At 46.9% G+C, this 65,004-nt stretch overlaps 1 protein-coding gene across 2 annotated transcripts; it reads left to right on the forward strand.

Annotated features, from left to right (window-relative positions):
• Positions 1-30,621: 30,621 nt before the first annotated feature.
• LOC144112489 (uncharacterized) lies at positions 30,622-48,321 on the forward strand. 2 transcript variants are annotated; one of them, XM_077645315.1, is made up of 5 exons: positions 30,622-30,709; positions 38,520-38,583; positions 42,336-42,547; positions 44,927-45,149; positions 47,731-48,321. In XM_077645315.1, exons 2-5 carry the CDS (start codon positions 38,544-38,546, stop codon positions 48,048-48,050), a joined length of 795 nt encoding a protein of 264 aa, XP_077501441.1. In that variant the 5' UTR covers positions 30,622-30,709; positions 38,520-38,543; the 3' UTR covers positions 48,051-48,321. The 2 variants fall into 2 exon arrangements, with proteins under 2 accessions (XP_077501441.1, XP_077501442.1); XM_077645316.1 differs by lacking the exon at positions 30,622-30,709 and adding an exon at positions 35,457-35,563 and having other exon boundaries at positions 38,518-38,583.
• Positions 48,322-65,004: the final 16,683 nt, after the last annotated feature.

Raw genomic sequence — 65,004 nt, forward strand, 5'->3', positions numbered from 1 at the left:
CGCGCCATACTGCTTTTCAAGCCTCATGGACAAAGTGTTGCGGGGACAGGAAGAATTCGCTTTACCGTATTTAGACGACGTAGCGATATTCTCCGCATCCTGGTCTGAGCATATGGCACACTTGCGGGCAGTGCTAACCCGCCTGCGCGAAGCGGGCTTGACAATCAAGGCTCCCAAGTGCCAATTAGCACAGGCCGAGGTTGTCTACCTCGGTCACGTGATTGGACAGGGTCGTCGCCGCCCCTCTGAAATAAAGGTGGCCGCTGTGCGAGACTTCCCGCAACCGCGCACGAAGACCGATATTCGGTTGTTCTTAGGTGTCGCCGGCTACTATCAGAGGTACATCCCCAGGTACTCCGATATCGCGGCTCCCCTGACGGATGCTCTAAGAAAAACAGAGCCCCAAACAGTCGTCTGGGGCGAGACAAAGGAAAGAGCTTTCAGCGCCCTAAAGAGCGCCCTAACAAGCCAGCCTGTGCTACGATCGCCAGACTATACAAAAGGGTTCGTTGTTCAGTGCGATGCTAGTGAGCGAGGCATGGGCGTTGTACTGTGCCAACGGGAAAATGGAGAAGTGGAACACCCCGTCCTGTATGCTAGTCGTAAGCTGACCTGTCGTGAGCAGGCGTACAGCGCCACCGAAAAAGAGTGTGCGTGTCTCGTGTGGGCCGTTCAGAAATTGTCATGCTACCTAGCCGGCTCGAGGTTTATCATTGAGACGGATCACTGCCCTCTCCAATGGCTGCAGACCATCTCTCCCAAAAATGGCCGCCTCCTGCGCTGGAGCCTCGCTTTGCAACAATATTCCTTTGAGGTGCGTTACAAAAAGGGGAGTCTCAACGGTAACGCCGATGGCTTAAGTCGAGGCCCCTAACGTAGGAATCCGCCTCAAAGTTGTTTGTTACTGATGTTTTCTTCCTGAGGCAGGATTTTTAACATATTGCTTTTGTTTAGTGTTTCAAAGTGATGACGTGCTTTCTAGTGCAATTTTCCCATTTGTGGACGCGTTCTGAGTGCTGCTTGACTACTGTAAGGAACTAGGCAGTAGTGTAAAAGGGGATGCTTGACTACTGTAAGGAACTAGGCAGTAGTATAAAAGGGGAAGAGCCTGGCAGAGCTTAGTGAGGGTTGTCTCGTGCTTGCTGACTGAGCGGTTGCGTTTCGGCGTAGTTCTAACGCTTGCTGGGAACGAGAACAAAAATGGCTACTCTCCCGAAGTCACTTTGCAGTGTCCTGTGTGAACCTGAACCTGAGAACGAGGCCTTCTCTGTGCGCTGCGCTCAAGCAACGTCGAGGGACGACCGGTTTCGATTACGTGCATCATCGAGCGACATCCCTCCGGACAGTGGATGCAGTCCCCTGACCATCGGGATCTCCTTCTCCCGGCGGGGCGGTCTGTTACGTTTCGCCTACGACGCGCGGTATAGCCGGCGCGGATGCAACGGACGCCGGGGCTTCGTTCAAAGTGGCGGTCATTTTGGGCCCGTTCAGTGCTGCCGCAACGCCTCCCGCCAAGCGCGTCCAGGCAGGTTTCAGTGCCACGTGTCGTTGTGTGTGCGTGTGTGTGTGTGCATTTTGGTGCCCACGCTTGTCAAAGCGCGGCAGCCGGGGAGAGGAGCTCCCTAACTGGGAGGCGAGGAGGTCTTACCGGCGCCGGCCCGGCGGATGCGTCACTTCACGTCTCAACATGTCTGTGCGTCGCCGTCTCGTGCGACTCATCCCGAGCCGTTCCTTCTTGCCCTCGACTCCGAGGTTATAAAAGCAGCTGCCCCGGACGCCAAAGAGAGACTTCGATTTCTTCCGTCGAGTAACGTGGTCGCCCTGACCGGCAGCTCTTTTGCGATGCCAGAATAAACAAGTTGTTCTGTTGCCAGTCGACTCATCCTTTGCCAGGACCTTCGGATGTTTCCAGCTGTGCCCCAGGCCGCCAGGCCAACGCTACCCTTGGGGCTTGCAACCCATTTGCAACAGCTGCAACGCCATGCGTCGGGTTCCGACTTTATATCCCTCTATGGTTGCCTGTTTCGGTCTCCCACTGCATGCAGTTTGTACATTTGCAGCATAGTTTCAGAAGGGAATCTGTGGATAAAATTGGGACATGCAGCAACGTAACCTCCCAAAAATGGACACAACGTTGCTATACAGAATACACGGAGTGTAATACGCTTCTTACCTGCGCAAATGTAACATTTGCATCGCAGTCTCCGGCTGCAAACAATTATTAAGTTAGAACCAGAAAAAAAAAATTCAGGGGGCACTTTGTTGAACTAAAGTGCGGTGAGGCGAAAGCCTTTAGCGTGGTGTTACTGCTTGTGTCACTGATGTGGGGTTAAGATGTTAGATAAGTACACAATTGCTTGTGAATCTTAAAGGCTGGAGACACTGCAGGGCATTTGGGAGGCATCCATCTGATTCGACGCCCTTCTGCAAACACTCTCCAGCGTCCTAGACAAGCAGAACTACATATGCGTTGGCAGGAAGTAGCGTAGTCGTTAGCACGCTTGGTTGCGGAACGAAAGGATGGTAGAACTACTCTCTAAGTATTTGCATGCTTGCATTCATACTATTATGTTTCTGCAAAAGTGATGAAACCGTTTGCTGTATTAGTTGCCGGCGGCGACACCATAACAATAAAGTAAAGACTTCGAACAGTGATTCCTTGTCAATGCCCTGCTATCAGTGAGTGTTTGCGACCCGATTTGAGGATAGTGTCTCGCTTGTGAGAAGAATTCGTTCTTAACTCACTCTTGAAATCTTTCAACAAAAAAATGACTTAACAGATAGCCTCACTAGAGAGAATACATGGGTAAGCATTTACCCTTCATCTCGTTATGAGAAGCTGAATTCGCGTTCTTGCTTGTATCATACTCTTTTCAAAATTTTTGCGTGTATATTGAATTTTTTCTTTGTTTTGTGCCTTGTTATGAACGCTGCCAAGCTTCAAACGTGACGGACGTTCATTAATATCGTGTTGGCTGCAGCAAATAGCACGTGCTTTTTTTTCCTAATGTATAGATTTTTCTTTTAAAAGCCGTAAAAGATGCATCGTCGTGGTACGTGCAGGTGGATTGTGCGCCAAGTTGGACATTATGTTGGTGATAAAGTTCATTTAAAAGTCTATTAATGAACTATAAATTGAAGGCTGTCAACATCGAAAGTTAACCAAGTCTTCAAAATTCTTTAATAGATACAAAGTCTTTAAAAGGATCCAATTCCCAAAGTCACTCGAGAAATGCGCCGGTAGTAGCACATCTCCACTTTATGCCATGGGGATGAGTTTATCGCCGCAGTAACTAAACAGCGATGCTTAATCGTCGGGCCGACCAGCTGCCTTCTTCTGTGCGCCGCGAGAGATTTGGGGAGGCAAAGCCGCTTGGATAGTGAGAATTACTCGTCCACATTCGACAGTACTAGTATAGGACTGACGCGCCTGACAGAGTTCCTGATAGAGACGCACCAAAATAAAAAAAGAGGAAAACAGGGAGCACGGCAATTAAGTAGAAAAAAATGGCGAATAATAAATGGCGTCGGCAACCAGCTGAAGGAACATGGGCTGGGAATGAGGGGACACATAGGTATTTGGATTTTCCCGTAGCCGCCTTTGTCGCTTCGACTCAGGCGGCTGGAATGCGCGTTTTGACATGGATTGTTAGCAGGTGCTCGTCACGTGCAAAGCCAGTTTAGAAGAAAAACTTCACGATTCTGCTCATCGGGCCTTTCCCCTTTGACGTCACGCTGTTTACCCCAGGGATAGGTCTCTCCCCGCTGTAAAGAAAGTGACAATGCTTTGGTTTACACAACCGGTTTCGTCGTAAGGTAAAGCAAAATTCCAAAAAAAAAGGAATTCTTTCGCGATGTTTAGTTTCCGGGAGGCGTCTTGGGACAAAAGGGAAAGCGCGTGAGCCTTGCACGTGATCCCAAATCCTTGACGCTGTTTTTATGCTAGGTTGTTCGCTGGCGTACTATAAATACAGTACCATCGAGATGCTGAACACCATTCGTCCACACCCAGCAACTGCAGCCTCACCTTTCTGCCAGAAGCAACTGATGTACCACTCCGTCGAGAGAGTCATCGCGAAAACGGCACGTTTTTAACTTTTTTGTTTGAATTTGTAACATTAAAACCTTTTTTTCATATTTGTAACGCACTGCTGGGTACATTTAGTCATTACCTGTGGTTTGATTTTGGTATGTGCAGCCATATACTTCATCAGAAAAATAAAGTGCATTTATTCCATCTGCAGCACTAAGTTTGAAACCTAAGTAATGGTCTTTCAGCGATTGTTAAAAAGGTACCCTGGGAAACTCGCTCCATTTAAAATAACGGCAACGCAAGAACAAAAAATAATTACGCATTGTATTAGATTATCTGCTTTAAGTGTGGATGATTCATCTATCACCGAACACACAGACTTGTTAAGGACAGTATGCATATGGTAGGGAATAAAATAACATTGAGGGTCACTTATATTTACTCCGCTCACGCATCATTTAGTCTAATAGTTGTGACTGTTTTCACGCGGTTTAGGAACGAGGGGCAAACTGCATTCCCATATTCAAATGCACTTGCTCCACTTTGCACCGGACTAGTCCCGAGCAAGACAACATCGTATCATTCACAAAAATGTACAAGTTCATGTACATATCGTTTTCTGTAATGTTGTTATAAAAATGTTTGTTGCGCTTCTGTTATGGGTCACAACAATTTCGCGTAGTATTGCGTGCCGGCAAATAGTTGTTCAATTTAGTATTTGATATTAGTAAGTAGCACCGACCTTAGTATACCGAATTTAGTATTATACCCCTGCTACACGGGCGCTTCGAATGCCTTCCAACCTAATGTAATTCGACTCGACTGCCGAACTTATGCTGCTACATGAAGTTTCTCAACGGAATTCGGTTCGGATGGCATTCGAGTCGACGGAGCTCGGCGGAGACATTCCAGATATTGGAATGCCGTCGAAACGCGAACGCAGCCCGAACCGACCAATAGGCGTTGCCGCCGCCATCGCTTCGCCCCGCCCACAGCCGCGCGAGTGCTTTCGGCTCTGTGGCTGCTCATTTTGATACCTGCTGCTCGCTTTTTCCTGCTCTTTGCTTAGCAAATAGCTCGTGTTCTGCCTACGTAAGTGATTGAAGATAACAGTGCACCAAAGAATATTTACCGCGTGAGCATGAAATTTCTCCAGCAGTGTGCCGATGAGGACGCCTGCCCGCATATACTATTGTTTACATAGCTGCGTACGAACAGCTAGCGCTCGTTTGCATGACTTGAAACACATTCTGCGCTTTAGTTCTATTAAATAAGCTCATCTTTTTTGTACTGCTCGTACCCGTGGCTTGTTAAGGCAGTGCGACAATCTGTGGGAGGAAGCGCCGATACGATCGCTCGCCTGAGAAACACTTTACAACTGACATCGTGTACGATCGGCGCTTGTCGCTAATTGTCCCGACTTCGTCCGACGCGATCAGTAGTTTATTTTAAACTGCTTTATTCAGAATTATGATTGGGGACCGTTCGCGGTAATTTAAAAGGCATAACTTGTTATCCACAAAATAGCAACGGCGACGACAGCTGCTGGTCGTAAAGCAGTGCTCGGCGGTTTGGGTCACACCGGCGTTTCCTGTTCATCGTATGCACACCCTGCGATGTGAGCAATAGTTGATTTGAGGTCACTGTTGTCAAAACTACACTCATCGATCATTTGTGTTCGCTCAAACTTGTGAATTCGCTCTTCACAACCGCCGAATTCGAAGACGTAACCCTGCGGACTCGCTTGGCCTAGTCGTCGCGGAAGGGAAGGGAGTCGCCGTCGATTAAAATTAATTTGGCAAGCGCTTATAGCTGGTCAGTGTTCGAGTGTGCACATGTGAAATATACCCGTTCCTTTCGCTTATTAACAATATCGATAAGGTAGAAGGGCGAATATATTCACACCGTCGCGTCATCAGCGTGTTTTCGCTTAGCCGCCGGCCTGCCGAGGACATGAAGGCTGACAGTCCGCCGGTCGGATTCGTCGGTGTCGTTTGCCTCAAAAACTTGTCCCACTACAGTCATATACGCTGCTGTTGACCGTGATAGTGTCGTTGTCGCACTAGTGTGACCACCGCCGCCGTCGTCGTCGTACACTGAAAACGAGCTGAGGAAATTTGAAATGCGTTTGGAAAGTGTCGTGCAGCGCCGCGGAAGTCCGTCGAGTCCGAATGCCATTCCAAGTTGCGAATGTCATTCGACTCAGGTGTCATTCGAGCGTGCCAGTGTAGCACAGGTATTAGCCTTTCTCGCGACTGCCAAGGACGATTTCTATTAGCGTTTGTCGTGATGACGCTCTGCCGCCTTCATATTAGCAGCAGCATTTTTTTGTTTCATAGAGATAACATGCCAAATTTCCTCGTAATAAGGTGCACGTGCGCTTGCAGATCTTATAAACCTAATAAGTACCACAACAAATAAAATCCTGAGACTCAGTTTCAGTTTCCATACTTTTGGTTTCACCCCCCTCCTCCCGCTATCTTCAGATAAATGAAATCGTTTCCTAAAGTATTGACAAAATGTCTCCATTTGTCTTTCATTTAGCGCAAAGGATACCTGATCCATTGGAAAGGGTACTCCAAATGGCATTGTACCCTGGAGCCTAAGAGGAATCTCAACGAGGCCTGTATGCGCGAGTTCACATCCCCAAGGAAACCATCGAATCGACGCCTCCAATCTGCCTCTGAAGAGATCGTGTATGAAATTAAAAAAAAAAGCTGTCCAACTGGCGTCGATCAAGCAGTCTCCTGAAGGTGAAACTTGACCAGGACATTTATCGATGGGCTTTTCACGGGAAAGGCCAACCATTAGAAAAAAAAATGGCTACTCTGTGAGGAACAAGACTTCTCCAGGCTCCAACTTCCGTCTGCATGGTCGATACGGGAAACGAAACTTGGGAACACGGTGGCGATTGAGTTTCCAATCAGAATTAAGGGTGGGGTAACACTTCAGAAGTCCTGCAAGAGGTTTCCTTGCGGATTTCCTCGTGAGACTTTGCAGGTTTTTATCGTGACAAAGATCATTGCTGGCGGATCGTAATACAGTGATAAGTGTTTATTCCCATGGAATTCTACTTTTGCTCTATTTATTTTGTTTTCGCGTTATTTTGGCTTGTTTTGTACAACGTGTCACCTGTTTAGCTCACTGAGTGTTACTGTCTCTATTCCACTGCTATGACTTCTTGTTCGTCAAATTTTCTAGTTTTTATTTAGTTTGTTGTTTATAGCTCCACGAAATGGCCACGCCAGATTACCATATAATCTTGTCTGCTACATTTGACAGTTGCAGTGTCACATTCACGCTGACCAATGAGACAGCTATAAAGACAAGACACGAGAAGGACCTTCTTCGAAAGACATACTTTGAAACTGTGCAATCATTTTTGCCCCCGAATGTAAGGCTTCCCATTATGGGTAAATATTTTGAAGACCGGTTTACGCCACTGTGCAATATTGCGGATAGGCGCTACAGGAATTTGACAGGCCGTGCGAAAGCGTCCTTCTTAAAAAATAAAAGGTTCATAAAGATTCACTTCGAGTCTCAATCTAGCCCACCTGAAACGAATACCGGAGAATCCATAGAGAACATCATAATTTCTGCTCTGCAAAAATAACTCGAAAGAGTAGAACAGTTTCAGAAAAGGCCATAAAATGAGCTCAGAGACACCGTCTCTGCCTATAAGGCTAAGCTCTTAACCTAGAGCAGGAGAATGAAAAGATGAAATCGAAAAAACTACAATGCTACTGAACAAAGGAATAATGGTCGCGAGGGGTGCAAAAAAAAAAAAAACAGACCGAAGGAAGCTTAATGCCGCTGGATATTTCCATCGCGCAAGCACTTGACGCTGTACTGGAGAGCTACGGCTTAGATGTATGCCAGCTTCTCGTAACTGACTTAAAAGGCCTGCTGCATAAAGTAACATCAAGAAAAATGGAGAAATTATTTGTAATTGCGGTGTAAAAAGAGGTTTCTGCAGCAATGGTCAAGTTAACTATAATGCCCTTTCTTCTCCAAACAAACAAAGCTTGCGAGAAGTTGCAGCCCTCTTCGACGTACATTATGTCAGTAACGTTTTCTGGGAGCACCTCTCCGCTAGCGTCCATAATCTGCCTTCCATAAGGCTAATAAATTCTTACAGAGAGCACCTAGATAGCAGGATAATTGTCTTCAAGACACCAGGTACCTCACCTGGCGCTCAGGTTTCATTTGAGGAAGACTTGGCGTTAGCTGCGCAAGAGCTAGCTAAAGATGTAGGCATAAGCGTGACAGAGATCTCCACCGAGGCACTCCTTGTAAAAATAGAGGGTGATGGCTGCGTTGTGAGTAGACGCACGACCTGGACAACATTATCATTCGTCATCATTGGCAAAACGCGGCAGCTACAAAGCCATAACCTTCATCGCCTTCTCGGTGTGGCGGAGATCTCGGAGGGTTTTTTTGAAGTAAGAGAGGCTTTTTGGGATTTGATAAAAGGAATTAATGTTGTCGCACGAAGGGGTAGCATATCTGTAGGGGACCACGAGATTCCGATTCGCATCGGTCTAGGGTCAGATTTGAAATTTGTGCTTGTTGTTGAGGGTCTGCAGTCTGCTGCATCACACTATCCTTGTCCATTTTGTCGAGCAAACCCACAGACAAGGTGCTCAGTTCTGACAAGTAACAGGAGCTTTAATGAGCCTCCTTTGATCCGCACTCTTGAGAACATGAATGCTGATTGCTGCGCAGAGGCGAACGGGATGAAAAACGTGCCATTGTTTACCTTCGATTCTGATTTAATAATTCCTGATGTATTGCACATCAATCAATCAATCAATCATTTTTTTATTCAAGACAATAATACAAGACTATTGTCTTGGGGGACGTGACAAAAGGCGGAAAAGTGCCTGACGAGGTCACGCCACCCTGTGGCAAGCAGCGGTTTGACACTCATGCAGAGTTTCAACAGAGTTTACATGCAGAGAAATGTCTTAGATGAAACTGTATCCCCCAACCCCCTTATTATATATATATATATTTTTTTTTACAGTGCAAGAATATGTACAGGAAACAGAGTACAAGAATAAGTGCAGCAACTTCTGCTAGCAATACATGTTAACAAAACACTTCCAAACATAAAATACATGTAAACTATCGAACTTGAAGCACATGGAACATAAAATTGAAAACAAGAAGAAAAACATGAAAACATAACACACTAGTCTTCCGTTAAGAATAATCCCTTGAGTGTTTTCTTAAACCTGCTTAATGAAAGATTTTCAGTTAATAGGTCGTGAATGACGGGATAGTTGTTTAATAAATCTGCTATCTGACAGCTTAATCTTTGATGTCCATAGTTTGTTCGAGCTCGGGGCTTGACTATGATGCTTTTTCTTAAATCGTACACACTTCTTTTTTCTTGGTATTTTGTTTCAAAGGTAGATTTATCCAACCGGTATTGGCGGTAAACTTCCAGGCTTAGTCTGTATTTGTAGAACTGAGGCATTTGGAGTATTCTATGCGATCTATAGTAGGGCGCACAACTAGAGGACAGCTCTAAGTTACTGATAGCGCGTATTGCTCTTTTTTAACATGAAGTTAAGAATAGTTAACCGCCTTGTAGATGGATTGATTTCAGAATCAGAAGACAGAGATTACCGTGAAAAAGTCCGCAACCCACGTTGTATAACCATGCACGTTCAGGACATCGTTGACGCCATAAATAACTGTGGGATTAAATTTCATGTCTAGGAAGCCAATGAAGGAAACAAGGAAAAAACATTCACGTCGGTATCGGGGGGCGATTGTGAGCGCCTGCTGAAGGCTTTGCCTGAAAATCTGGCCGGGAAATTGCACCCTCAAACAGAGGAAAAAACTTTGCTCCTTTGGAAGCTTATGTGGAAAATTTTGTACCACCTGGAAAATGATGTTGAAGGTCGCAGCATAGAAAGAAAAACCTCAGAATTCTTTCACTCGTTCTTAGAATTAGGAGCCCAAGGTTGCAAAGGCTATGGTGGCGATAGAGTTACGCCGTACATTCCTATTCTCGCGCACCACGCTTCCGCAAAGCACGAAAGGTTCAAGTGCCTTGGTTGGTTTCCAAGCCAAGGGTTAGAGAAAAAAAACGACGTGCTAAAGCATCTACACCATGGGAAGTCTAACAAGTGGAATGCAGCCGCTGACGCTCTCAAGCTGGCGAAAAGGCTTGAAGTGAGTGAGAATATCAGACTAAGCCGTGCATATAAAAACGGGACCAAGAGTATTGGTTTGAGGGACTTATTCAAGAGACACGGGCGAAGAGGCTACGCTGTGCAAAAGAAAAAGTGAGCGAAGGAAACTGTCTACAAAATGTGGACGACATGGATGCAGGAGAATTGCGCACGGAGCTTCGGGCTATGGGAATGTCGACGAAAGTCAAATCCATAAAAAAACTTCGCAACCTTGTAAGGAAAGAAAGAGAAAAGCAATGATTGTAGCCATAGGAGGAGATAACAGTTATGTGGTGAGATGTACCTTTTAGTTTTGCATGTTTCCTCCTATATTTATAGTGCTGTGTTGTACCTCTAGTTTAGAAAGTGCATCACTGCTTGAAGATGAAGAGTACTGTTCCTGATTCCTTATGTAACCTGCCCCTAAAGGAGTGTTCGGTGTGTACTAAAAATAGTGTATTTGTATTATGTGACTGTTTACCTGCCATATATGCCCTGAGCAATTTTTTGGTGTAATATAAATGTGATATGTGTGTTTTGTAAGTATTGCCGTTGTCACTTTTAAAATGATCTTTTGGCTTGTCTTTTGCGTAAGAAAATTCTTTTATGTAAACAAACCATGGATAACCGATTTATAACGCAATCAGTACAGCTAGAAAAAGTACTTGGGGGGGGGGGGGGTGCTTTGAAAATGAACATGCACACACGCCTTTAAGTTCTGCGGGGTAGCAGGAAAAAATTTTGCAGCGAATTTAAGAAAACTGATTGGGCGTATCGGGCGTAGATCATATGATACTGGCATCAAGTGCACAATGCGCACAAACAGGCTCGAGAAAAGTGACGACAGCAGTACTACGCACATTCAATGCCATCATTTATGTTCATTTGTATGTCCTTCTTTGCTGACTCATTTTGTTTGGCAACAATTAAAAGTTTGCCTTGTTCTTTATTCTTTTCGAAAAGTATTGCTTCTTTTGCATGCCATGTTGCTGTGAAGTGTGTTTAGTTATATTCATATTCGCTACGTTTGGAGTGCATCGTTCTGGTTGTACATGTAACATGAACACAAGGTAATGACGCTATGTGATTCTGACTGTACACATTTTGTTTCCAAATGTTGTATAAAAAGTGTATAATAAAATATTTTATGTCGGCACTATAGCCCTTGTCCTTGCCTTTTTGCGGGGAAGTTATAACCCCTTCCGCACCAGCAATGAGATAGTGTGTCAAGTACAAGTTTATTGCATGCATGCATGATGCATGCATGCAATAAACAGCAAAAAAAAAGTCGCCAATAGCTGCAGCAATAAAAGTATGAATAGTGATCATGCGTGAAATTTTTCATTCATACATTCATACTAATATATTTTCTATAGAAACGAGCACATTTATTAAAATTAGTTGACCAAAACAAAAGGTTCTGAACCCAGGTTAGAACTCTAAGTGCAAACTCGAGTCAGCATATTCGGACAACGCTAGAGTCACTAATTTGAAAGCATTACAGGTGAACGTGACAGTAACAACCTGAACGTCTATCTAGACGTTATTTGCTTCTAGACTCCAAATACTGTGTTCTGCCCGACAACAGCTGAACAGCTTCAGAATGTTTCTGAGTAAAGCCATATCAAATTTTCTTAAATAAGTATTAAAAGAATAAACTTAAACATTTATATCCGCGAATACTTTTTGATGTCGGCCGTTTGAATGCCGCTACGCTCTTTAAAAGTAAGAAGAATAGCTAAAATTCAGGCGAGCTAGCTCTCATACCCTAATATATCATGATCACACGCCCCAATAAACTTTTTAGATAATAGCAAAGGGCTGACAATTTGCAAAGTTGCTCCACGACAAGCAGATATGAACAGCCGCGAATACTTTATGTAGCTGCGTTAATGCCCGGTCATCGTAACAACCTTCTCTATTTAAAGCTCCGGTCGAGACACTGGGTTCGAGCTCTGACATGTGTTCTTGTCTGCAAGGCAAAAGTCACCCGATAAAAAGGTAAGCGTCGAAATGGACGCAACTTCAGCAGTCCGAACCATTTCTGCAGCGTAGCTCGCTACCGGGCGCCATCTTTCATATTTTAGGCAATATCAGGTTCTAATTAAAAGGCCTCAGGAAGCTTCTTGATCAAAGCTATGCCAGATCGTTGCACACCATTTTAAACACCATATATTTGGGTACCTAAAACCGGGAAGCATTTTCGATATCTATCCGTGTTACGGTGCTATACAGTTTCAAAGTCTGGAAAAATGCCAAAACTTTGGCCCCCTCCCGTAGGCAGCATCGTATAATATTCAAACGCGCTGGGAAGCTCGTGTATTAATAGCATAGGACTGAAACTTCGGCACATTCTTCAGCTAAGTGTATATTACACAAATCCCCGAAGCATTTTTTGTAGGTGCTTTTGTTCACGTTTTACGATTTTTTTTGTACCCCTTCCCAATCAGTTACGCTGACTGTCGCCGCCACTGCCGGTAGATGGCGCAAGTAGTAGATGTCCCAGAAAGCTGGGCATGTCATTAAGCCATGGATTTTTACACTAGAACTTTCCTGTAGTGGGGTGCCTGATAGACAAAGACGGATTGGACTTGCAGCAAGTTTAAGGCGTCCCCAGCGGTTGGCGACCGACGTGTATGTTGTTTTATGCACGGATAGCGAAGTCCGATGGATGATGCGTAATTAGAGGTAACATCCAAGGCAGATTGAAGGGTAGCCTCCTGAGTACACCGTGATGTCATCAGCGTACTGAAGAAATTTTATGCCACGGATGTCATGTAATCGCCAAGCTAGCGGTATGAAAGCAGTATTAAATAACGTCGGCGACAATACTGATCCCTGGGGCACGCCGCAGAAAGTAACAAATGATCCGACCGCTTCGCCGCTGAGGCGTATCGCAAATTTTCTGCCTTCCAAAAATGATTCGACAAAACTACGCACTCTCGAGGGAGATGAAGCATGTCAATGGAGTTCAGAATGGCTGCATGCCTGATTTTGTCGTATGTCTTTTCAACATCCGTTGCTAAAACGGTACGCACATTGCGGCTGCGGATAGATGACAAAACTGCAGATGCCAAGACAGCCAACCCGTCCTCTGTACCAATGTATGGATGAAAGCCGATTTGTGCGGGGTGATAAAAACCGTGCTGCTCAAGCCACCATGACAATCGTGTGGCTAGCATTTTCTCCGCCAGCTTGCACAGCGTAGGAGTTAAGGAGATAGGTCGCTAGTTGGCAAGGTCCGTCGGAGGCTTTCTTGGTTTCGGGATAGGAATCACGAGAGCGGATTTCCAGCTCTCGGGCACTACGCCATTCAACCATATTTTGTTTATGGTGTATAGTAGTTCAGGGAGTGCAGCGCTACTCAGGTTCTTGTACACCTCGTACTGATTATTGTCCGGGCCGGGCGCTGTTTTCGTTTCGCATCATCCACTGCAGCCAGCAACTCAAGCATAGAGAATGTACACGCAATTCCATCTGCGTCGACATAAGACGGCATTTGATATACATGTGCTAGGATGCCTGCCATATTTAAACTACACACTAAACAAATTCTCACCCTTAGGGGGCAAATCAGCTGTCCCCAGACGAACATCCTTTTGGGTGCTGAAAAGGGTGCAAAGATCAGCACCCTTCACGACGGCTGCAAAGCATGAAACTTTCGATGGCGCGCATCTATCCAAGGTTTTTGCTTCATCGGTGAATCAATGTGGAGCACCCTTCCAACATTCATTCGTAGAGGTGTTATGGTGAAATAGTACCCTTTAATGGGGGTGCAACCATTACATCCTCTAAAGTATCACTAAGTGCACCCTTTATTAAGGGTGCTGACCTCTGCACCCTTTTTTAGCACTGAACAATTGGAAAAGAGTGTTCGTCTGGGGACAGCTGATTTACACCCTAAAGGGTGAGAAATTGTTTAGTGTGTAGCGGCTGAAGAAGTCACAGCATCGTATTTTGGGAAAAACTTTCGCGCTGCTTCTTTGGCGAAATCATCTGGCGACAAGTTAGCCGCGCAGTATGCGGTTGCTGCTAGGTCAGTCGAACGGCGACCGCGTTCCTGTGTACGGAATGTTCGCCAGAGAGCGGCATTCGAGGATTTTGCAGAAGGTTGTTCGCACCACGCATGCCATTGCCGTCGAGAGAGGTCGCGTTCATATTTGCGTGCCTTAGCTGTAAGATAGTGCAATCGCGTACATGCCTGCGACGAAGTAGGGTCTCGCGTAGCAGCCAGCTCGGCTTGGCGGCGTGCCGCCCACAAGTTAAAGGGAAGCTGAAGCACTTTTCGATAAAAATGAGTTCTCTACGTCATTTTGTAGCTTTTAGTCCGCAGAAGAAGAATATCTCATTCAAAAAAAGCGGAAATAAACGCAAAAAGCTGTTTTTAGAAGAAAACGCGCCCCATCGCCTCAGGGCGCCGAGCGAACGCCGCTCTTGCCCGCGATTGGTCCGGACCGTCGTGACGTCATCCACGGGGATCTCCGGCCGGCACCGACGGCTTTGCTGCGTAGCGCGTTGCTTCAGCGGGCCTTTAAGGACTGCGTTTTAGAAATTATGGATAATTCAAGCAGTGCTGAACAGTTTGGACTTTCACCATGCATGTTCGAGCCATCAGCAGCTTCAGAAAATGGCGGAACCAACGATCGACGCCGCGGAGTGCGCCGGCAGCGAAAGTCAATTCGCGGCATTTTCACGTGTTGGAAATCTCGACTGGACGGATAGGTGGATGACAGCTTTCATTTCCACCGGAAATAGAGACCCCTTACAACTCACCGCCCCCGGCACGCAGTCCTGGAGGGCGGGGGCCGGAGCCTCCGTGACTAAAGGCTAACAAATAGATTTTGTCTCTTCGCGGCGTCAGCCGCCAGGCGGATTGGCTTGTTTCTGCTGAGCGGGTTCTTCGCTGCGCAGCAGGGCTTCCCAGCTTTCTCTGCTATCAATATCGTCGTCGACTCCGGTGTAGACAGCGCATTCCCATAATCTTTGTTTCCGGGTAACTGTGGAACCGCCGGACTATCGGAATTTGGACGAGCGCGCGCAAACCTATTCCGAAATTGTTGAGAACTACAGACTAAGCAGAAAACTGGTGCCACCGCCTGATAAGAAGCTAAGCAAGCCGGAAATTTCGGAGCTCTCAGTGCTGCTCATAAAAACCAGTATGCTGCGAGATATAGTTGCTGCTGCTGTGTATCGAGATAACTAGTAGAATTACTTGTGGCAGATATATGCATACCGCTGCTCGACCACTTTGCCGTTCTGACTCAAGGACAAATTTGTATGAATTCTGACGCCATTGTCGATCGTCAGCCATGACCAAGCGCTCATGAATGAAAATCTTTGCTTTGCTCAGGTATACTAAGCTTATATAATCGGTTTTTTGTTCAGTTAGGTGCAGCTGCATGTGCTGCGCGCTGATGAAAGATTAAGAGAATTGATTATACTGCCATGAGGTGCAAGCAATCAGGAAAAAGCAAAAAGGCACACAGTGCGTAACGACCTCAAAAAAGTTCAAGACTGTGTGCCTTAAAGACAGTGCTGGAAGTGGCCTTAGCTCAGCGTGGATGTGAACCAGCTGGAAAAGGCAAAGAGTTTACAAACAGGTAAGAAAGTAATATAACGAAAAGAGAAATATTGCAGCACATATTTTGTGCAGGCAGTTTCGGCATGCTGCGTACCACCAGATTGTTTGGTTAACGTGGAAGAGGCTGGGGGAGAACAACCGACGGATTCTACCAAGCTGTGTGCTGAGCGCTGTTCGAAAGGAGTACCATACCAAAACTGGTTTATATGCAGGCTTCTTACACGGAACGCTGGAACGAGAGAAAGCAAACAGCACTGGCAGAAGGTTGCGTTGATCTGTCGTTCGCCAAAGCGCGGGCCGCAGCGGAGCAAGCGCAGCCGGACGGCCGGCCGACTCTCCGTGAATGGTGTCACTTCCGCCAGTTCTCCGTCTCTGCCGTACCCCCACCCGGCGCTTTCGGAAGCGACGAGGGCGTGCCGGCGGCGGGTTTTTAAGAAGCGATTGCAGCTCTGTTCGCGGATAGAATCGGGAAAAAAATTACACACATGATTTTCAAGGTTCTTTCTTCCCAACCACAGCGTTTCATGCGATTTGCAAACCGTTTCAGCTTCCCTTTAAGGAGGCCGAGGTCTGGTGCCGGTCGACCAACATCAGTCCAGGTGGTAGTTCTAGCACTGTTGAGTTCTGTTTGCGCTCAAGAAGGATTGACGAAGAATCTGAAGAGAGATTGTCCAGACAGGAGCGAAAACTGTTCCAGTTGATCGCAGAACATTTGTAGCGTAAAAGTCGGAAATCTGAGGTGTGAAGACCGATGATGATAGAGTGATAATCACTTCGCCAGCAGTCTGGCTCCATGTGCCAGGAGGGAGTACCTGGACCCGTCCACCACATCACGTCTGGAGCATAGGAAGCACTGCGAGTTTGACGCGCTGGCCGTGTTGCTTTCCCAGGATGGTTGAGCAGAACAAACTGGGCATTCGTGAAGGAGTACGGACCAAGACTGCCACGAGGGCTCGAAGTGGGGTACCCTCAATCCAAGTGAGGGGCGTTAAAGTCACCTCCGACTAAAATCCGACACCCGGAGTACAGCCGACGGACACTTATTAACCAGCCAAGATTAATACGGGAGGAGGCGCCACCGGCTGGTTTAACGTAAAATGAAACGACCACTACGGTTCACTTCTTAAATTTCGCAGCCACTGTCTCTTGATACAACGTGCACCAGTTTTCGAGAGCAAGGCGTACATGCGGAAAACGTGAGTCCACATACACCGCTGTCTTTCCCGGGGGAGCAGCAGTTTGTACACGGCGGTCTATAATTGAAGGAGACATGTAGGTACTGAAGCCTGGAATCGAAGGCAAGGCGTTTGTTTCCTGTAGCAACATGGCCCATCCCTGGAGCTTGTGAATTCGTAATCGGGTCTTGAGCTCTCCCACCTTCGTGGAAATGCCTCTGCAGTTCAACTGCAGCACACCAGCACGACTGGAACTTGCCAATTCTAGTTACTAGCCCAAGCGCTGTAGTATCACTGACGTCAGGTTGGACAACTGGTTGACCATAAACCGGAGCAAAGAAGTCGCAGAGTTGTCCAGTGGCATTGCGGTAATCTGGGAAGAGGCGGCAGGAAATGACACTGGTGGGCGGCAGGAAGGCGCTGTTGCTGCGCCATTGATGGATGTGGCGGGTGATTCAGCTGCCCGTCTACGTCGAGCGAGCAGTTCACGGTGTTCCCGGAGCTTGGTGACCTCCGCTAAAAGACGTGCGATTTGTTCGTCGACGGCGGCCATGTCCTGCGGTAGTTCAGGCACACTGCGCTGCTTTGTTGGCTGTTTTCGGGGGCGGTCGTTTCGCACAGCATCGTTAGAAGGCTGCTGAGCTGAAGGATCATGCGAGGTGTGCTCAGGAAGCTCCGGCCACTCGTCGTCGTCGCACTGGGGAGCTGCGAACCGATTGGATGTCTGTAATGAAGTTATACTGTCATGCATTGGCCAATGCTTAGTCATTCGGCGACGAGTCTTCTGTGTTTCCTTTTGTTTTGTCGGACAGCTTGGAGAGGTTATCTTGTGGCCGCTTCGATACCACTTTCAGACAATAATCAGGCAATAATTTTTTTCTCCTTATCCTTTAACTGAACCCCCTCGCGGACTTGGACGAGCTAGGCTCGTCATTATATGACTGTCTTGTCTGGCACATGACGAGTCCAGCTTGCAGTGAATTTTCTAGCACTCTCTGCCCTGTTTAAGGCGACTATGGCTCGTCCAAGGCATTTTTTATTTTTCGACAGATTGCTGCACGGCTACTAAATTACCATTTTGGTACCGTTTCGGAAAACAAATGTGGCCGTTAAGGGGTTAAAGTCTTCAAATGCTTAAGGCTCAAAAGAGCAAAAGCTTTCGCAGTCAGTGCTGTATTTACGATCACACACCACCTTTCAAAATATTCAGCCATAGATAGCGGCGATACCTCTTTTGGTTCGACTGAAAGCATTATTAAAAGCCACGTGCTGGAGTTCCTGGGGTGACCAGCACAGTAAAGTACGGCAGCGACAGTGCTGCCACAATCAGTCATGGCGCGGCAGTGTTTCAGCACTGGGGAACACAAGTGGTGCCTCAAGGGTTGGTTCGTTAATGTGAAATGTCACGCACTCAGACCTGCTGCTGAAGAAACTTAGCTGCCGTTCCGTGCACATAACGGCATCGTCCTAAAGCCTACAGAAAACACTGAGCTAGCTTTGTTATCTTGGGCGTTAGATTGACTAAATTTTAGAAAGTGGCTGCGTTGATTGCGAGCCCGGTGTCCTTTCAAATTCATGAAAAAATTGCTTGATCAAACAGTTCCTGGACGAGAAAGTCATGACATGTACGCGTCACGATGTTCGACGCTGCGCACACTGCGAGCTTATTGTGCGGGTGAGAACATCTTTGAGACAAACTTCAGTACCGACGGCCGTCGGTCAGCTAATGTTGTTAAATATCTGTTCGGCCTTACTGAGAGGGCTTGGCTCAAAATATAGCCTGTCAAGAAAGTGATGTTGCAGTACACCAGCTTACGGAATTGAGGAGCAAGCAATAAAAAGAGGCAGTTGCACACTGAAAAGATTCTGTTAAGGTTAGGTAGTGGTATGTGATGTTTAACGTCCCAAAGCGACGCCTGGAGCCAAGAGGGACGCTGTGGTGGAGGGCTCCGTATTAATTTAGACCGCATGTGTTCCTTTAACGTACGTTGAGGCCACACAACACGCAGACGCTTTTGCATTTCGCTTCCATGCACTGAAATGAGGTCGCCGCTGCCGAGATTGAACCCGCGACTTTAAAATCAGTATACCAACACCAAAGCCATTGAGCTCCTGTGGGCGGGTACACTGACGTGCCTAAAATGCAGTATTTATTTATTTATTTATTTATTTATTTATTTACCCTAAAGACCCAGAAGAGGGCATTACATAGGGGGGGAATGATGAAAAGAAAGCACACATAACAAATCAACTCATAACAAATGATGGTAAATATACAGAGGGCAGAGTTTGGGTAACATTTGGTTAAGTGCAGTATAACATATTGAAACCACAAAATTCAACACGTTCAAACAAGTGAGTAATAATTAGGGCAAAATAAGTAACTAAGAATACAATGGCACATAAAAGAGGCTCCGGAGCTGTTCAGCACACAAGAAATGGCAAAGCAAAAAAGGACCGCCAAAAAGTCACGGACACGGTAAATCATTCAGCACTCTATGGCGCATTTTCCGTGTTCAGAAATGTTAGTAAAGCTGTTTGAAAAGATGATAATTCAGTATGGCCGACAATGCTGGGTGGAAATGAGTTCCATTCATTTATTGACAAAACCAGCGGTGACTTCTGATATTTTAGTGTGCGAGCGAAAATCGGACGTACCTTATGCGCATGATCCAGGCGAGCTGAACAATGAGGTGCAGGAAAGATATGATTTCTGGAGAATGGCGTTTCGCTATAGTATAAGGTGTGAAATAATGACAACCAGGCGAACTTTCTACGTGTAGCAAGAGGTTGAAGATTCATGGCTTGCTTCATTGCTGATACGCTTTGATGACGTGAGTAGGATGACAGTATGAATCTGACGGCTTTATTTTGTACTGCTTCTAGAGCATTTGTAAGAATCGCGTGGGAGGGGTTCCATATAACAGAAGCGTATTCAACAGATGATCTGATAAGCGTTGTATAAGCGCTGTGCTGTGTTTCAGCGTTCGCAAAGGGTAAACGGCGTTTCAAGAGACCAATTTTTTTAAAGGCTTTATTAGTTATGTATTCAATGTGAGCATCCCAGGTTAAGTTCTGACTGAAAAACACTCCCAGATATTTTATACACGACACGGAGTCAATTCCACTATTATTTAACCGGTAATTATTCTGTGATGTTTCTGCTACGCTAGAGAATCTTACATGCTTAGTTTTACTGACATTAATATCCATCTGCCACGTTGAACACCATTCAGTTAGATCTGTTTGGAGAGCTAGTGCATCAGTCGGGGTGGTTATCTGCCTGTATATTACGCAGTCGTCTGCGAAAAGCCGTATTGATGAAGTAATATTAGAGGCTATGTCGTTTATATAAATTAGAAAAAGTAATGGCCCTAATACTGAGCCCTGTGGGACACCGGATAATACGCGAGTGGGTTTAGAAATGAGGTTCTCAATTTTGACCGACTGGTAACGATCGGTTAGGAATTGCTCGATCCATGTAGTTGTTTTGTCGTCGAGCTGTAAATTTCGGGTCTTTAGCAGTAAGCGTTTGTGGGCAACACGGTCAAAAGCTTTTGTAAAGTCAATGAAAATGGCGTCTGTGAGATGAGACATGTGTAGGGATTGATGAAGGTCAGTCACAAGCTCAAAGAGTTGCGACTGGCATGATCGGTTTTGCCGGAATCCGTGCTGGTTCTCGAGAAGTAAGTTATTTAGGTTCAGATGGTCCATGATGTGGGAAAAGAAGATATGCTCTAGTAGTTTGCAGCAGATACAAGTAAGTGAGATAGGCCTGAAGTTGTTTGGATCGGTGTTACTTCCTGATTTGTGTACGGGAATGATGTGTGCTTGTTTCCAGTCGTCCGGGAGCTGTCAAAGAACAATGTTGAACGCCCTTCTCACGTTTCAGGCGCTGTCATGCTGACTACCTGTCAGCGCATGCCCTTCCCGGAACCTATCAACGCCCGCATGCCTCTTTCCCGCTTCCGAACCGGCGCACCATATTCCCCGAACGGCATCCGACTTCTTGCCGTGGCACTGCATTCCCGATCTGGCGCTCGGATCCCACTTCCCCTGGCAACAATCTTCAATTACGTCATCGGTCACGGGACTCGGCAGGCGCTCCCTACTTAAGCCACTCGCCGACATGGGCCAGTTGGGGCGCGACACCGCTCAAAGAACAATGTTGAACGCCCTTCTCACGTTTCAGGCGCTGTCATGCTGGCTACCTGTCAGCGCATGCCCTTCCCGTAACCTATCAACGCCCGCATGCCTATTTCCCGCTTCCGAACCGGCGCACCATATTCCCCGAACGGCATCCGACTTCTTGCCGTGGCACTGCATTCCCGATCTGGCGCTCGGATCCCACTTCCCCTGGCAACAATCTTCAATTACGTCATCGGTCACGGGACTCGGCAGGCGCTCCCTACTTAAGCCACTCGCCGACATGGGCCAGTTGGGGCGCGACACCGCTCAAAGAACAATGTTGAACGCCCTTCTCACGTTTCAGGCGCTGTCATGCTGGCTACCTGTCAGCGCATGCCCTTCCCGTAACCTATCAACGCCCGCATGCCTATTTCCCGCTTCCGAACCGGCGCACCATATTCCCCGAACGGCATCCGACTTCTTGCCGTGGCACTGCATTCCCGATCGGGCGCTCGGATCCCACTTCTCCTGGCAACAATCTTCAATTACGTCATCGGTCACGGGACTCGGCAGGCGCTCCCTACTTAAGCCACTCGCCGACATGGGCCAGTTGGGGCGCGACACCGCTCAAAGAACAATGTTGAACGCCCTTCTCACGTTTCAGGCGCTGTCATGCTGGCTACCTGTCAGCGCATGCCCTTCCCGGAACCTATCAACGCCCGCATGCCTATTTCCCGCTTCCGAACCGGCGCACCATATTCCCCGAACGGCATCCGACTTCTTGCCGTGGCACTGCATTCCCGATCTGGCGCTCGGATCCCACTTCTCCTGGCAACAATCTTCAATTACGTCATCGGTCACGGGACTCGGCAGGCGCTCCCTACTTATGCCACTCGCCGACATGGGCCAGTTGGGGCGCGACACCGCTCAAAGAACAATGTTGAACGCCCTTCTCACGTTTCAGGCGCTGTCATGCTGGCTACCTGTCAGCGCATGCCCTTCCCGGAACCTATCAACGCCCGCATGCCTCTTTCCCGCTTCCGAACCGGCGCACCATATTCCCCGAACGGCATCCGACTTCTTGCCGTGGCACTGCATTCCCGATCTGGCGCTCGGATCCCACTTCTCCTGGCAACAATCTTCAATTACATCATCGGTCACGGGACTCGGCAGGCGCTCCCTACTTAAGCCACTCGCCGACATGGGCCAGTTGGGGCGCGACACCGCTCAAAGAACAATGTTGAACGCCCTTCTCACGTTTCAGGCGCTGTCATGCTGGCTACCTGTCAGCGCATGCCCTTCCCGGAACCTATCAACGCCCGCATGCCTCTTTCCCGCTTCCGAACCGGCGCACCATATTCCCCGAACGGCATCCGACTTCTTGCCGTGGCACTGCATTCCCGATCTGGCGCTCGGATCCCACTTCTCCTGGCAACAATCTTCAATTACGTCATCGGTCACGGGACTCGGCAGGCGCTCCCTACTTAAGCCACTCGCCGACATGGGCCAGTTGGGGCGCGACACCGCTCAAAGAACAATGTTGAACGCCCTTCTCACGTTTCAGGCGCTGTCATGCTGGCTACCTGTCAGCGCATGCCCTTCCCGGAACCTATCAACGCCCGCATGCCTATTTCCCGCTTCCGAACCGGCGCACCATATTCCCCGAACGGCATCCGACTTCTTGCCGTGGCACTGCATTCCCGATCTGGCGCTCGGATCCCACTTCTCCTGGCAACAATCTTCAATTACGTCATCGGTCACGGGACTCGGCAGGCGCTCCCTACTTAAGCCACTCGCCGACATGGGCCAGTTGGGGCGCGACACCGCTCAAAGAACAATGTTGAACGCCCTTCTCACGTTTCAGGCGCTGTCTTGCTGGCTACCTGTCAGCGCATGCCCTTCCCGGAACCTATCAACGCCCGCATGCCTATTTCCCGCTTCCGAACCGGCGCACCATATTCCCCGAACGGCATCCGACTTCTTGCCGTGGCACTGCATTCCCGATCGGGCGCTCGGATCCCACTTCTCCTGGCAACAATCTTCAATTACGTCATCGGTCACGGGACTCGGCAGGCGCTCCCTACTTAAGCCACTCGCCGACATGGGCCAGTTGGGGCGCGACACCGCTCAAAGAACAATGTTGAACGCCCTTCTCACGTTTCAGGCGCTGTCATGCTGGCTACCTGTCAGCGCATGCCCTTCCCGGAACCTATCAACGCCCGCATGCCTATTTCCCGCTTCCGAACCGGCGCACCATATTCCCCGAACGGCATCCGACTTCTTGCCGTGGCACTGCATTCCCGATCTGGCGCTCGGATCCCACTTCTCCTGGCAACAATCTTCAATTACGTCATCGGTCACGGGACTCGGCAGGCGCTCCCTACTTAAGCCACTCGCCGACATGGGCCAGTTGGGGCGCGACACCGCTCAAAGAACAATGTTGAACGCCCTTCTCACGTTTCAGGCGCTGTCATGCTGGCTACCTGTCAGCGCATGCCCTTCCCGGAACCTATCAACGCCCGCATGCCTATTTCCCGCTTCCGAACCGGCGCACCATATTCCCCGAACGGCATCCGACTTCTTGCCGTGGCACTGCATTCCCGATCTGGCGCTCGGATCCCACTTCTCCTGGCAACAATCTTCAATTACGTCATCGGTCACGGGACTCGGCAGGCGCTCCCTACTTAAGCCACTCGGCGACATGGGCCAGTTGGGGCGCGACACCGCTCAAAGAACAATGTTGAACGCCCTTCTCACGTTTCAGGCGCTGTCATGCTGGCTACCTGTCAGCGCATGCCCTTCCCGGAACCTATCAACGCCCGCATGCCTATTTCCCGCTTCCGAACCGGCGCACCATATTCCCCGAACGGCATCCGACTTCTTGCCGTGGCACTGCATTCCCGATCTGGCGCTCGGATCCCACTTCTCCTGGCAACAATCTTCAATTACGTCATCGGTCACGGGACTCGGCAGGCGCTCCCTACTTAAGCCACTCGCCGACATGGGCCAGTTGGGGCGCGACACCGCTCAAAGAACAATGTTGAACGCCCTTCTCACGTTTCAGGCGCTGTCATGCTGGCTACCTGTCAGCGCATGCCCTTCCCGGAACCTATCAACGCCCGGATGCCTATTTCCCGCTTCCGAACCGGCGCACCATATTCCCCGAACGGCATCCGACTTCTTGCCGTGGCACTGTATTCCCGATCTGGCGCTCGGATCCCACTTCTCCTGGCAACAATCTTCAATTACGTCATCGGTCACGGGACTCGGCAGGCGCTCCCTACTTAAGCCACTCGGCGACATGGGCCAGTTGGGGCGCGACACCGCTCAAAGAACAATGTTGAACGCCCTTCTCACGTTTCAGGCGCTGTCATGCTGGCTACCTGTCAGCGCATGCCCTTCCCGGAACCTATCAACGCCCGCATGCCTATTTCCCGCTTCCGAACCGGCGCACCATATTCCCCGAACGGCATCCGACTTCTTGCCGTGGCACTGCATTCCCGATCTGGCGCTCGGATCCCACTTCTCCTGGCAACAATCTTCAATTACGTCATCGGTCACGGGACTCGGCAGGCGCTCCCTACTTAAGCCACTCGCCGACATGGGCCAGTTGGGGCGCGACACCGCTCAAAGAACAATGTTGAACGCCCTTCTCACGTTTCAGGCGCTGTCATGCTGGCTACCTGTCAGCGCATGCCCTTCCCGGAACCTATCAACGCCCGGATGCCTATTTCCCGCTTCCGAACCGGCGCACCATATTCCCCGAACGGCATCCGACTTCTTGCCGTGGCACTGCATTCCCGATCTGGCGCTCGGATCCCACTTCTCCTGGCAACAATCTTCAATTACATCATCGGTCACGGGACTCGGCAGGCGCTCCCTACTTAAGCCACTCGCCGACATGGGCCAGTTGGGGCGCGACACCGCTCAAAGAACAATGTTGAACGCCCTTCTCACGTTTCAGGTTAGTTATTTAAGCCTCTCTAAAGAATATCGCAGCAGTAATCGTTGCTTGATTTCGGTGTCGTGCCCCGACAGCTTGATGTGGCGAAGGTTGTTTACTCGTGCTTGTTGCGGTGCAGAAATGCTCGCCGCACTCCTTGAACTGGTGCTGTTGATTTCTGGTGATGTCGAGCTTAATCCGGGCCCTCCCAGTTCAGCCGAATTCGAATCTTTGATGGAAACAATAAAACAATTACAAGAAAGTCATTCAACTATACTGCATGAAATTCAACAGCTTAAAACCGCACAATCCTCCCACAACGAATTACTAGTGTCCGTAACAAACCGCGTTGCGGCACTAGAAGCAACACATTCCCCAACACCTACCTCTGAACATAGCGCTACCGCTCAGATCAAGAAAGATATTGCCGTTCTTAAAGCAGCAAGCACTGATACAAGCAACAGGTTACGCAGAAATAATCTTATTTTCCTTGGCTTAAATGACACTAAAGACGAGACATGGCAAGATTCAGAACAAGGAATAATAACACTGTGTGCGGACAAACTGAATCTTCATCTTGATTCCAGAACCATTGAGCGTGCGCATCGCATAGGTAAATTCTCGGAATCGAAGCATCGCCCGATAATAGTTAAATTCACTCATTTCAAAACTAAGGAAAACATCCTGGCATGTGGAACTAAACTAAAAGGCACCAAAATTGCAATCAGGGAAGACTTTGCGGCTCCCACGCGGATGGCACGTTCAAAATTATTGCAGTTTATCCGACCACAGAAATGCCCCTTCAAACTTCGATTCGACAAGCTTCACGTTGGTGACAAATGTTACGCTTTCGACTCCATTTCTAACAGCGTGATGTCACCCAGATCACTGCAATCACTCCCGAAAGCAGTTCTGCTAGCGCTACTTCTCCACATATCAATAACTGACGATCAGTTCGGCTTACCGTATTCCCATCCCGGCACCAACCACCGTCATGCACAAGTCTTAACATCGGATTCACCAACATACGCATAAAACATACGCATACGTATAAAACCCAGCACAACGCTCAAACATAATAATCAGCTTATCAACTATTACAGACAGGCGCCTCACTGCAATTACAGATTTGCAGTCGTTTGTTAACAATATTTAGAATTTCGAAAGCGCAATTACTCTCGTCGCCTATGGATCAAAAATTTGGGCCATTTCTCGCGCCATTTCCCGCCTGCCTGTAGAGAGCGCAGCGCGCCGCCGATCAAATCGCGTATTTCCGTGGCGCACGTACCACGTGACAGTCACTGCACCGTCCGTGCTGTATCAGCGAAGTGCAGGGGAGCCGCGCAGATCGGGTAAAGTGACCTAGAATAAAGAACTTTAGCTCGGGTGGGGCAGAGATTGTCACATGCTACGTGCGCCACCGAGTGACGTGATTTGATGGGCGTCGCGCTGCGCTCTCAACAGGCGCGAGTTTTTCGAATGGAGTGAGGCATTGCCCTAATTTGTTGAGCCAAAGCGGCGCGGGTAATTGCGCTTTTGTCGCTACGTGTGGTATCGTCGCCGAAGCCAGTTCAACTTCTTCTACATCATCACACACACCAAGTGCGCCGGTATTTGATGCATAAGAAATCCGGGAGACGCCATTTTATAGGTATTCGATGCGGCAAGGCCTACTGAACGAGCTTTCAAATGCGTATTTTTGTCGTTAGATATTTCTAACCACGTTGCCGATTAAGGAAATTTAAAACATAGCTCACCTTCGATATTGACGGCCATCAACGTCGCAATATAATCTTGCCCCGTGATTTCAAAACTAAAAAAGTTTATTCGTTAATTTGAGACAATTAATTGTTTATTTAAAGATACATATAAGGTGCATAATGTCCGCCTTGCTGTAAAATCCAGCTAAACAGACCGCATCGACACCTATCTCACACAAATTTTAAAATAAAAAACCTGGGTTGAAAAAAATTCCGCTGTACACGACCGCCATTTCGTTCGTCGCCCGCCGCGGTGGCTGAGTGGTTACGGCGCTCGGCTGCTGGCCAGAAAGACGCGGTTTCGATCCCGGCCGCGGCGGTCGCATTTCGATGGAGGCGAAATTCTATGGGCCCGTGTACTGCGCGATGTCAGTGCACGTTAAGGAACCCCATGTTTCCGAAATTATCCGGAGCCGCCCACTACTGCGTCCCTCATAGCCTGAGTCGCTTTGGGATGTTCCGTAAAGCAAATCAAAACACCAACCATCATTTTTTGTCCATATGTGGAAACCTGGCAGTAATGTACCAAAAACCTGGCAGTAATGTACCAAATTTTCTTCCTTAACCGCAGTACCCTTTGCCGAAAGGGCACATTTTCATATTGTGGCACAGTGGACCAGCAGCTGGTTGATTTTCACTATATTGCGGGAGGTGCGGGATTCGATCCCCAGTGCCGCCGGGTACCCACCGGTAATACAATGGGTACAAGCTTTCCCCTGGTCTGGTGCCCGGCTTAATTGGGGTTAAATGCTTGGGAAATGGGTCTTTGACCCCACCTTAAGTAATCGAAAATATATTTTGCCATGGCGCTCCTTTGGCCATAGATGCTCTTGCGCCATAAAAATCCAAAATCCAATCCAATGCAATTTTTACTATAAATATGACTAGGCGGCATTCCACTGTCGCCGCCGAACTGGTGCGGACAAATAAGCGCAGATTTTCCCACTGTGAACGTGTGCGGCCATCCTTGAGCCAGAGATGTGTTCGCCTGTGAACTTTTGCCGCACACATTGGCCAAAACTTTTCGAAGTTCACATATGGGCGCGTCAAATTAAATGCGGATCGTTGGTGCAGAGGTTCACAGGTCCTTGCGGGCATCATCATTGGTGTCGTTAAGCATATGGCGGTGCATCGTAGTAGCACCGCTTGGACCACAAGGCATTTGCCAGCAAGGAAGACATGCCTCGGGACAGAAGAAAAAAATGATCAGCGTGGAGCGCCAGAGATGCCCTTGCCCTCTTCCTGGTTACGACTATCACGCGCGTGCTGCACTCTAAACAGAAAGGAGTAAAAAAGGGAGTAAGCTGTTCCCTAGCGCATGCGCTAGATGACAGCTTACTCCCTTTTTTACTCCCGTATGGGTGTATCGGTGTTTAGGGTGTGTGAGCTGCAACTTCTGAGGTGTGAGGGCAAGGGCGCTCAGCGGAATCCACAGCATCCGGGAAATGGGATCACACAGAAACACTTTGGAGCCACAGCGCGGACCCACCGAATGAGCCTCGAATATGCTAACCGTCCAACGACGAGAACAGTGCGTGCACAGCGAAATACTTTGAGCGAACACCGGCGTCCTTCAATGCCATTCGGGTTTGATTACTGGTCTCTTTTGCAGCGAGAGATGTTTATGCCGAGCTTCCCCGGATCACAGCGTCGGCCGTCTTGCCCACAGATCAGGGAGAGGAGGAAAGGTAAGGGAAGGGAGCAAGAGCTGAGGGGGAAGGCGCTGCCCATTGGTCGGCGCCTGGCATGTCTCGTGGCTTTAATTCTCTGTTCCGCCCGGCATTGGTCACGCGACGCGTCCGTTGCCGAGTGATATGTAGCGGTTTTCGAATGACGCTTGGCACAGCTAGAATTCATTGCGCCGCAGCTACAAGCGTAATCGCGTTTTCGAAGTACTAAAAGCTGACATTGATATTCGGGCCAGCTAGAAACTTCTCATTGCAGCAAGGTGTCTAACTGCAACAGTAGAAAGTTAACCAGCGTGCTATAGTCATCGTAAATTCCTTCGTTTCTGACGTACTCCCCCGCTAGTGTTACCATGCTGCAAAAGCGGTCTTTATGCTTTAAGCAGCCTACGTTTTTTCTTGAGCTGCACTGAAACACTGAATAATGGGGCGAGGCCACTTTTGTACCGTCCCCTCATTCTGCCTCTCCTCGGTGTGGTGTGTCACTATGCTTTTTTTTTCGTAGTTACTTGTTTCTGACACACCTAAAGGCCCTCACAGGCAAGTTATGACGGGGGGGGGGGGGGGGGCATTGTTATTCTTAACAGCTTATTCATTTTTACATAATGCAGCCCAGTAAGGGGCTATTCCAGAAGGGGGGATATGAAACACACAAAAAGGGCGCGTCCATAGATAGATTCATTCATACGCGCAAGTTACAAATATGGAAAAGTAACTACTATATGCACAAAGGTATTAAACACAAGAAACGATACATAGCAACCAGTAGAAGAAAAAATCAGGAGAAAAAAAGTATAAGCCAACGTGATTAGACCTTTCCATTTGCAGGGTACGATCTCTTTATGTATACTTCTGCGGTACGGCCGTAAAGCTGTTCCACTGCGTGATAGATAAATGATAGGATACCAGTTTAAATTTTAAATCAGGGCACGTCGTGGAGTTTAGTCTTCGAAACATTGCATGGTGTGATTTAACAAAATTTCCGCGAAGGGATAGATGCATGCTCACTAAGTTTATGGAAAAGCGTTTGGGGCGCAAGTTTGCAGTGATGCTTACAGTGATATCGATTCGTTTGAAAATGAGCGAGTTCGGATAAGAGTGCAATTTACGGCAATTCTTCTGCCACCATTCTGGCAATGCCTTTATACCATGGTATTTAACGAATGGCAGAGACATCTGCCTATGTGCTGCGTCCCTATTGAGGCGTCTGGATTCGTGGTCTAGTGTTTTTCGAGAGTCAAGTAATAAAATTTGGGCGCTAACCATTTTGATGAGAATAGAGTAGAAATTGTTTTTCTTTTTTTTTCTGAAAAGGATGGGCTAATGAGAGGAGGGGATCATTTTACCCCCGAGAGCTAAAAATGACTAATTGTTTACACGGAGGAAGGAAGATATTTTATTGCCAACAGCAAGCAATAAACGAATGTTGGACGAATAGAATAACTATCAACTAACTTGTTTTCTTGTGCTTTTTTCTTTCCTGACCTTTGTTTCACCGCGAGCAGCACCAACCGCATTCAGAGTACTTCCGAGTCGAGGCGACTATCTCAAGGGCGCAATACATTTTTTCAGCATCACTGCTACCTCTTTGATGTGTACAGCAGCGTTAGAGCAACAATGACTGGCAGAGTGCTAAGCTCCATGCAGTAAGTCTAGTGACGCGTCAGGTCAGCATCTGCGTTGTCAGAATACTGTGCAATGAACTGAAGTCATGCTTTGCTTGTGCATGACCTGAATAGGTTTTTTTTTTTTAAATCACAGTTACTAAAGAGACCTTTTCCAATGAAGTAACTTTTTTAGACGAGACGGTTTTCGGATAGAAATCAATTCAAACAAAATTGCACCTTTCAAGCTAGCTGTACTGAGATTACAATTCACCCATTTTTTTAAAAACTGGTAGCTTGGGATGAAACAATTTAGAAAAATAGGGTCTTGATCGAGAAAGAAATGGAGTACGTATGGGGCACTTCAACACTTCAGCGTGGTATCACATCCAATTGACAAATCGTGGGAAGGCGTGGTGTTGACTCCTACCGACTGATAACCTTTAGTAGAGATCGTCTGAAAACGCGTGACAAAAGAAAGGAGATAAGCTTTGCTGTGGCTGGCACTCTGATATCCGAAGAATAAAAAAAAATGATACCACTGCTGTGCTCTCCCTTATTCTCGCGCTGCGCTGGATTCTTTCGCATTGTTTCAGCGAGGACACCCAAAGACAGGTAAGTTGCTGCACGCCTACTGACCTAGAGTTGCTTTGCTACTGAAAACGCGCTCGTTACTAAGTTGCTTTGTTACCGGACGGAGTTTTTACAAAGACATTAAGGCCACTTAGCAGAGAAATGTGCCCAAAGTGCAAGTGTGGGTAATTAATTAAGAAATGCGACCGGCTAACGGACGATTAATTTCAAGATTCACCGTATCTTAACAGATCGTTCCTAGCCCCAACCATCCTATAACAGACGATAATATTCTTTAGATTTAGGCCTGGTAATAGAAAACAGGAACTTTAAGAGCTGCAGAGAATCAGATAGGACGAAGTTCCAGGCAATAATCCCCGCGCGATGGTATGCAAACTAGTTCCAAGACTGATTTTTACACCTGGAACTATCGCTTCAGCTACAACGCTTTAAAGAATGCAAGGCATGGTCCCTTTCTAACTAAACTGCAAGAACATGAGCAGTATTCGCAATACTGTGAGAAAAAGTTTCCGAAGAAGAAAAGTTGGACAGCGTAAACGTATTCGCGTATCGAAGGAAACGACGTATTAAGAGCACACAGTGGTTGTAATACATAGGGCCTCGTATAGGCGGACTGCAATAAAGAAATAGAACGTACAAAAGGCGCACTATCATACCCAGAAATTTAGGACAAGCGCATTTTTCAACGGGAAGCTGTTTGTGAACTCAATTTTTTCATATATCGTAAAACTTCACTTTAAAAATCAGTAGATGCGCAGATAACGCTTCGGCAGGTGTGTTTTTTTTTTCTATTAACGTTTTTGCTCTAGCCAAAAGCGTTCCCCATTGGTTTTCTATGACAGTCTTAACTATTCGATGCGAGTGAATGACAAGCTTTAAAAAAAAGATTTTGTTACGCATCGGAAGAATGTACCATACCTCCAGTATTTCCATTACAGTACCTTACAATATTCTTGCTTCACACTTAAAAGTGATCTCCAAGGATCCTGGACTTCTTTTTGCGTAAGAAGAGAGCGAACATTTCTCAGTTCGGACCTCCACAAGATCAGATTCTAAGGGAAGCGTCATGCACTTTAATGTGCGTCCATCGTGCCGTCGGCAAGGTTCTTTTTTTGGAAACGCGAAGCCTTCGTAATCAAACCATCGGCATTGCAAAAACACTAAGATCATCTTCCAAGGCAACGCGCTATTTTTACTTGCTAAACCGCGCTGGAAGTCTTGGCGACGGATTCACTCTCATATCTATTCTACGCTATGGTCGATAGCATCGCTTCGTATGCTGCCGCGTTATAAGCCAACGAACCTACAATGTTCCGAGCTTGTTTTCGTTGTCACATTTGATGCAGGTGCAAGTTTCGTACAGGGATTTTTTGTTAATCGGCGAGTGGCAGTTAACCTGCGGGAACAATTGCAGTGCTGTTGTAAATCTGTGGGCAATGAGTGGTCGCGCTTTTTGTGTTCGATTAGATCTTTAAGATTTTCTTACAACCATACTGTCCGGTGTAAAAAATCTTGAATTTTTGCGTGGGATAGAAAGAGATAGTGTGTGCCAACCAGCCATGCTGCAGACTGTCGCAATTATAATACTAATAGATTGGCTATCGTTTAGCGCATCGGTACAGGTCTCTGAACCGAAATTTTAGGTCTGCCTTAAGTACAACACAGCAATTTTTCAGTGGTCATGGGGTTTTTAGCATCCTGGCTGGTTATTTCTTGAAAGGGGAAGCCACTGAGTAGCCAGAGAGAAAACCTGCGTTAGCCCGCCGAAACCAGTCGCGAAATTGAAATGAATAGAGGCATCGCTCGCGGTCATTAGAAAGTTGTAAAGCACTCAGCTGCAGAGTAGGAGCTCTAAGCTGAGCACCGCTGATGAAGACGCGAATGTGGGGACGCCGTAGCAATGCATTACTCAGTCAATACTTTCTCTAGATGATTCCTTACATTTCCACGCCACTTGCGAATAATAACAAAATTGCGATATGATGTGGGAAGTGAGCAGGCAATAGCAGTGTGTTTGCTTGGAGAGGCACGTAGAATTGCTCTATCAAGTTACACTGCTGGATTTTTTCCTCGAACCGTGCTGCCTTCTTTCTTGTGGACTGAAGGCCACTTTTGCCCCTAGGATCCATGTGGAAACTATGGGTAACGTGTTACACACGGCAACCTAGCTTGCAAGAAGTTTTGCTTGACGAGCAAGCGTCGCGTTTCTGTCCCTGCCGTTTAGTGCGCAAAGCACCTAAGGCGAGTTTTTCGCAGCTGTCGTCAGTCAGCGCCAGCAGGCCAACGGCGAAATGCTCGCGCGGAGCTGCCGAATTTGCTTGTATACAAGGAGTTTCACCTATGACGTTCTGCAGTTTTTCAAAATGCGCTTTTTGACTTAGACGTGCCCTTTTTTGGGCATGAATTGTCAGCGGTGTAGCGCATGAGAAAAGCGCCAAGACGTGCTAACAGTAGGCTGGCTAACTAATATTGAGTAGTCTTTTTAACTATTATTTTTTGTTTCCTTATTGAGAGACATGTATCCCACGGCAAGAAATATCGATATCAATTTTTAGGATTTCGAAAACGCCGTTACCCTCGGCGCTGTGGCCCAACAAATTTTGGCTTGAAAAACCAACAAAGCTTGCAGGCAAAGCAACCCCTCCAGTGTACGTAACTAGTTTCTTGGGCCACAGCGCCGAGGCCAACTGCGTTCTAGAAATTCTAAAAACTGATATGGATATTACTTAGAGTTCGCTACGCGCCTGTCAATAAATACACGAACAGTAACAGATAAAAAAGTTAACTGCTCACTATTAGTTAACCACCCTACTAGTTACCACGTATTAGCTGTTGTCTGTTGCGCTATATGCCGCTAAAAATTCTTTGGCAATAAAAGTGCCTTCTAACTGAAAAGGAGCAATTTCTAAAAATTGCAGAACAACTTAGCTGAAACACCCGATTTAGCTGCCCTCTGTACTTTACTTTTATACAGAGCTTTCAAGCATGAGTCATATGAGAACGGTCGGTGGACCCACTACGCTGTACCTTTTTGTACACAATTAATGTTTTACGGTACTTTTTTTGCAGAAAGATTGCATATTGTAACGGCAAAAGAGGACGAAGAGGCCTCGGCGCAGGAAAGGCACGAGAGCGAAGTGTGGCGCGAGCTAGTGAACGCGAGAACATGAAAGAGAAGGACAGTTAGTCTGCGGTTTGCCGGATATCCCTGAGATCGTGTCTTCCTTTACCATTCCACGCCATGACACTATACTGCCGCGAACCTTTGTAGTGTTCGTTTGTTCATTATTCAAAGCTGCCGACACGCCGCTTTATCACTTTGTGGATGCAAGACGCTACCAGAGTTATCTCGAATGATCGCATCCAGGCGGTGCCGATTCTGCCTCGTTCCCGAATGTTCTCGTAACTTTGCATCCTTTATCTCGGAAGTTCGCTATCACCTATAAATTGCGCACGGCCGACAGCGGCGGGCATTCTGTTCGACCACCGCCGAGCACGCTTGTTGCTGCGCCTCCACAGAGTGGTTCAGTCCATTGTGGGCGCAGGCCAGCCCAAATAAAGAGTTTTGTTTAGACGCCATTTTTGCAGCCTTTCTGCTCTCCGGATCGCAGTTACTACTTCGTGACAATATAGTCGAGATGTGCCGAAAGAAAGGCCTTTCGCGGTTTCAGAAGTTTCAAATTTGATGACTCGGTGATAAAAGATTTCACCACTTTTTGCCCTAAACCTGTTTCAAGAAACTGTGCCCAAATTTCTCTCTTACTTAATTGAAACTAGGCATTTTTGCATCTACAAAAACAAATTTATATTCGCAAACGTGGCTCCGGAAACCAGCTCCTCAAAATTGGCTCAATGCAATCTATATGGAAGACTTCTTGGAAACAGCGAAAAAAAAAGACAAGGACACATCAGACGAGACGGGCGCTTGTCTTTGTCCATGTCTTGTTTTTTTTTTGTGCTATTTTTCCAAGGAACTCAATCCAACAAGCTTAAGCCAAGCTTTTATATAAAAGGCTTTTAAGCTCTTGCTTAGAGGCTTATTTCCCGCTATGAATTCTGTAATTTTTTATTTTCAACAAATATATTATGTTTTCAATAGTGCATATTCTTCAAACAAAATATTATAATTTTTTCAAAATTCCGAGAACTTGCAGTGGCCACTGGTGGATTACCGTAGTGCTTCTTCTCCGCAAGCAGGTGACCCTATCACTGGGAAAATTTCAAAAGCAGTCTAGATTTCTTACCCTCACACCCCGAAACAACGCAGAGAATTACGTCATTTTTACTACGGACTCTGCCGACTCTCGCCGAATCATACACAATATAGGAGTAGAGCGAAAAAAACTTTTCAGCCTGCCGCCACTTTGTGTTACAACCCGCATCAATAGATGGCGCCACCATATCGTGGCCCTCCATTACTGCCTTTTCTATTGTTCCCGCATTGCTCCTACACCAGGCTCGGCACGATACATGAAAAAAGTATGTTCGGTACCAAAACCCTCTACCCTAAAAAATCGTTTCTCTAATACCGATAGAAGACACCGAGCCAAAAGAGATTTGCGATACAGATACTCGGCACTGTATCGTCCATAATTTCTGCGTGGTTTGAATTTTTAGTGCGTATGGTTTAGCGCACTGTAATTGTCCGCGCTCGCGCTCGTGTATGTGTGCGTGTTTCTCCCTCCCGTCCTGCGTTAATCTGCGCAAAGTTTTCCTGAATATGTAATTAAAGGATTTAAACCAATCAGACCGCGCGGATTTCTTTCAGCTCCACTGTCGGCGCAGCTGGATTCGTTGAAACAGCATTGGAGCGGAGCCATGGGGATGTTGAAACGTTTGCTTCCATAAACAGACTAGGAAAATCCTTTTTCCTTAAGCTAACGTTCTTCATGCGATTCGGTCGCTTAGAACTTGTCTACTTGAAACTGCCTCTGATACACTCCGTTTGTTACTGAAGTATTTGCCGGCATGCTTTGTCTTTGCCCTGTGCTAAAAAATGCAAGCTACAAGCGCTTTGTAAAACCGAACAGTTATTTCACCAGCACAATGTATAACACAGTTTTGAAGCTGAACATTAAAGCTAGAAGGAAAACAACAAAGAATAAAATGCCTTAAAAGTTTTTATTAGGCGAAACATACTTTGTCATAACGAGCCCCAATTTCCCTTTCCTTGTCTGCTGTGTTATTGAGGTTGTGTTTTTTTGCCTAACTGTAGCAAATAACAATATTTCCTGAAACCACCGGTCCGAAAGAGCCCCTAGATGCGGCCGTGCTTTCAGCGAAGCAATTGAAAAAAACCTCTATACAGGAACCGCATGAACATGTTCGTGTTGTATTTTATGAAGCCGCCTTTTCTCAAGGGATAAGAGTGAAGCATGGCCGCGTCGACTCGAGGATCTTCGTGGTATAGTTAAGAAACTCAAGTTTCACTAGCGCCTCTTGAGAGCTACGGCTTGTTGTAGCTGGCGCCTCTAAACGTAAGGAATGCGTTAGCTGGTGAATTAGATGCTGCCGGCGCTGATGACTCCATTTATCCGCGTTTGGGAAGGTGTGTGACCTTTATTGAAGTTACAATATAAACATCAAATTTTCTGTAAGCTTTGAGCATGAAGACGAAATTTATCCATTTCTGTTGGCAACCACCGTAACCTTTAGTTTGGGTGAACGGGTATTGTTTCCATCATACCGGCGAGCCTGCCTCCCCATGCCTTCTGTCATGTAGAGTGCTCAAGCCCAACGTATACGTCGTCTATCTGCCAAACAACGAATGTAGGAAAAAAGACAACTGAACGGGCCACAGGGATGGCATAGCCTCTTCCGAATTCTTTCCTTTTTTCAGTGTTGCGCTACGGCCTCAGCGAGCGCTATTGACCCAAAGTCTGACTCACAGCAGCCTCAAAATTTGCGGCAACTTAATTTTTTGAAAATCGGGTATCGTTAAAACATACGATACGCTAAAAATGTAATTTGGATTCTGATACTCCGATGCTTACATTTTATCAAGCGATAGCTAATACGCATACAGAAAAAGTATCGAAAGATAGTGCCGAAGATATATGTATATTTGACACTACCCATGCCTGCTCTATACTGCCTCAAGACGTTCTAACCGCACCGCACAGCAAGTTAGTGAGTACTCGATTGTTCGTGCTTGGCTGTTGCTGCTCAAGACTGCTTAAAGCTGACCGAGTGGGCGGCATGAGAGCTACTGGCGTTGTCGTATCTTCTTTTGTCCTATTTCCGTGGTACGAGTGCGCAGAAATGATCTTGCTCGAGAAAACGTTGAACTTTTGAATGATAGCTGGTAAAGACTGCACGTGGCCGGTAGCAGTTACCCTGGTGCTACTCAGGTAGCACATAAACCTTACAACAATGTTAATATTTTTGGTCAAACATCTTTTTGAATGTTCTTGATGCTTTTTTCTAACGGTTCTGTAATGTTATAAATAAATGTTCAAGTAATCTTTTCCTAACGTTAACTGACATTTAAACAACATAAATTTAACATTCTCGAAAATGATGAAGGGTCCCTACACGACCATGCAGGTGCGCCAGTATGACTATACTCAGTAAATTTTATCAAGGCTTTGCCATGGACAGCAATGAAGGCAACACTTCAGCTCCTCAATGCAGCACAACATGGAACCCGTGCATGGCATACACTCACCTCCGAAAGGATACAAGAAAGTCAAGCTTATATAGCCATTACTGAGAGTTATGCCATGAGTTATAGTGGCGGACGGGTAATAAGCAAAGTTTTCCAACAAAATAATGGGACGCAATCTGTAACCTGTAAATAATGGACGCACGCAATTTGTGGTCGACATATTCTAAGATATTTAGTCGCAAATAGTTGAAAAAGTGCTCACAGTAAGAACACTAGGAAAAGTTCTGGAACCCAGTGCTTAAAATATATTTGTTGTGTTCTTTCATAATTATATGATTCAGACATTATAGTAATCTTTATAAAAGTATATTACAACGATACGTACTTGGAAACTTAAACAAATGCTTATGATACAATATATAACATTATTAGTTAACTTTTAACGTAAGATTTACGTTGAAAAGTCAGGATTATTATGTTTACTTTTAATGTAAACTAATGTTTTCGGTGGAATAATGATCGCTCTTCAGTAGCATCCAAAGTAGATCACATGGTTGTAAGTACGAGCGATAGATAAGATATATCAACATGTCTGTTTTTTTATTGCCAAATCCGCTCTAAGCAACGAGCAGCAATAGTCAAAGAATTCCTCGCGGAACACAAATGAATAATGTTGCACAGTTTTGCAGCACAACATGTGCATGAATTATTCTTATGAGCTCAAGAATTCTATATATTACTTTTATAATTTTTGGAAATTGAAAGACAACATGTGACATCAATAATATTTAACAATTTAATATTTTTCTTCACGATGAACGTTCCTGGTAATGCAAATTTACCACGCACCTAAATATCAATTCATTTTTTTTTCTCCTTAACATAGTGCAATGCAAATTATTTTGGAAGCTCTAGATTTAGCAGCCTTGGGCAGACACTGTTTTGAAGTTTGAAAACGTCAGTTGTCATTGTTTTTCTTCAATTAAGAGTTTCTATTCGACAAAATTGCAAGTTTTGGTACTTCGGGCATTTTAACATGCCGTTTTTTTTTGTGCGTGTTAAAATGACCTTCAGAAACATTTTAAGAGAATAAACTAGGCCAATTGTCTACTGTGAAGCAAGAGCCGTGAATCTGGCGCTTGGACTGCGATGCTAATTTTAGCCAAAAAGTGATTGCTTTCTCAGGCGCTGTGCTTTTGTGCATGTCACTTATCCCCACTGCAGAATCGCCGTTCTTCTGCCTCAAGCATGAAGGCAGTGTGTGTCATCGTAGCAGCCATTTCGGCAGGTAAGAATACGTTCGTGGTTTGCGGTTCTAATCCTGATGACAAATAAACTACTTAGCCGTACGTTTTTCGTACACGTTTTTCAAACAATATAAACTACAGTCGGACACAACTCAACAAGTAAACGACAGGCACCCCTCAAAGGAGCCCCTCCAGCCAATGCTGTCCACCGTTTGTGAAATCGCGATGGCTGGCAGGTGACAATCGGTTTAGGCCATTGACGAGAGGGCCGCCTTTGAGGGTACTTGCCGCTTAGTTCTTGAGTTGCAGCTGCCTATGGCGCTGTGGAAAAAAAAAAGCACAAAATATTGTGCCGAATTTAACCTGAAAACCCAAATTGCGAAAAATAACACCACTCCTGAGGTTATTGTCGCGCATCTTGTACATAATTTATCTGTAATTGTCAGTGGTTTTGCACAGCGCTCTCGTTTTTGTTGCAGTCTTCGGGGCTTTTTTTTTTTTTTGTCGCCCATTGGGATGCGCTTTACGGGCTGCATGTGTATTCATTTCACTCTTTTCTCATGCACCTCACAATATGCTTGAGCTCATTAAGGTTATCCAAAAACCTGCGCAAACGCGGCTTCTTACACTTCAGACACATGTTCGCAAATGTGTTACCCTACGCATTCACTGAGCGCGCTGCCATCGCCTCTTCCCATGGACCATTCGCGCGCGTTTTTACTTTTCCTTTACCCCTTACTGTTATTCCATTGCTAACGGGACTCTTTAGTCGTGCTGCGCAACAGGAGTCGTACCACGATTAAACTTTTTGCAGACGGTGTGTTAGATAACAAATATAAATATTCATCTTACCGAAACTTTTTCGAGGCGATGATGTGTCAATTCTTGACACGCTTTCGCTTAACTTCGATACCTTTACAAGAAGCACGGAAGATGTACATACGCTTTCGTGCAGGTTTAAAAAAAATTACCGAAAGAGCTGCATTGATCATTTTTTTCCCACCGATAAAAAAAAAGAGAAAAGGCAAGAACCCCTGGGTCCCCCGGAAGACGTTAATGCTCCAAAGGCAATTGAAACGGCTAGAGAGAAAAAACTCCAGGGGTGCACTTAAGTCTGCTTAGGTGCAGTAATGCGAAAGCACTTCTCTTACTGCGCGTCCGCCATCTCGCCTACGCGCTCGCCATCTGCTGGACCAGCGCCGCACACTGCGAGCGGGGATTTCAGTGGGTGACGTATGGTGGAGCTACGACTGCACTTTTATTCAGTTCGGGCGGACACGCTCTGCCCACAACTTCCGTCCACAGCGCCTGTCCACAGGTTCCGGTGACGCCACTCATGAGCCATGAAATGCTTCGCATTAAAATTGAGAAGCAATGCGCGCAGTCGGGCAAAAAATGCGACGTTTCCTCACAGTTTAGAAGCCAAATACGTGCCGATAAACAACGGTATTATGCTGGATTGCTGCAATGTTTCATAACCACAGCATCAGAAAGATATTGGTGTTCTTTTTCTCCAGCCTACAGAATTCCGAATGTGGTCCTTTTAATGTGAATGGAAAGATAGTTTACGGTGGGAAAAAATTGCAAACGCATTTAATAAATAATCTAAGTCCATCAGAAAATAGAATAATGCCACCTTTCGAATCGTCTGCGCCGCCTACACCGGATGTTCGAATAAGTGAACCAGGCATATTAGATATGCTGTAGGTTTGGACATTAGAAAGTCTTCTGAACCAGAAAACATTCAAAAACACATTTTTGCAGCGGTATGCGGAATGGACGTCAAAATACTTGCGCATCCTGTCCACAAGGACCAACGCCGAACGACTGTAGGACTGACAGAGTCAAGCCACTATATCATAAGGGAAAAAGCACTGCATGCAGAACCACCTGGAAATTTCTTGGACACCTATGATATGCGAATTTTGGGAGCACGCAATCCATAGTCATATTTGAGAATTCTTGGACAAATATGATATTCAAACACAGCATCAGCATTGTTTTCGAGAAGGCTCCCCTTTTTGTACCCAACTGTTCTTAACAGTGCATGACTTTGCCAAAGCAATTAACGATGGGAAAAAATAGTCGCTTTATTTAAGGTTATTTCGAAGGCTTTCAATAAGGTGTTTCACAAATAAACTACTTCATAATTTGATCAGGATACTAAAATTTCCAGACTATTTAACTGGCTAGTTGCCTATCTTGAGCACCGGTAACACTTTGTTGCTTTTGATGATCACCATTCATACCAACTTTAAATAGACTCTGGCGTTCCCAGGGGTTCGGTCCTTGGGCCTCTTCCGCTCCTTTTTTTGGTTTGGTTTGGTTTATGGGGATTTAACGTCCATGACCGACTGAGGCTATGAGAGACGCCGTAGTGAAGGGCTCCGGAAATTTCGACCACCTGGGGTTCTTTAACGTGCATTAATATCGGGCAGTACATGGGCCTCTAGAATTTCGCCTCCATCGAAATGGGACCGCCGCGGCCGGGATCGAACCCGCGTCTTTCGGGGCAGCAGCCGGGTGCCATAACCACTGAGCCACCGCAGCGGCTCTCTCCTCCTCTTTTGCTTATTATTTATGTGCTGAATGGTATTCCCGGTAAGGTTAAGCATTATGCTGATGATTGTGCATTGAACTCCGAAATAGAAAACACCACTGATCAGGCGTTGCATAATGACGATTTGAGACATGCTGTTGCCTGGTGCAAAGCTCGGCAAATGTCAATTCGTTTCCAGAAAAAAAAAAACGATTTTCATGTCAGTTACAAGCATGAAAAATAAACTGAAGTTTCCATGCGCTACAAAGAACATAATTCTCTCCGAGGGATAAAAGAAATATCTCGGACTCTGGATCGCTGATAACCTCACTTGGACTAAGCACACTGACTGTGTAGTAGCTAAGGCTTATAATAGCAAGTTGTTCTTCCTGAAATGAGCTTTGAGACTTTCTACTCGTTCTATCCGCCTACTCGCGTACAAAGCCATAATTCATGCCGATACTAGTCTTTGTCTGTTTTATTGAAGACCCTTTCACAAAATAGCATTAACAAAATATAAATGACGCAAATAAAAGCAGCTTGCTTCATTTATAATAGATTTGGACGTACTTCTGTGACAGAATTCTTAACGAAAGTGAACTTGCCGCCATTAACGCAGAAAAAGATCTTGTATCACGACGAAAATTCCTCTTTAAACTTATTAACGTTCACTGTACGACGGATCTCGCGGGAATATTATTTTTTCTTCATCTGGTTATGCCATTATGCAGAGACATAGTCGCACAAATTCCCAGTTAAAGAAAGCACACATAACTTTTTAAAGAATTCTCTTTCCAGGAACAGCAATTCAATGGAATCTCCTAACCAATGACTAAGTTTCAAACTCATCATTGTTGACATTTGCTTCCAGTATTTTTTAAAAATCTGTTGTCCATGCTTATTTCTCAAAATGTTCAAGCTGCATTTATCTTATTTGTTTTTGTGTTGCTTGCCTTGTCATTATGTTGGGTTTGTTAATGTTTATTGTATCCCACCCTTCAAAAATCCCCAGCGGGGATTACAGTGTATGTGAAGAAAGAAATAAACCAAACTTCTCATTCATGATTAAACTGCGCGAAAAAAACAGGGACAAAGACAAGAAACCACGTACACACACAGAGCGCGTGTGTTTATTTCGCGCAGTTTAATCATGAACGAGAAGCACCAACTAGCGCGCCAGAAAACCATTTTCAAACTCCTCACACGGCGTTATTGTACCTTTCATTCAATTATGTTTTTTTTTTTTTACCGAAGGCTGCGTTTGGGCGGGCAGCCCCACCGATCAAGAAAAGGTGCTCCATACGCTGTTCGCCAACATAGGACCGGACAACCTGTCTCTGGCCGACTCTAAATTCAACATTCGAGAGGCAGGAGCACCCAATAACAGCACGCTGTACCGCTTCCACCTGAAGAACGGCAAGCTTCGGAACCTGCACACAAAGTTGATGCCCAAGTTCGACAAGGAGGTCGTATAAGCTTTCGTGCTCGCGACAGTTTTGCCATGAAAAAGAAATCAAATACACATGGCTTCCTTAAAAAAATCTACGCACTGGTGTTCTGAGCGGGCTCTGTCGCTTTCTGTGCTTTTATCTCGGTAATTCCTGACTCCGTTCTGGTAGTCAGAGATACAATCAGCAAATCGAGAAAGTAATTTCCAGCTTTTTGCATCCACTAAAAGGATGCTGGCTTGCTTTCCGCAGCATTTAAGACAGCCTGACTTGGTACACTCCACGCGTCAGCCAATCGCAGGTCATTCTAAAGTGCGCATACCGTCCCTGATTAGCTGATACCACTTTTGGCTTTAGCCGCACCACGGCCAGTTTTAGTGAGAGATCGTCACTGGTCGGCGAAGCCCCCCCCCCCCCCCCCCCCCCCGCCCCCCCGCTCCCGCATTCACACGGGAGGCGAAGTCTGTCTGTGTGGGATGGCACTGTTGCCAGACGATAGATGTTGGGTGCGCGCCAACGAGAACGCGTCCGCGCTGGCCTCAACGCCCAGTTTCATCGAAGTGCGTCGTATTCTCATATGACTGACAAGGCGTTGCCCCCTTTCCATGACCATGCCTGTTGTGGCTCGATGGGCAAAATCGTCCACTTTCGGTTCTGAACCGGTTTTGCTGGTGCAGAACGCTCCCCCGCCGCTTATAATAATTGGTTTTTGGGGGAAAGGAAATGGCGCAGTATCGGTCTCATATATCGTTGGACACCTGAACCGCGCCGTAAGGGAAGGGATAAAGGAGGGAGTGAAAGAACAAAGGAAGAAGAGGTGCCGTAGTGGAGGGCTCCGGAATAATTTCGACCACCTGGGGATCTTTAACGTGCACTGAGATCGCACAGCACACGGGCGCCTTAGCGTTTTTCCTCCATAAAAACGCAGCCGCCGCGGTCGGGTTCGAACCCGGGAACTCCGGATCAGTAGTCGAGCGCCCTAACCACTGAGCCACCGCGGCGGGGCAAATTTTGATCCCCGATTCGAGACGCCTCGCAGCCTTTCTTTCCCGGTGAGGGCCTCCTCGGTACCACACATATTTTGCCCGTTCGATCAGAAACACGTGCGCTGATGACGTAGGCCTGGAGAAGTCTATTGCCTCGAAGTACTTGGTGCTCGCGTATGTCTGACAGGGCGTTGCCCCCGACCCCATCGGGAAGTTGCCAGGCGCGCGAAGAAATGACCGCCAACCGGGGGAGATTTTGTGCTGGCCGAGGAACAGGCCCCCCATCCTCGATGAGGTCTAGCGCCCCAGCTCCGGCGCCCGAAGACATCAGGTATTGGTGACGTGTACACAACTACCAGTTCGAGAGGGGAGGATTTCTCTCTCGCGTGAATCTCGCTTCTCCCCGGCGTGAAATGCGACTATACATACCACTTCCGGCGCATCTCGCGTGATATTTGGAATACGGTCTGGTTTTGCGCGCATACTTGCATGTGGATATTTCGAATCACGATGCTGATTTAGAAATTAAAAAAAAAAACTCGGTTCACCTGCGATCTTGAATCACCCCGATTTGGCCCTATAACATTGTGCCCTAAAACCAAAAATAAAATGTTGATTAGTTTATAATGCCTGAGTAATCGTCTGATAACTGCCTACGACCACTGCTATAATGTGCGCCGCGCCGTGCAATACACTTGCACAGACCGCATTGTCGTATCTTTCATGGGTTTTGAAAGAAAAATGTTTACATGGTAAAAAAAAAAAACATCTGGTGTTGGTTTATTCACAGCGCTGAAAGTGCGCTGTTTTAATGAAAATGGCCATGAAATTCCCCTACCGTCGAACAGCTCTTTATGAGATTTGTTCACCCTAGCCAAGCATTACGAAAAAAAAAACAGGACCAGCCGACTTCTTGATTTGCCTTTATCAGAGGAGTTTGCCCTGAAATAGCTGATATTTTGTGCACGGCTTGAAAACCTTACTATCAAACCTGAAGCCGGCTAATCTGGAACTCAGTATTGCTACCTGTGAACGTGCGGAAAAACGCATTTAATTTTTGCACAAACCTGCCAATAGGGTGAGTCGGAGCAGAAGAGAATAAAAGTGTCATTAAACCGAAAATAGGCTCCGCAAGCAACAGCCTCTAAACCACTGATGTCTCAGGATGCTAGCTGTTCAGTAAATTAGCAGTGTCACAAAAGAAAAAAACTGTGTTTTATGCTAACGCTTTCGGCACGAAATTGTTTGCGTTGGGTTATACCTCGGATTAAAACGATAGTTTGCCGTTTCCATCTACGCTATTTGTTCAGGAAAAAGTGACTTGCCTGCAGTTCCTATCGTTATTACAGCTAAGAGGTTAGAACAAGAAAACTTCGGATCACTAATAACAGAACATCGCTCGGTGGTGCAGTTCTGCCGCGTGAGCGTGGACAAGAGGCTGGACACCCTGATGGTGAAATGCGACTTTGACCTCAAGGACATGGTGGCCACGTATGACGGCTTCCTCTCCTACGGCGCAAACGTCGTCCAGAACTTCACCGTTCGGGCCGCTATCACTGAGCACTCCTATAACAATAATCCCGCCTTGCTTTGTGTGTCAACTCACGGTGAAGCAGGATGCTTTGCAGACAAGTGTAAGTCATTTGCTTTGCCTTTCTTGCTATCATGTGCGCGCCTAGGGAAGGACTTGCAGCATTCGCTCCGTTTTTAGAAGTTAACTTCATGGAGAAGCAGTGTGATCTGTTTCGACATTAAGGGAAAACCCTCAGAAGACTCGGAAACAGGTATTTGGTATTAGTTGAGGAAGGTGAGAGAAGCCGAGGGCGGTTGGAGGGCAGATTGAGGTGACTTGTTGAGACACCGGAAGTTATTTTAGGAAACGAGATTTTTTTAAGCAATTGGGCCTTAAAGTGAGCTTCCCCGACGGCGTTGACGTAGTGGAGATACCGTTTGCTCTCCTACTCCCTCGGCTGCTGAGGGTGTGGGAGCTGGAGACTTGGCGAAAAGTCAGGGACTTTTTCATTAGCATTGAAGTTTCGGCCGCAGAAGCTCTTTATTAGTCAGTAGATGAATGTAGCTAAGAACAAAAATTGTGCAGAATTTTCCAAAGTTTCTCTTAAAGTGCAAGGTGCTTTGCTTGAGTGCGCTGAAGACGTAATTCTGCCTTCCACTAAACTCTAAGAGGCCCTGAAGAAAACTAGTCTTGTGTCCTCCAAAGAAAACTCCAGATTCAAAGGAAAACTTACGCTCAGAGGAAGCCCATCCTGTTCGCGGAATCCAAGGGCTGCCGTCTAGTTGGGCAGTCTGTCCACCAGACGCAATAACCAAGAGGCCAGTCGCTGGCAGTGCGAGAACGACTTAATCAAGCTCTTGAAACGCGAGAGCCTTATAAACTAAAGAAAAAAACATGTTTTAAAAATTCCGCCAGATGGAAGTTTGTGGCCCGTCGCATTTTATGCATTTTCGAATGCGAGCAGAGGGTCCCTCATGCTCCGATGCTTGCATGAATGACGAAAGTGAAAGGAAAATTGAACATGCAATGAACGGAAGTCTCAAAGTTTTGTCTCAAAGTCTTTTGTTACCCGAGTAGGAACATGCACCAATCTATAGACAGAGACAACTCAAGAACGAAGCGGCTTTTCCCCGTAAAAGGACCCCGTTCCAGCCAATGGCGACGGTCGATACTCATGACCCTTCGGGCGTGCAGATCGGCGCGACAATTCAGGGGGAAGAACAGTCCCCAATGCATCCTGCTGTTTTCATGGATAACCAACAAGCCCAAATTCACACCTTAAAGGCGAAAATTCCCGCGTTTAAAGACGAAATCTTTTCGGTTTGTATACCGGTTGCCTGCGTAGTCACTCCGTTTATCGTCAGGCTGGAGAGAAATTTTCGCCATCGGCACTTTGATTTCAACTTCACTCTCACTATTTTTACAAAATGTTTCCCCTTCTCACTCCGAAGAAGGGCGTGCAGTTGAAGAGCCGTGACACAGCTATCGGAAACTCTATTTGAGTGTGACCGCTAACGCTCCGAGCTAAACTGACGAATAATAGTCAGCTGGCGAAATATTATCAAAATACTAAAGAAAGCAGAAAGGAACACCTTGTCACGCCTCCAGAAGTTTCAGCAATTTGAAAGTGACATGGATGCTTTGCATGCTGCTGCATATTTCTCACACATCACCACTTGTTAGGCTGGGCAGCCAGCCTTGCACTGGGCAATTTTTTTGGGCGGGGGGGGGGAGAGGAGGGGGGGGGGGGGAGTGGTATATGTATGCATTCAGAAATTTTTAGAAGTGCTGAAGGACACCTGACTTGTTACAACGTGTAAACTTCAGGACAAGTAACAGAAGTACAAAATTAACTTAAGACACAGGGTGACGGCCCAGATTAGGGACGACCGGCTGTTTGAGCGGCAATATTGAGCTTCTCATTGGAGTATATTAAATTTACTTTCTCTTCGTTAATTCCTGCTCTCCTGGTTAAAACGTATAACAATGCATTAGACCTGAAAACCTACATTTACGAGGTATCAGATTAGCTTCTTACTGATGAATTTATGCCAATTATCCAGCCCTTACTGCACGCTGACCTATATGGTGGACATGCTAACAGAAAATTCGTGGTTAGGACTTGTATTGCTAGTGATTATGGTGATTTTTTTATGGCGGAAGGGCATCTATGGCCAAAGAGCGCCATGGCACAAAGTATTTTCGACTTCTGAAGGTGTGGTCAAAGACTCATTTTCCAAGCATTTCACCCTAAATAAGCCGAGCACTAGACCAGGGGAAAGCTTGTACCCATTGTATCACCGGTGGGTACCCGGCGGTACTGGGGATTGAGCCCTGCACCTCCCGCATGCGAGGCGGATGCTCAACCACTTGGCTACTGCTGCGGTCTTTGGATTGTTAGGAGCAGTTATGTATTGCCTTTGCGAATCCTATCCTGCCACGCACAAATATCATGAGGGCATTTCAGCTAATATCTCCTGCTTGTTTCAAGACACTGCAGCAAACAGCTTTTTACGCTAAAGAAAGCAGACTTTACTTCGCGCGTGGTGCCCTTCAGGCGCAGGCCCTTTGCTTAAATTTGACAAGTAGGCATTTTCTTGAATAATTGGGCAGTACATTAGGCAGACATGAACAAATGCGCATTAAAATTACATTTGCCTGGATTATCACGCAATGTTTACAAGCTTCTTTTCTTTTTACAGGTAAACTTCACGACTACTTCGTCTTCATCACTGCATTTGAGTTGAACACGACGACGACCCCTTCTTTCTACAATTTCACTTCAAACCCTAAATTCCAGAACTTCAAAAGAAATCAGAGCCTTGCGCGTGAGGTGTGGACAGATTTTAATGTTAACATGTATACTAAGATTAGATTCATTATCATCAATGCTTTAAACAGCACGTATCAAATGGAAATACCGCAAAGAATTTTAAAGCTAGGAGTCTTAGACAAAAAGAAGTTCCGCGAACCAGGAACGAAGCGAAATGCACGGAAAAAGTTCTTATGGTCCTTGGGATAAATAAATAAATAAAAATTTTCAAGGTGAAGACATTTTAGCTTATAATAAACTATAAATTTTGGTGGAGTGACTTGCGCAGTTGCCCGCGTACTTCAGTCGAATACGTTTGATCCACTCGTGAGAACGGCACACAACGTATGCACACGAAGCACAAGCATGTGTTCGCGGTTTCTGGTTGCATCATCTGCCTATAAAACGTGCGGCGATGGAATCGGAAAGCTCAGTCTTCGTCAGAAGGAAAATAAATGAAATAGCAAATCCCTGAAAACTATTAGTGGCAAAGGTGTGGGTTATTAGATCTTAAGGAGGAAACGTCGTACAAAAGGAAATTTTAGGGCACGAGAAACCTATAGGTTAGTGCAACGAAATGACCAAACGTTTATACGAAACCTGCATGTTGTGCCTCGTAGGAAATCTTCCTCAAAGTGCCCTCTAGTTAACTTTGGATATCCGTTAGTCGAGTTGAATGCATCCACATTCAGCAAAAGGTAAAGTATATATGAAGTAGGCTACGCAGGTGAATGTGCAAAACGCAGAACCACGTGAAGGACACAATTTCCAGTGAACAAAGACGAGCGGAAAAACAAAAACCCCAGAATAACGACAGAAAAAATGGAAACGCTGTGCTTATGTTCGAAGTATGCACAGGTACAAGCAAAAACAATTCAGTTATTCTTAGTAGTGAAAAAAGGCGCCAAGGAAACGTGCAGAAAATTTTGAACCTGGAAAAGACGAAAACATCGGCAAGGTAACTTAAAGAAAAGGAATTAAAATGTGTCAGTACTTAATAAAGCCACTTTTAATTTCCGCCGTGGTGCCGCAGCGCAGCGGGTTCGGTTCCTGACAGTAGTGGCCACGTTTCAGTAGGGGCGAATGGAAAAAAAATGCTTCTGTGTTGTATGTTACTTCAGTGCACGTTAAAGAACTCTATGAGGAAATAATTATTCCGAAGCCCTCTACTACAGCGTTTATTATTAACTATAAGCACCACCTTACTACGTAAAAAACAACATAGCGAAGCAGCGCTTGTTTGAAATTACCAATGCTGCTGAATTCATTAGTTTTTCCCGGAAGGTCTTTCCTTGTGCTAAATAAAAGGAAGTAGTATGCAAGCTGTATGCAAAACTTCGTGAGTGCACCCATGGAACGGTGCCGCTTTTCATTGCCATTGCCCTGCAAACGCAAATGTTGGCGCTGTGAACGTGAAAGCACCCGTTTAATCGACTGCAAGGGACTCTGCGCGAGCTTGCAATGCCGGTGGAGGCAGCGTTCGAAACTGTAGAGGCTGGGAGTGCAAACTTGTCGGAGTCAATAAATATCGAGAAGAAAAAAAGTCTGAAGGCAAGGGGAGTGGAAGAGGGAGGACCGTCGTGTTATACCGCGCAGACGAAAAGTACTCGTTCGAATTCGTTGGGTCGTTGGAATTCGTTGTCAGCGAGAAATTGAAGCTTTTACAGGTCCGAGCAGCAAACTTCAAGCAAACCTCAAGCAGGAGGCTCCTGCTGGAGGTTGAACATTTTCCCGAAGTATCTGCAGACAAAAAAAAAACTAAATAAATTCGCAGCAGCTAGTAGCATGTGGACAGAGAAGCAGTGTACCGACAGGCTCTTCGATAGCGAAATACATTGCGCACCCAGACTGTGTCAAAATTAAAATTCGTTTTTAGGGAAAGCAAATGTCGCAGTATCTGTGTCACATATCGGCGGACACCTGAACCGCGCCGTAAGGGAAGGAATGAAGGAGGGAGTGAAAGAAGAAACAAAGAAAGAGGTGCCGTAGTGGAGGGCTCCGGAAAAATTTTGACCAACTGGGGATTTTCAACGTGCACTGACAACGCAAAGCACAAGGGCGCCTTAGCGTTTCTCCTGCATCGAAACGCAGCCGCCGTGGTCGGGTTCGAACCCGGGAACTCCGGATCAGTAGGCGAGTGCCGTAACCACTGAGCCACCGCGGCGGGTAGGCTGAGTCTTCCCAAAAGGCTTTTCTGGACAGAGCAGTTCCACCAAGCGGTCAAGGGAAAAATACTGCGATATTGTTAGCTTTGTTTGCTGTCTTTGATACCGATTCAAGTTTCTAATCCCACAGAATAAAACCGCTTTCTTTTCCTCTGTATGGAACCGTGTAACTTTACCTTGAATTGGAAAGCGGCGTTAGCCGATAGGTTTTGTGTCCAATGAGCTGCGCTATCTCACACTGCTGTGGCAATTTCAATAGTGGGCATTCCTTAATGATCCGGGCGCTATAGACAGGTGCTCGAAAAACGACGAAAATGTCAAGGAGCTTACCCAGGTCCCTGCAGATGTCCTCAACGAATACTGAGGGCCAAGTCGTGTCGCAGTAAGATTGTCGCGACTGCTGTGACCCATCGAAGTCGCAACCGTCAACGCCGACAGCACCGTTCCGCTGTCGCTAACCCTTCATCAGCGCAAAAAAGGAGCCCAATATGAATCGTGTTGGCGAGTGTGCGTAGACGAAGGTATAACTTTGCATGTAACGGCGCGCTAAAAGTGGTCCGGTCTTGTGAACACAGGTATGCGCCGATGATTATCTGAGATAAAACATATCCGCCCTATAATATATAAAGCTATAGGGCGTCACAAGTGTCGAAGCAATACGACAAGCGTTTTATGGCGGAACCTTCTGTTGCCTATGCGCAACACTGAATCACTAACTTGGGACTTCGAAGGTTTTCATGGACAGCCTAACAATTTCTTGAATTTATGTTACGTGTACATGTAATAGCGTCTTCAGAGTATCTTCGTAGCTTTTGAGTTTCTGCTTCCAGCATTCAGGCTCGGGCACACTCGTAATACACAGGTGCGCGATTTCTGTCTCTTCTTAGCAACATACAGGCGACGTCAGAGCTCACGTCATTGAAGGCCATGCTGCTCTCGGAGTCCAGCACGTACACATCTACTTGGAGAAACAAAGGTATAATGAAGTGTTGCCCGAGTTTTCCCGCAAGCTAGCAGAGCGGTTCATGCAAGGCGTGTGTAAAAATTTAAATGTTCAAAGTCATATAAAAATTTATTAGGGTTTGTATATTTATATACAGGTGTGCTTCGTAGACAGGGCCCGCACTTCCTCATTTTTTTTGAAGCGTTCGAGCAGAGCTATAACCGAATACAACTCAAGAACGAAATGGCAAGCGCCCTTCAGAGGAGGCCCTCCACCCAACGTCGGAAAATTGACGACAACTTCGAAAACCAAGTTCTTGTGAAAAATAACACTGCAGGACAAGATATCAAGCAAGCCGCTCTAGTTGATTCTAGTCCCAGTATATTTGTGTTAAGGTAATAATAGTTGTAAGGTGAATAACGAAAAAGTTATTGATTACTTTTCTGTAATTGTTCAGTTACTGTTCCGTGGCTGTAACTGACCACTAAAATCACTTACATTTCAAATGATGTAATAGTATTTGTCATCGGTAAACTTATTTTCTAGAACGTGTGGAGCACTGTTCGTGGGGCAGTCGACGGAAAATGGCGGAAAGGAATACACCTGAGCTGCACATCGTACTTGTTATTAGCCCGCTGTTATTGCGCCTTCTTATCGACAAAAAGGGGTTTCAGGGCTCCCCTGCAACCTAGATGCATTCCATAGTGCCCTCAGCCCCTCTTACGCGATGCCTGCTTTTAACTCGAGACAAATGGAAGAAGCCTCATACTTAGCCGAAAGCCTTCGGAACATCCCTGACATCGGGCCAGTTTCAATGCCAACCGCTGCCTGGCAATGCAATGGGAACATAATCTGCGCTTCTTCGGCTGGAGGGCTTAATTAAATCATGAAGACTGCAAGCGTTGCGCGCGCCACTTATTTTATGGCGACATCCTCTCTATGAGGATACATGAGAGAGGAGTACCATCGTGAGAGAGTAGCAGCCTCTCAATATGCACGCCTCGGTACTTCCTCTAAGCGCGCGCTTCGCTGCAGGAAACACGCCAGGCGGGAGCTTCTTGTTATGCCTGCATGCCTTCATTTCCGTACGCAGATGCCAGGCTAAGCAAGCACCTCGGAGTGAAGCGTCGCATTCCGCGCTGCTCCGCTGTGATCCCATCCGCTTTAACTGTGAGCCTCCTTGCAGATTCTATGCACATGTGTGCTATAAAAGACAAGCTCTTCCACGCACTGCAGTAGCAATATCCGGGCGTATCAGCTCCAACTAGCGCTGAGTTGCCCTTCGTAAAGCTACATAAACGAATACACCTTGTGTTATATTAGTGTTTCTTAATCATTCTATCGGCACGTGTGAGACAGGTACGCTGGCGTTTGGCATTGGTGAATTAACGTAGCTGGCGATTCATAAACGCCCATCAGATTTTCTCCCATTTTTTTGCGACCTCAAGTTTAGTGGCGGAAAAGAGTTTTTATTTAAAGGTCATCATAAAGTTTTGTACTCTGAAATGCAATCACCAGTTGTGGTGCCAGCCTCCATAGTAATTGATGACATTACTAAGCTGCTCGCCACATGTCTTTTACCAGGACCGCTGACACATCGGCAGTGCTGGAGTAGCGCCTATCCAACTCATCAGTTCATGCACTCCATTTTCAATCAAATGCCTTCGTGCTCTCATAACAGTGAAGTGCATCTTAAGGGAAAAATGAGAAGAACGCGCCGTAAAATTGAATCCGGGTCAGAAGATGTTATGAACAGCATTTATTTTAATATTAAAGCTGTGAAGCGTCAATTTTTTTTAGTTTGAAGCGTTCAAAAAACGCTCTAGCAGAGGACGCAGTATCCTAGCGGCGTGTTGGACAACAAGCGGAACCAGAAATGGCACACCGTTAAGACACTGGCATAGCCGGCTCGCCAGTTTCAGGCGTTCTCAAGTCAGTGAGCGCCACTTGCATGGCCTTTTTCTGTAGCGTTTCTGGTTGTTTTCGCCGCGAAGCTCGAAAGCGTCTGAGAAAAATTAACTGCTAGCTAGCTGCCATCATATCGATGCAACACGTGGCTGTGGAAAGGAATCCGAGGAATGTGGAAAGCAGTATTGTGCCCTTTCGGCTATTACCGTCTACACCCGATCTAAAAGGCTGGTGTCAACTGTCTGAAGTTCAGGTTTTATCGTGAATTCCCCTCCCTTTTTCAACAAAGTTAAAATGGTGGGCGACTGACGCTCCTCCCTCGCGCTAACCCTCTTTTTTGGGCAGGGCTTTGTCAACGAACCTCTCCCGGTCTACATCAGCAGAGCACGTACGTGTTTCTGGTCCGATCGGCAAAGCATTCCACGTACTGAGGGGGCTATAATTGGGAGAAGAACGGCTGCGAGGCGTACCTACCGGGGGGAATAAAGGTGACGGGGAAGCGCTGGTCACTAACTTACCCGGCTCAGAAGCTAAAGTGGGTGGCTTTGCTTATCGAGCAACACCTTTTTGACGTCGCGCTGTTTACACCAGGCATATTTCTAAGGAGAGGTATGTTTCGTCTAAAAAGGAATAAACATGCACTCCTCTATTGCAGGTGCAGCTCCTCCCGATGCGCAATAATGCAGTCGTGCACCGAGTGTATACGCTGCCGCAAAGACTCGCAGAACGGGCCCAAAATCCTGTAAGGTCACATGTGCGTTACTGAAAAAGCCGAATTTCTTACTGCCTCACGCCATTCATACTTGAAGTCGAATAAAGAAAGCTTTAGCCCTACCATCCGGCGCATTTCCACGACCTCAGAGACCTAAACGCATAAGTTATTTGAATGATAATATCTTCCAAGGAAGGTAACACGTACTATTGATTATATCTTCCACATTGCTACTCAGTAGATACACTGTACGCTGCCTACTGGCAATATGAGTGCTAGCGGTATGGTCGATTAGGGTCCGGCAACCACGTCGTTCTGCCCAGCTGAGTGGTTGAAAAGATTAGACAAACTTTTACGTCCCTGCAGTACACGGGCTTCAAGTTGTTCTAGGTAAATACAGTAATGAACGCAACGCATAAGTCTTCATCTGTAATCGGTATGTATTTTGCAACGCGTATAGGGCTTGCCCGGCCGAGGCGCGCACAGATGACCCGGCCCACCATCGGCACCGCGCTGATGCCACAGTCCTCGAAGATATGAATATATACTTATTTTGTAACACAATTTCTGCTTCTACTATATTATTTGCTTTTTACTGCGCATAATTCTTTATAGCTCCCCTTACTGACATCAAGCTGTTTTTAATGATTTACCTCACGTTCACTGCACCTGCTTCAAATTCGCATGCACCGGCAGGACCCCCCGTCCACGGGGGATGGGGGGGGGGGGGGAGGGGGAGAAAAATGAAAAGGGAAAGGAGAAGGCAGGTCATTTTTTATCAAGGAAATTACCATATTGCACGCCCAGCACAGCGCACATCTGCTGTTGGAACGCATGCCAGCTCAACTTGATGACACAAGCACTTTTTTCTACTTGGACTCCACTTGAATATGCCTCCTACCTTCGTCTGAGCTTTGCACAAGCAGTAATCGAATTCTTCCAGGCAAAAAACGCTCACTAGCATCTCGGCGCGATCATCTTCGCTGAGGTTGCGCGAGGAGCTGTCTTGTCTAGCACAGTAAATAAAACACGTTTAAAACTTTTTCGGGCGCGTTTCATCCCATTTAAGACGCGTGTTATGTGAATTAATTTTTTTTATATAACCAGTATTTATCGAGCAAAGAGCTGCACGCGCTACCGGTGCCGGCGCTTTGCACGAGCTGCATCAAGCAGGCGCTCCGTATCTGTCCGGACTCCCGTCTCAAACAGGCGTCTCTTCCGGCGCTCAGTAATGTCACCCGTTTTTCCAGTTTCGATATTGAAGGCTGATTTTTGCGTGCCGTTGACGCCTTAAAGGGAAGCTGAAACGGTTTTCAAATATGAAACGTTGTGGTTGGGAAGAAAGGGCCTTGAAAATCATGTGCGTAAATTTTTTCCCGATTCTATCCGCAACAAGACCTGCAATCGCTTCTTAAAAACCCGCCGCCGGCACGCCCTCGTCGCTTCCGGAAGCGCCGTGTGGGGGGACGGCAGAGCGGGAGAACTGGCGGAAGTGACGCCATTGACGGAGAGTCGGCCGGCCGTCTGGCTGCGCTTGCTTCGCTGCGGCCCGCGCTTTGGCGAACCACAGATCAACGTAATCTCCTCCCATCGCCGTTTACTTTCTCGCGTTCGGGCGTTCCCTGTAATGCTTCAAGCCTGTATATTAACCAGTTTTGGCATGGTACTTCTTTCGAACAGCGCTCAGCCCACAGCTTGGTAGAATCCGTCGGTTGTTCTCCGTCAGCGTCTTCCACGTTAACCAGACAATCTGGTGGTACGCAGCATGCTGAAACTGCCTGCACAAAATATGTGCAGCAATATTTCTGTATTTGTTATATTACTTTCTTACTTGTTTGTAAACTCTTTGCCTTTTCCAGCTGGTTCACATCCATGCTGAGCTAAGGCCACTTCCAGCACTGTCTTTAAGGCACACAGTCTTGAAATTTTTTGAGGTCGTTACGCACTGTGTGCCTTTTTGCTTTTTCCTGATTGCTTGCACCTCATGGCAGTATAAGCAATTCTCTTAATCTTTCATCAGCGCGCAGCACATGCAGCTGCACCTAACTGAACAAAAAACCGATTATATAAGCTTAGTATACCTGAGCAAAGCAAAGATTTTCATTCATGAGCGCTTGGTCATGGCTGACGATCGACAATGGCGTCAGAATTCATACAAATTTGTCCTTGAGTCAGAACGGCAAAGTGGTCGAGCAGCGGTATGCATATATCTGCCACAAGTAATTCTACTGGTTATCTCGATACACAGCAGCAGCAACTATATCTCGCAGCATACTGGTTTTTATGAGCAGCACTGAGAGCTCCGAAACGCAGCCATAATTATTTTAAAAAGCGTGTTCAGCATGGAAAAAAAAACGCACGGGGGTAAGTGCAAAAGTTTTATGGCTGAACAGTAGCCCGAACATGCGACAGAAGGAAAGCGCACACGGGAGCTTCCTCCCGGTCGCCTCGTCTCTTCGCGCTCTAGTACAGCAGTGCACCCACTCCAACTCATGCGATTTTCCATTCTTTTGTAGTCCTAAAAGGCCTTCAGGGGCAATTAGGCAAGTAACTATAAATAAATGAACAAACAAATGCTTTACCTCGCGCGACTCGTGTAAGCGTGCCGGTGATCTGATTTAGATCATGTTTACAGGCGTTACAAGAAGTTGGTGGCCAGGCTTTTTATGCAGCAGGCGGTACACAGAAACGTTTCGGCGCAATTTACTTTTTTTATTGCCACTTGCACTTACACAAAACATATGCACACGCATGCACCTACGTAAAACATACGTATCAATCGAGATTTGGTTTTCGTGTTACCCTGGTAGGACGTGAAAGGCCCATACTGGGTTAACGAAATTTCCGGCTTGCAGGCGCCGCCATGCGGTCGCTTCTCTATTAGCTTCTTATCAGACAGTGACACCAGTTTTCTGTTTAGTCTGTAGTTCTCAACGATTTCGGAATAGTTTTGCGCGCGCTCGTCCAGATTCCGACAGTCCGGCGGTTCCACTGTTACCCGGAAGCAAAGAATATGGGAATGCGCTGACTACCCCGGAGTCGACGAAGATATTGATAGCAGAGAAAGCTGGGAAGCCCTGCTGCGCAGCGAAGAACCCGCTCGGCAGAAACAAGCCAATCCGCCTGGCCGCTGAGGCCGCGAAGAGATAGTCTCTTTGTTGCCCCTTAGTCACGGAGGCTCCGGCCCCCGCCCTCGAAGCCTGCGTGCCGGGGGTGGTGAGTAGTAAGGGGTCTCCATTTCCGGTGGAAATGAAAGCTGTCATCCACCCATCCATCCAGTCGAGATTTCCAACACGTGAACATGTCGCGACTTGACATTCGCTGCCGGCGCACTCAGAGGCGTCGTTGGTTCCGCCGTTTTCTGAAGCTGCTGATGGCTCTAACATGCATGGTGAAAGTCCACACTGTTCAACACTGCTTGAATTATCCATAATTTCCAGAACGTAGTCCTTAAAAGCCCGCTGAAGCAACGCGCTACGCAGCAACGCCGTTCGTTCCGGCCGGAGATCCCCGTGGATGACGTCACGACGGTCCCTGCCCGCGGGCAAGAGCGGCGTTCGCTCGGCGCCCTGAGGCGATGGGGCGCGTTTTCTTCTAAAAAACAGCTTTTTGCGTTTATTTCCGCTCTTTTTGAATGAGATATTCTGTTTCAGTGGACTAAAAACTATAAAACGACGTAGAGAACTTATTTTTTTCGAAAAGTGCTTCAGATTCCCTTTAACTGCTTGAAACTGGAACGTAACGTTTTGTAGGTAACATAATCCGAGGGTGTACTCCGAAAAAAAACCTCTTTACGGTTTACAAAATTTCGGTCAAGTAGGCCTTTAAAAAGAGGGGACCAGCAGAAGAGGTTAACCAAAGCAACCTCCAGTTATCCATTCTTCGCTAGAGGAAGGCAACGTAAGAGACAACATGGTGATGAAAGATATGGCAGACACATTAGCTCCAAGGAAACGACGCCGCACAGTCGAAAACTCGTGGTTAAGCCACTCTATCCTTAACGACATTCAGCAATACCTTTAAGGTCCTGCAGATGCGATGCCGGGTGAGGTAGCAATTGAACTACTAAAAGGGAAAAATTCTGGTGTGCTAATGCTGATTCATAATGCAAACAAAATGCCAACGAACCAAGACTGAAAGAGCTGACACCAGTACAAAACAAAGCAAAAAAGTCGACATCATAGCTCGTGTGTTCAAATTCATTTATTTAGTTTTTCATTAAGGTTGTGTCATGTGGCCATCAAGTATCCATCCCTCAGACAACTGCCAACCATCAAGACATTCCTAAAGAGAAATGAGGCAGCAGTTTTTGAGCGTTTAGTATGCAGCAGTACCTATGCTCCATTTCATACACAGCAGGGAGCGCTGCTAAGAGCTATCGCGCCTGTTCGCGCAGATTAAGTCCGCGCCCAAAAAAGTAGTTCCCCATACAACCAAAGTGAACGCAGGCATATTTCGTGGTGCAAGTCTCAAATACCATGACTGACAAAACTCCTGCACTTCGTTTACCTCTTGCCACATTTTATTACTGTGACTCATTAAGACTTCAAAAAGTAAGAATGACATGTTTGGTTTGATTTATAGGGGTTTAACGTCCCAAATCGACTCGGGCAATGAGGGACGCCGTAGTGAAGGGCTCCGGAAATTTCGACGACCTGGAGTTCGTTAACGTGCACTGACATCGCACAGTACACGGGCCTCTAGAATTTCGCCTCCGTCGAAATTCGACCGCCACGGCCGGGATCGCACCCGCGTATTTCGGGCCAGCAGCCGAGCGTCATAACCACTGAACCACCGCGGCGGCTTAGAATGACATGTGGAGGTATGGTACGAGGCTGGTAGGGTGAATCGCTCCGACTCCTTCCACGCCTAAAAAGTAGTTCACACTCAGAGCAACTTATAGCCAGAGGGCGCGAACACTGAGACCCTCGCAGCTTCTACCATGCTTCCGAATGAAATCACTTCGTTTTATACCGTTCTCGAGGCTTCGAAAAGAGAATGATCATGGCGTTCTAATATATTTTTGCGGGTGCACTATTTCCGCAGCCTCCGCAGCGTTGGCTGGTGTGTATGAGACAGACTGTAAGTTCCTCTGTGGTCTCTTCGCTATCGCAGACACAGTATGCGAACCAGAATTTGCATGAAAACGCCTGTACAGGCTTTCCTCTAGGGTGATCGACTGTGCGGTGAGGAGCCGCCCAGAGCTCCAGGTGAGCTTAATGACAAAGTTATTAAGTCGATGTTGCTTTATAACACAAAGCAGACCCACTGGGAGATTTTCGGGGCATCACACTTCGGCATCTTCCTGTTGTCATATGTCCTGAGAAGATAACTCAGTGAGCTGTTGCCGGTCGTTAAAGCAGTAACCACTGTGGCCGTCACATCGGTAGTCACTCATAATTCCACGCATATCAGTGCACATTAAAGAGTCGGCCACATAACATGCGCCGGAGTTAAGAATATACGGTTCATTTTGTGAGCATAAAGGCCCACCCACATGAAGTGAACTTGCACAACGAACTCCATGCGGTCAGCACCAGCGCGAAGGAACGCCGGCGTGCCGTCGCCATGCTGTACCACACGCAGCAAAAAACAGGCGGCTGCCGCCAGGCTCCAGGCCACCGCAGCCGTGATTTCAGTGTTGCTGAAAACAGCGTCATTCTGTCTTCAGTAAAATGCAGAAAAAAACGCTTTTGCGTTTCCAATTAAGCCATTAGTTATTCAGTGGCGACAAAGAATAAGCATTATTACTTAGGTTTAAGGTAATTTGACAATATTTCTCCTTTTTCATTAGAACATAAACTAGAGAACGCGGAAAAATCGCCCGGGCGCACAAACTGTGCAGTGGCAGTTGTGATCGGGCCCAGCCGCGGCGTGTTGCTGTGTGAGGTGCGACAGCGTTTTTCAGTTTTATATAAATATTGGCCCCAACTGGAAGGCTGTGATTAATGTGTCGTACGCGACGAGGCTGCTTTTGTCGCCATGTTGACCTTAGCTGGTTAGCTGAGTCAAATGCGGCGGATGGAAGCCAGACGCGGAGGCGCCCCGATTGGTCCGCGCAGTTAACCAGCATTGGCTGCTTGCAGCGAGCGGCTGAGCGTACGGCGAACACATCTATAGTGGAATACAACTTAAGAACGCAGAGGCTTTTCCCCGTCAAAGGCCCCCCTTCCAGCCATGACGTCCGCCGATTCTGGTGACCCTTTAAGTGTGACAAAGTAGGGAGTGGTAGATGAAAGGGGATAATCCCTTCCCTCTATGTTCGGGGATAGACCCCTCTCTCCATTGTGGCGGCGCTTGTATTGTCCCGCCAGCAGGGTCATGAGAATCAGCCGACGCAATGGCTGGAAGGGTGTCCTTTGTCGGGGAAAAGCCTCTGCTTTCTTGAGTCGTATCCGACTATATAGCCCGGTTTGATCGACGGCGAACAGCCGCCAGGCGCCGGACGGACCCCACCGGTCAGTCGTTGGCCAGTTGGCATAAAAATCACTCCACGTGGGTCGGCCTTAAAGTCAGCACTCTATGCTGTCACCTACAGTGCATTAAGTGGTCCGGCTCACTGAAACAATGTTTAATAAATAACATTGAATTGTTGAAAATAAAGAAAGGCTAAAATTCAAAAGTAGAAGAGTGGGCAGAGAAAAGTGAAGAAGTGAAATTTTTGAAGAACTAGTGTAGTTTGAAATCTTTTTTCGAGCATTAAACAAAACGCACCATATACCTGATACGGCCGAGTTCGCAGCCTCTTGCACACGCTTATAACGTCTGTGGTGTCGCCAACATGGGCGCAACAAGGCACTGCTTTGTAGAGGTGCGGTTCCTGGCAAGGAACCCTACGATCTACGGTCTGCCTACCCGCATGTGGAAAGAAGGCCCACCTACACAGGCGACTTGGCGCGCCATCAGCTTCGACCTGACTACAATGGACGCACTGACTCCGCTCGCCAGGAGCCATACGTCGACCGCTGGCGCCCGCCACCTGTGTGTTACCGTTGTGGCATGAACGGATATATATCCCGATATTGCCAGCGACGAAGCCTGACGCTACAAGGCCACCACCCGTGGCAGAACCCGCAGCCTCGACACTGAAGCTCGGCGCCCAACGATGGCATCGTCTTGAGGTAACTACAGACCGGAATTTCTGCGAAACGCCTCTCCTGCCTCTGATCGCAGCATGAAGCCATCACCTTCATGTCAGCGACGTCCACCATCCCCCCGGCGCTTTTCGTTGTGTTCCAATCTTCAACTCCTTCGAAAACTGAAGCCTTCGAACCCAAAGAAAAGCGGGTGATCGTAGGAAGGACCAAAAGCCTTTGGTTGTGCCATACATGCACAAGACGTTGCGCAGCCACAAGAAAGTGGCCAATAAGTATGGTGTTCCTCTTGGTTTTTCAGCGCCCAACAAGCTGGAAAAGCTGTGCCCACGTATTTACAGCTAAAGAAACCGTGGATGCCAGATAAAACATGACCCTCAGCTCGTCAAGTGTTCCACAGGAGTGGTCTATGCTATTCCCTTGATGTGTGGAAAGCTTTGTGTCAGCCAATCTGGTCGTTGCATCAATGAACGTTTTTGGGAACATGCCCGAAATTTAGGTAATTTAAAGGACAAATACGCACATTTGGTTATGCATGCAGGTTAGAAAGTGCAAAGGATGCGTGGTTTGCATTGGAGAGACCAAGATTATCGGCGAGAGTGCCGACAAGACGGCGCGTGTCAGCTTGGAAGCGTACCGTACAAAGTAATACGGTATTCGGCAGTAAGTGCACCTACTGTCATTATCGCTTTTTGCCGCAGAGATCGACTTTTTGAAGGCGGCTAAAAGTTGAATTGTTTTCTGTTTTTGTAAGTTTTCATTTTCTTGTGTTCTTTACTCTCGCGTGCGTTCTTCGACGCTGTTGCTATCATCCGCGACTGTGTCGCTCCCATCCTTTTCCCATCTGTTCCTTGCCATCTGTTCCCTTACATTAATAACATTCAATTGACAGTCGGCCTCACATGTGTCCAGTGTTTCATCTCTCGTTCTGTGGCTGCATGTGTTAGCACTGCTATTTTTTTTTCTAGAGTCAAGATGTGTACCAACTCGCCCAGGAAGATGTTTTAATGAAATATACTGCGTGCATGTTATTATCTGCTGGGAAGTGTTTAGAACCGAATTTACTGTACTGTTTCGTTCTACGCTTGACGTTATCCTTGGAATTGATCTTTTTTTTCAACAATGCGGTGCAACATTAGACTGTCGTACCGGTGGGATTCCACTTTACTCTGGGGTCCTCTCTAGCGGAACACTCGTCTTCCGATTTCGGAGCACTTTCTGTGTCGGAAGACTCAGTTGTGCGGGCGATGACCGCCGCATTCGTGCCGGTTGTTTTATTGAAAATATTGTGTGACGCCTTCGATGCCGTGGTGGAACCCACTGCACTTACATGCGCTAAGGAGAGTATCCTCGTGCCCCGTTGTATAGACCCCGTGACTAGTGGACAGTGAACTATTCGGAATAGGCCGCCTTATTATCTATAGTGGCATGAAACTCGCCCGTTTCGATTAAGTCTTGTCTATTTCAGTCGCGGCGCTCAGTAACCTTGCCTTTGAAGAGACGTGACACCCGTGTGCTGAGTCAGGCTATGATCAGGCTATGATTAATAAGTCTCTTCCCGCAAACGACCGCCGCATTTTGGTGGAACTGCTGTCGAAGCATGTGACTATGTGATCGACTTCTCCAGGGACAACCCAGCACCCCTTTCACGTTCTCGCATTCATCATGTGATTGATAATGGCTACGCACCTCCGATACGACAGAAGCCTTACCGCATGTCACCGAACGAAAGTAAGCCAATAGACGAACAAGTTCGCGACATGTTAAAACGCGGGGTTATCCTGGAATTTTCAAGCCCTTGGGCGTCTCCAGTTATCCTCGTCAAATAGAAATATAGTACGTGGCAATTCTGTGTAGGCTATTGCTGCCTAAATGTCATCACAAAATTAAAAAAAGAATGTGTATCCATGTGTATCCGCTTCCACGCAAAGACGATGTCATCGCCTGTCGTTACTCAGTCTCATACCTTTCCTCGGTTGATTCGGAATACTAATGCACCCGAATGACAAAGGAAATACAGCATTTGTAACACCCGACGGACTGTATGAGTTTAACGTCATTCCCTTTGGATTATGCAATGTGCCTGCCACGTTTGAAAGATTTATGAACACTATTTTGCGTGTTCTGAAATGCCAGATTTGATTGTGTTATTTGGACGATGTTGTGATCTTTGGGAAGACATTTAGCAAGCATAACAGCCGCCTCCCCATCATTCTTTACTGTACTAAAAGAGCGAACCTTTAGTGCGTAACTCTAAGAAGCGTCAATTTGGCGAACACCAAACAATTCTTCTTGGTCATTTGGTTGTTCAGAGGGGCGTCCTTCCGGATCCTTAGCAGATTGAGGCTATTTTAAATTCTCACAGTGCCGCAATTAGTGAAGGAACTTTGCAGCTTTTAGGACTATGCTCATTTTTTCGCCGTTTTGTTCCAAGGTTTCCCAAAGCTGCCTCTCCTCTCACGTGCCTCGTACACAAAGACGTGCCCTTCAAGTGGATCTCTGACTGTGAATCTGCATTCCGCATCTGAAATTTCTTCTGACGCCGGGCTCTATCCTGCGCCACTTCTGCCCTTCTGCTCTCATCAAGTTCCCATCGACGTCAAATGGCTTCGAAGTTTGAGCTGTGCTCATCCAGCGCCATGGCGGAGATCAGCATGTGATAGGTTATGCCAGCCGGTAGTTGAACAAGTCGGAATGCAAGTGTACAGTCAACGAACAAGAATGCCACGCAGGAGCTTTTGCGGTGCAATGATTTCATTCCTACCCATATCGAATTGTTTTTACCATCACCACCGACCGTCATTCGCTCTGTTGGCTCGTGAACCTCCGTGACCCATGTGGCCGGCTTGCCCTTTTGGTTCTGCGCCTACAAGCGTTCAACTTCACTGTCGTGTACAAAAGCGGTCGTCAACACGCCGACGCTGTCTCTCGCGCTTCCCGCTTCCGACGAGCGGTTGCGATGGAGACAACTTTGACGACTACCTCGCTTGCTTTGTGTCACCAACATTGCCTGGTCTTCACCTCTACAAGACTTAACAAAGCATGGACACGTCAGTAAGGTCACTCCACGACGCAACACGTGATTCTCCTGCCACCCGTTTCTGTATTCGCGCCGGTTTAGCTTTACAAGAATAATTTCACGCCCGGTGATGCACGGTTTCTTCTGTTCGTGCCGGAAAGCCATCGCACCCCTGTTGTTCACCCGATGTCACTCAAAAGACTCAACCCTTAGGGCCCTCCTCCTTAGCTCTCCGTGTGAGGCTTCGTCTGTGAAGGGGAAAATGTAACCGTAACGTGCTTTTTGTGGACGACAAAGAGGGCAACAGCAGAGTAGAGGCAGAAGAAGCTGGAAACTAAGGCGCATTTTAGAAGTGGTTTTCCAGCCCATATAAATACCGGTCTAGAACCATCATTTACCACTATGATGAAGACTGGTCCCCAGTCGAAACGTTAGTAAACCGTTGTTATGTTTGTTATGTTTTTAAGAATGTGTCAGTCTTTTGACATATGCTTAAAGACACATGCTTAACACCGGGTTGTGACACACCCGGACACTCGGACAACCGGTTAGTTGTCCACAACCCGGTGGGCAGCCTGCCACAAGACAGGGGACCGCGCAACAAACTGGCAGACAAAGGCTTTTCGGCTGAGTGGAAGCCTTGGTGCTGGCGCACTAAATTGTGGCTTGATATTAGGTAAGTTTCAATGAAAAAAAAATGTACTAATGCGAATTTCTCACGAACACGTGAACACGTTAAAGAAGCACAGCACTGACGCTAAATAACACCTTCAATCAGCGCCTAAGGTTGGTACAAGCACAGCAGGGTAACCAAAGTTGTCTCCCCAAAGTGTCACCTAGTGCCACAAACGGAAGCGTAACTCCTTGAAAAGTCGCTTCACATTACCAGCGGGCGGATTTGTCGATGATGCCAAGAAGTGCATGCACTAGTTTCGACGGACGCAAGACATTTGAGGAGGCGGTGTCTACGCAAAGGTGTTTATGTTTCAGCGCCATATTGGCATGTCAGCTTTATTCTTGCCAGCTAAACACAGCAGCCGGCCCACCCACCTCAGTTCTGAACCGCGAGAGGACGCTCCTTATGTGTGTGCAGTAAGGTGCCTTGATGTCTCCTCGCCTCCGGTGCTGGCCATTGAGGCACCCTAGTCTGTAGCAAGGTGAACTTGATTTAATACAACCTTCCGCCTGTACAAACTGTCACGGAAACCAATCGTTTATCTGACAATGCTGAAACAGCAGCACATTACTCCGTTCTTTGCTGATCTTGCCCCTTATTAGAGCCAATTTTCTTCATTTCATGGGTGCAAATTCTGCCAATGAAGA

The sequence above is a fragment of the Amblyomma americanum genome, unplaced genomic scaffold (genome assembly GCF_052857255.1).
Source record: "Amblyomma americanum isolate KBUSLIRL-KWMA unplaced genomic scaffold, ASM5285725v1 scaffold_224, whole genome shotgun sequence".
Classification (NCBI taxonomy): Eukaryota; Metazoa; Arthropoda; class Arachnida; order Ixodida; family Ixodidae; genus Amblyomma; species Amblyomma americanum.

Excerpts from the sequence above, each read along its gene's own strand:
- LOC144112489 (XM_077645315.1), top strand. The coding sequence starts at position 38,544 with ATGAAGGCAGTGTGTGTCATCGTAGCAGCCATTTCGGCAG. Across the intron at positions 38,584-42,335 it reads CGTAGCAGCCATTTCGGCAG|GCTGCGTTTGGGCGGGCAGC; the intron begins GTAAGAATACGT and ends TTTTTACCGAAG. Across the intron at positions 42,548-44,926 it reads TGCCCAAGTTCGACAAGGAG|TTCTGCCGCGTGAGCGTGGA; the intron begins GTCGTATAAGCT and ends TCGGTGGTGCAG.